General features: G+C 53.3%; 5 gene segments (V, D, J or C); all 5 read left to right on the top strand.

Annotated features, from left to right (window-relative positions):
* Positions 1-3,921: 3,921 nt before the first annotated feature.
* On the top strand, positions 3,922-5,596 carry LOC134151113 (T-cell receptor alpha chain V region PHDS58-like). The segment is given in 4 exon segments: positions 3,922-3,973; positions 4,295-4,587; positions 4,680-4,767; positions 5,508-5,596. Coding segments are annotated over 4 exon segments (522 nt in total).
* A 1,553-nt stretch (positions 5,597-7,149) lies between these two features.
* LOC134151114 (T cell receptor alpha variable 1-1-like) lies at positions 7,150-8,526 on the top strand. The segment is given in 2 exon segments: positions 7,150-7,198; positions 8,090-8,526. Coding segments are annotated over 2 exon segments (486 nt in total).
* Positions 8,527-20,310: 11,784 nt separating this feature from the next.
* On the top strand, positions 20,311-28,418 carry LOC134151115 (T cell receptor alpha variable 26-2-like). The segment is given in 4 exon segments: positions 20,311-20,362; positions 20,836-21,192; positions 27,739-27,834; positions 28,297-28,418. Coding segments are annotated over 4 exon segments (627 nt in total).
* Positions 28,419-43,676: 15,258 nt separating this feature from the next.
* On the top strand, positions 43,677-44,565 carry LOC134151116 (immunoglobulin lambda variable 3-19-like). The segment is given in 3 exon segments: positions 43,677-43,728; positions 44,046-44,338; positions 44,431-44,565. Coding segments are annotated over 3 exon segments (480 nt in total).
* Positions 44,566-60,389: 15,824 nt separating this feature from the next.
* Positions 60,390-61,390, top strand: LOC134151117 (T cell receptor alpha variable 4-like). The segment is given in 2 exon segments: positions 60,390-60,441; positions 60,918-61,390. Coding segments are annotated over 2 exon segments (525 nt in total).
* Positions 61,391-69,982: the final 8,592 nt, after the last annotated feature.

Below are 69,982 nucleotides of genomic sequence, written 5' to 3' on the forward strand. Positions count from 1 at the left end.
GCACCTCAGTAATGAGCTGCTCCCTTTCTGGGATGCATGGATGTGGGTCAGTAGGAGGCTTGGTGAACACAGGGATTAATGATAGTTTGGAATGACACATCCTCAGGGAGATGAGCAACAGAGGGTTCCAAGGGTGCCTGTGCAGGGAAGAGCCAAACGCTCACCCCAGGGCATAGCAGGCTGCTCTGGCCTGTTGGTGCCAAGAAGGCAGCCTGCTGTGCCCTGCTCCTGCCAAAGCCTGTCACCTGCTCCTGCTGCAGCCTGTCAGAGCTGGCCCAGGATAGACCCCCAAAACCTGTCTGAAGCCAGGGTGCCCCTTGGGCTGCCCAGAGCATTGCTTGGTCCTAGAAACTCTTTATTTCTTCTGCAGTAGACATTCTTTCAAGAGCAATTCTTCCTGAATTTATGCATGAGTGTTGGCAGCTGGCACTGTATCTGCCACAGCATACAACTAAGAGTTAAATTTTTATATTACGTGCATGTAAGTGTTAGGGAGTGAGAGAATCTGAGGACTCTTGATTTCAACACAAATCAACACAAAATCAACACAAATGTTCACTGTGTTTCCAAACACACATACAGAAAAAGTGAGAATGATTGTAAGATACACAAATCTACGTACACTTAAAAAATTCCTAACATTTCCTTTTGCTGTACTCCCTTCAGACCCCTTCTGCTGTTCCTGTTCCAGGGCTGCTGGGGATCTCTGTGGCTATTCGACTTATGCTGGGGACAGCCCCTGCCCACTCTCTGCATACCCACAAATGTGGCAGGCAGTTCACACTCCCGCAGTTTCACCAGACACTTGGTTGGTAGCAGCAGCTCTATGGGCAGCAGCATCAGCCTACGGGGGCAGGAGGGAGGCATGACTGAGCTGTGTCGTTCTGGGTCTCACTGTCCCCGTGCAGCAGCAAATGAAACACTACTCTTGCCAGATATAAGGAGCTCCAGGACAGCAGGTTCTCCGTGCCACCACAACTTGTGGTGTTCCGGTTTGTGCTGGGAGCACCAGGGCTCCCCCGAACTCTCCTGCTTGTCCTGACCCTGCTCACCAACGACATGCTCTCTTGCCCCGGTCTGGTAGGGCATGATTCGGCCCTGCCCATGCCAGGGGCGTGCCATGGCCGCCAGGCACCATGTCAAGCCCAGGAGCTCCATATCTGGTGCAGAGCCACTGCCATTGCCACCAATATAAAAAATGATATCTCTGCTGACAACAGTGTTGGGTAATGCTGAGATCCATGTTGTGGAACTGGGAGGTGATGCATGGCCATGTGCTGGGATTGGGAGAACATGCTCACTTGAATGCCCTCCAACCTGGCCATCCTTGGAGCCCCTCTTCCGCCTTTCTTCCAGGGCTTCCCCCAACCCCTCTTCTGTATGTTCTTTGGTGGAATCAGTCTGCACCGCTTGAGTCAAGAGCTCATTGGGGAAGCAGAGCACTGGGCAGGTGTGGGCACCAGCCTCTGCCAGGAGAAGGGCTGGGCCCAGGGAGAGCTGCTTCATGGCTGTGGAAAGGCAGGCACTGCAGAAGATCCACAAAGATCCAGAGTCCTCAAAGAGTGCTGTCAGCTTGTCTGGGGGCCTTGTCCTGCACAGAGCACTCCAGCCCTGCCCTGAGGAGGAAGGCATCAGCATCTTCTCACTGAGGTCCCCTTGGTATTTGTCAGAGTCCAGTACTCTCTGACCAGATTCTTTTAGATATTCCACACATACAGAGAGTGCAATGTTTAATATAAAAATTTACTTTATATACATTTGATATTACACAGGATTTTTGATTTTGGAGAGTGATAGAGGAATATACTGGAATCATACTACAAGTGTAATTGTTATTTCCGGTCTCTATAATATGCTCACCACCATGATGCTGGGTGTCCCCAGTCACCGGGAAAGAATACGTGGCTTGAAACCAGCTCCAGCCCATTGCTCTCCTCAAAAATTCCTTTGTTGTTTGGATTTTGTGCTCTGTATTGGGCTGAGCTACATATACTCTTCCCCCATGCTAGTCTGGCAAACCTCAGGGAGACAGTCACATTCTTTGTTCAACTCAGAAAGGAACAAATGTATGGCTTCTTATCAAAAACAAGTGTCACTCTCCAGCTCCCTTTGTGTTAAGGTAATGCCAGTTCTCTGTGCAACAGTTGTGATTACTAAGCTGCATCTTCCTGAGTTTCAAGGGTAGCTTGCCTGTGTTCATCTCCTCTGAGCCTTCTTTCATGACAGGGGTTATTGGTAAGTTACAGTATTCCCCCCTACCCTGCTGTGAGTTTGTGGGCACTACTGGGGGTGGGGAGTGTGTTTGTGTAACAGCCTACCAGGCTATGTAACTGACCATGGGGGCACATGCATGAGCTCCTGTTGCTGTGTATACCTGTGTTTGCATGTGCATGCATGAGTGTATTTATGTAACTCCATCTGCATGTGTGCTCATGCACATGTTTGCTCATGTCCATACATCTGCGTATGTATTTGTGCACATTTGTGCATCCTTGGTAGGGGCTAGTGTGTGTGCACCGGATTGCCACAGATTCCACGGATGTGACCAGCCAGTTCCAAGGCCCATAGTTACACCCTTCTGTGGCAGCGCCAGACTGAGGGAGAGGGACCATGCTGGAGAGCTCAAGTCTTCCTGAGAAGGATGCAGAGCACAGACCAAATCTTTCTGTGCTGCCTGCAGGCACCCCTTAGGGGCTGGCTTGTGTTCTTGAGGTGTCCGCAGCTCCTGGGGGAGTAAGAGTGGCACTAGTCTGGGACTTAGTTGCATCCTCACGGATGAGGGAGCCCTCAGCCACAGCGGGCCCTTAGCCAGAGCCAGCAGCCACTGGGAGAGGCAACTCCAGCAGCAGCTGGCAGTTAGCACTGGAAAGAATTCTCTTTAAAAAATGCCCTGACCAAATGTTTTGGCATTTTCTTGGTGAAACCTTTCATTTGGAGGTGGTGCAGCCACATGCTCTGAGCTTTACAGTGTGAACCTCTGCCAAGTCTGTTGGGATATCATCAAAGTTTCCATCTGCTCCAATCCTCCCAGCACCAGCCGCAGAGAGCATGATGCGGGCAGGAGGCCTCTTTCAGGTGAGTGGAACATTCCCACTGACTTCTTCTGGGAACCCAGCAGGGAACTTGCTCCCTGGGTAATGGGAATACTTGTGACCAAGGTGTCCATGTCAGGGAGCAGACCCTGCCCACTCTCCTACACCCCCATGGTCGCTGCAAGCAGACTTGCTCCCACAGGGCTCTCATGAGTATTTGTGTTCCGGGCCTGTGGCTGAGGGTAGGCTCCTGCTCGCTGCTGCTCATGGTTGCTGCTCCCAAGGCTGCTGTTCCCAGGGCTGCTGTTTCTGCAATTTCAGGGAAACATTCTCATGCCAGCAGCAGCTCCACAAGCAGCAACAGCCAGAGGCATTTTGGTGGTGGTGGTGGGGCGGGGGGGAGTTAGCGTCTTTTTCGGGCACGCTGTCCCTGTGCAGCAGTGCATGAGCTGTTACTGCAGGTGAGATGCAGGAGCTCTGGGAGCGCCGGCTGCCACTGCCACCGTGGCTTGTGGTGCTCTGCTTTGTGCAGGGAGCACCAGGGCTCGTTCCTGCCATGATGCCCAGTCCCTGCCACTCCCCTCCTGCCTGGCCCCTGTTGCGGGCCCAGGAGCACCATGCATGGTGCAGAGCTGCCGCCTTCATGTGCTGCCGTGCTGCCGAGTGCCCCACTCTTGCCCCTCTCACCTCCCAACCGTGGCCCAGGTTTGGGCGAGTTTGAGAAGAAAGGCTGAGAGCGAGGCCAGCACTGGGGTAGGGCGCAGCCCCAGGGCGGAGCCAGCACCGGTGGCAGCAGCAGAGAGGAGGTGCTGGTGCTGCAGCAGAGAGTCAGTGCAGGCAGGCGGCAGCGATGCATGGGTGGCTGAGCAGTGCCATGTGGTGCAGTGTGATGCGGCAGTGCCAAGGCGCAGGACTGGCGACGCTGGCCATGGTGCTCCTGGGTACGTAGGGCTGGCAGCGGCAAGGGGGGGGCGTTAGGGATGTGGGGCAGAGGCCAGGGGAAGGCATGTGGGTTCCGAGGTCCTTATGGCCATGGTCACCACTAGCCCTCAGGTCTTTACGCAGACCTCCTTTTGCTGGACATCCAGCCAGCCGCCCAAGCCTCTCTCCCTCCTTCATCTGTGCTGTCTCAACCAACCGATTCAGCCATGTCTCCCTCACTACAGCCCTTCCTGGCTGCGATCCTCCCTTCATCTTTCCATTCTCCCCTTCTTCCTGGGCAGGAAAGCCGTTGTCGATGTGAATTTCTCCTCTCTTGGCAGTGGCTGTGGGCAGAGCCCAGGTGCAGCAGGAGCCGTTGGCAGAGGCCACCGAGGGCACCAGCACCAACATCACCTGCTCACATCCTAGCATTGCTGCAGGCTCAACTCAGTGGTACCGGCAGCACCAGCACCAACCACCGCAGCTGATAGCAATGGGTGTCAGAGGCGAAAAAGTGGTGCTGGACCCACCAGGAACCCTGCTCATTGCAGCAGACCGTCTCTCCAACACCCTGCGCCTTGCCCAGCCCCGCTGGTGGGACACTGCACTGTATTACTGCGCTGTGAGAGACACAGTGAGACGAGCCGGTGCTGCCGCTGTGCGCAAATGCTGCAGGGAAGTGTTGGGGGTTGTGTGTGCCCAGGTGCCTCTCTGCTCTCCGCACAGCGGTGGCACCTGTGGCTGCCTGGCCAAGAGTGGGGCAGCGTGTTTTATCGGACGCTCTGGATGCTGGAGGTGGGAGCAGAGGAACCGGGTGGGCCTAACCTGAGCCATGGGCGGTCAGAGGAAAATCCTGCTTGGCAGGGAGTGGTGGAGTCATTGGTGCAGCGGTCATGGTGCCGGAGCCGGTGGGGGTGCCACCAGGAGGCCATGTCCCACTCGTCCCCGGGGCACGGAGTCCTCCCCACAATGTAGCCCTCCTGGCCTGGCCCCACCTGTCTTGTCCAGCCTGGGAGTGGTGGTGCCGCAGACCCATGCACTGTGCTGCTGGCTCCCGTGGGGAAAAGGGCGCCGGGGAGCCAGCCAGGCCAAGCCACCGCCCAGGCAGAGCTGACAAGGGAGCGGCCTGAGTTCTGGGAGCCCTTGTCAGCCCCTGGTGCCCCAGCAGAAGCCTCCCGTTCTACCCACCTTCACAGCTCTGGCATCAGATTCTGGGACCCAGGGACACAGGGCTTCTCAGTCACCACTGGTCTCACCAATGTTGGGGAAGTGCCATCCATCCACCGTCCCGCGGAATGGTTCTCCACCACTTGCTGACCCTCCTGCTGCCCCCTGCCCCCAGCCCAGTTATGCCTTGGTCTTTCCAGGCCACAGGTGGAGCTGGGAGGGAAGTGGTGAGCCATGCTGGGATGTGGCCACAGGGCCTGACTTGGCCCTCCCACTGTCTCAGTTCGGCTTGGCTCTGGGGGTGTGACTAGTCCCTGCATTGCGCTCCCTCTCTCAGGGTCCCTTCCTCTCCTCCTGGCCTCTCTGGCCCTCTCTCTGTCCCCCAAGGCTCCCTTTTCCTCACCCGCATTTCACTGCCTACCTCCTCATCACTGGTGCTGCCTCCAGCTGGTCTGGACCAGGCCTATGTGGAGTGAGCAGGGGGCCTGTGCACAGCATGTGCACTCTGGGAGGAGAGTCCTGAGCACGAGAAGCTGCCAGGGAACTTAGAGTATGTGTAGCAGCTCAGATTTCATGGAGCCCAGAGGCAGAGAGAAGAGGTTCGGCCCTACGCCCTGTGTTAGATAGCCTTTGTAACTGCGTGACTTTGAAGTACTGTCAGGTTGACAGGCTTTGGGCGAGCGGAGTGCAGCACAGTATCCCTCCTGCCATGGCCTCAGCTGAATAGGGAGACCCTGAAACTAGTGTGAACGGAGGGCTGTGAATGAGAGTGGCTTTGCTGAAAACCTGCCTGTGGGTAGCCCTTGTACTTGCCCAGACAGTCAAGTCCCAAGACACAGGGTGGCATAAGCAGCTGGAGGCTGTGTATGCAGATGAGTGAAGAGAGACTCTCTCTAAAACTTAGGGCTCTGATGGGATCTCTTTCCTCTTCCCTGAAAGTGTGTGTGGGGGGGGTGGTTTCTTTCTATCTCTGTGTGAGAAGCTCCCTCAGTAGGTGCTATTCAGAGAAGCCCACTGGGGATACTGAGCTAGGCACCTGGTTCCAGGCACCTCTGTCTGTACCTGGTGCTACTTATATCCAGGGCCAAGGTGGATATGGGTAAGTGCAAGCATCCCTTCACCATTTCCTGCAGAGCTGGGTATGGGCTCTTGTGTCTGGCTGGGCGCTAGATGACAGGAGGTGTCAGAAACACTTCTCTTCTGCTGGAGGATGGTTTGTCTGGTTCTTATTTCTAGGAGGGACAAAGAGATGGAGGTCCCCAGCAACATCCTCCATGTCTTTTTGACTGACCACAGCATGCCTAAACTGTCCGTTAGGCTCATCCGTTAAGCAAGGACATTCAGTCACTGTCCATACAAACACAAGTCCATACTGCGAACTTCTCTCGCTTGCCTATATTTACCTTTCCGGATCCAACCTGGCACTCCCACTGCAGCTCTGTACTTCCCCTCACTTGCCTCCCCAAACTCACTCCTTCCAGAAGGGTAGGGTCCCAGCTACCTCTGGGGATCTCAGGGAGAGGTATGGTTCTCAGGCAAGAGAGGAAGAAAAGGGTAGAGTGGTAGAAATAATGTTGACATCCGTTCTCAGAAGAAATAGCACCATCTGCAGAGAACTGGGCACCCCTGGGGAAGGTGAGGAACTGCCAGTGGGGAAAACCCCTGAAATCCCCAAAGGACCAAGCAGTAGTGTGCAGGAGAGCATGTGTTTCTAGCTGGTGAAATGAGGCCTGCACTGGGACATCAGGCCAGGAACAGCCACTTCTTACCATGGGGAACCCAGAGCCCCCACGTCTTCCCCCATAGTGAAGACATTCAGTGGGCTGTTGCCTGGGGAGCAACATGTGTCACTGCCAGAAGAGGCCGAGCTGCAGATGGTGTGTTTCAGGCATGATAAGAACAAATACTTTCTCTTCCCCCTTTCGTTCTTTGTTCCCCTTGCAGAGTCATTTCCGGCAGCTCAGCTCTCTTGGGGGTGGGAGGTGGTTTTTCGACTCTCTCACACACAAACAGCAGGGTCAGCCTCAGCATGTACCTCCAATACCTCTTCCTCGCTGCCCTCCTGGGGAAATCGCTGGGTAAGAACAATCTTTTACTCCTGACATAGTCCTTTTCTTTCTCCCCTCATTAAACCCTCACCCCATCACCAGATCTCTGCAAGGATCTTCTCTTGAAATACCAGATCACATGGGTGTTTCGCACCTGTGTTCTGAAGAGGCTGTTACTGCTGGAAAGGAAAACATGAGACAGCAAAGAAAGATCTCATCCCTGGACCACCTAAGACACTCTTCTGCAGCTTTCCTTTCGCTCCATCCATCCATCCATCCATCCATCCATCCATCTCTCTGCCTTTCTCTTCTGATGCATCTGGGTCCAGTGTTCCACAGATACGTCACTGCAGAAGCTCTCTGCTGTCTGCAGTGCCAAATGATTGCCTTACAGCCCAGATAGACAGGACTTTTCAAAGCTGGTGCAAGTGCTGGAAAGCTCTCATCCCACAGACATTACTAGGGTGTCCAGCTCTCTCTCCTGGTTTGCAGTTGTAGTGCAGCATGCCCTGGCGACCCATTTTTTCCTGCATGTCAGCACAGCCAGGGCTTCCTTTTTCCTCATTTGCAAAGACCGGAGAGGCATGCAAGATGACAGGTAATCGCAAGAGAGATGCAGCTTTTTGCAGCACCTCCCCCCAGAATTGTTCTGGTGCCAGCACAGGAGGGCCAGGCAAGACAGCCTGTTCCCTGGGCAGTGGGAGAGTGGGGAGGTGGGAGCAGGGCCATGGCAAAGCTCTAGTCCAGGAGCCTCTCAGCAGGAAGTGATGGAATTACCATGTTGCAGGATCTGCACTGAGGCAAGAAGGCCAATCTCCTGCCCCAAACCACTCACTAACTACCTTGCTGCAGGGCCACGGAGAGGGCGCCTTCTTCCCTGGGCCTTTTGTCATACTTTCACTGACTCCCACTTTCTTCCAGATGCCATGGGCCAGACCACCGTGACTCAGAAAGATGGTCTAGTCACAGTGGAGGAGAGAGGCACTTTCCAGACCACCTGCACCTACCAGACCTCCAGCTTTTATGGCTTTTTCTGGTACCAGCAGAGGAGAGGCCAAGCCCCACAGCTGGTCTCGCATCAGGTGGGAGCTGGTCGCAAGGACAGCAGCCGATTCACCACACCGCTGAACACCACAGGGAAATACAGCCTCCTGAAGCTGGAGGAAGTCAAGGTCTCTGACACTGCCTTGTACCTCTGTGGTGTGGAAGACACTCTGGTGCAGGAAGCTTCCTTGGCTGTGCAAAAACCTGAGGCAGGGAGGAGGGTGAGGGTGCCTCTAGACAAGGTGGAGCTCCAGGGACATGACCCTCAGCTCTCCCCTAGCAATACTATTTTCAGACTGGTGTCTGTGGCCTGACAGGGAGGAGAAGCTGGTGAAGGCGCCTCTGCCATGGAAGAGTTTTCCCTGTACACCCAGGATAGGACCACACTTGGCATGGGCTGTGCAGAGAGTCTATGTGCTCCTTTGATCTGATCTCTCAGCACAGCACCAGGGCTCAAAGGAATCACCCTGTGTCTCATCCAAGTCTTGCAGTCCCATTCCAAAACCCCTGTTCATTCTCTGTCCAGCACATTTGCCCAGATCACTGGCAGACTGGGTGCTTCAGAAGGACCTAAGAGGTAGTGGCACAGTGCTTGAGCAGGAACTGGAGCCATGACTTGTGAGGAGTGGTAATCTCTTGGTGTGTGGTGGAGCAATGGACAGGAGCCAAGGTTTCCTAGTGCATTTGCCAATGCCAGCGACAATGTACCTGCATGTTGCCTACAGTGTTGGGAGGCAGGGGGAGTGGTGGGAGGGATTCTTGTTCTGGCTGACAACAACTCTTGCAGATAGTTTCTTTCACCCTTACAGTTCTGGAGGCCAGAGGCAGGAAGGAGGGATGTTTCGAGCCCTGGGGCCTGAGCAATTTCACAGAGGCCATTTTGATTGCAGCCCCTGCAGAGCGGAGGGCAAAGGAGCTGGAAGTGGAGCTGGGAATGGAAGGAGAGAGATCCCAAACTGGTGAACTGTCCAGGTAGTTCACCAGCTTGAAAATATATACAGTGCACTTTATGCATTGAAATTGTATTCAGAACAAAATGCACAAAAGCAAAGCCCCCATGATTCAATTGATCAGGAGAAACAAGATTGCCCTAAGAGAGGAAAGGAAGCACACTCATCACTTATCAGTCCTCCAAGAAGTTGTTAGTTGGAAACTGGCAGGGGGGGAGGTGGGGGGGGAGCACAAAACTTCTCTTTGTGTGCATAAAATGTGACTTTGTGAAGGAAGTGCTGACCTGGCCTGGAGAAACCTGGACCTGTCTTCCACATCTGCAAGAGGCTCTGGCTGAGCAGGACAGCTTGCGCCCAGCATCTCTGGCTGTGTCTGGAAACAGCCTCCTTTGGGCAATCCTTCCAGGTCTGTGAGGAACACATACTGGGAAGAGATGGGTGTTTCTAGCCTGGTGGGAACAGGAGCACGTGTGTGCACACCTCAAGGTTTTGCTACACTGCTTAGGGATCTCCTCCGTGCTTGGGGACCGGCCTCAACCAGGCAGGGACTGCAGAGCTGGGGAGATATTGCTGCTGGCTCAGGAGATCCATAGGGAAGAGTGTGTCAGGGTGAGGAGCAGAAAAGGGCAGTGTTGCTCTAGTCCTGTGCATGGCAGACCTTGGAGAATGCAGTGCTTGTGAAATCCCGTCTGAGCTGTCTGGGACTCAGGAGAGTGTGTTCTGAGACTCTTGTGGTGTTCTGGTGCTTAGAGTATCCACTTTGTTTTCTCTGCCCTAACTCTAGAGGGGCCACAGTGAGGGTACAGACCTTTAGAAACTGTGGTTTCAGTTTTACACCTACAGAAGGCATGTTGATCCTGCCTGAAGCACCCTAGCTGGGCTCCTAAATGCCTTTAGAATGAAAACTAACCTGAAGAATTTTCCTGCCCAAGAGCATGAGGAGCTACCCATATATATTCACCTTTCGGGATCTGCTGCACAACTCAGGGAATGATCCCCACGTCAGGAGTTGAAGGGATTGATTGCACGGACTCCTGACAGGTTCTGATCTCAAGACGTTTATCCATATCAGAAGGCAAAATATATATATCGATACAGTAAGCACGAGTCATGCACGGAACATACACAGCTCAGTGATTGGGTATACAGCGATAAGCACGCACTCCAGCTACTAAAGCGATTGGTTATGTCCCTTGATACAATTTTCTCACAAACAGAAACCGTGGTTATCTGCTTGGCTCATATTCTGCATTCTTGTTCTGTGTTTCTCACAGCACACCTGCTTCTAGTCTCAGCTGAAGGACGGGTCGCCTAGCTCAGTGTCTAACAAACCCCACAATTCCCCCTCTTTTATTTTCAAGCGGCCACACGTCCTTCAGCATGCCCTCTATCATGCGTTGCAAGCATTGCAATAAGCAGTGAATAATCAGTGTTAGAGTGCAAATAACAAGCAATATTAAAATACTGAGTTTAACAAGTTCTTTCACCTATCCTGCGATTTCTAGGCCAGAGAGCCAACAATCAATACCAAACGAGCTGTGTTGTAGCTCACTCGTTAATTGTTGTACATGCTGTACCTGCGTAAAGATGGAATGGGAGTGATCGGACAGGTTCATACATCACATGCCCTCAAACTCATCACACCCATGTCATTGGACTGGCAATAAAAAGTGGGTTTTATCAGTATCACAAAAGTCTAGGTTATCAGCACAGTTGGCTGCATAAGCCTGAGTGCTGCGCTTTTCCCGGCAATGGGCTCGGGTACGGTTTAAGATCATAGTATCAGGAGTGAGACCGGTTTTTGGTTGTGTAATTGCACCAAAATGTGGCATTGCGATAGGGCACAAGCATAGCATTTACAGCTTGTTTGGTGGTCTGGTTCTGGCCTGTGTAATTAAAATCGAGACAGGCATCCGCTCGCACAATTCCCAGAATGTTCATCTCCTGCTGCTCCCAGGGGGCGGGCGGGAGATGGGCCACCCAACCGTCCCAGTTGTCAACTGCCGTCTGAGAGGTTTTGAGGAGGTCACTCGCTGGGGATGAGAGATGGATCACCGTGCCTCAACTTCCGAGGGGTACACTCACAAGACACGTTGTGAACGGGTTGGTCGGTGTTGCCAGTCATAGGCATGAAGATTGTTGTCCTGTCGTGTTGGTGAGGGTGACCCAAACATTTGGGCGTGGGGAGACGGAGAGCCATGCTGAACTGCAGGCGATGACGGCAGCGAGGAGGACGAGGCCAGGAAGGGTCGAACTCCCTGTGCCTGTGGAAACACAAGCATACCCTCGGTCCCATGTGATTAGTTGGTGAGGTCGAGGCACTTTGCAAGGTGTTAGACAATCCGCCAACACCCACCAGGCCCCCAGACGGTGTAACTGTGGGCCATGTAGCTGGCCAATCCAACGAGGAAATGACAGTCACATCTGCTCCTGTATCTATAAGCATGGTACATTTGATGTGTTAAGGGTGATGCTGTGTATTATGCACCATGATAGAAAGTGTTGGTCGCTGCTGTGTGGTATCAGTGGCCCAAAAACGGCTGGGGCTCCTGTGGAGCCAAACCCAGCAGATCCTCTTTTCCTGTTAGTTGTTCTGGGTACTATAGCTTTAAACAATATTAATTGGGCAATCCGATTGTCCTTGGGCACAAACAGTGGAGGTGATGGAGTCCATGCCATTGCGTGAATCTGCCCTTCATAATCAGCATCAATCACACCAGGTGGTATAAACAGCCCTGCCAGGGTCGTACTCGAGCGTCGGAACCGACTCTGTTACACGCCTCTATCATTTTGACTAGGGAGGCATTTGGAGACATAGCTTGCAGGACCTTTTTGCAATCCGTGTTAGCTAGCTTTAATAGCAGCACCTCTTTTGCTTCTCAGTTATCAACTTGTTTATCTAATGCATCTCGGAGACGGTCAATAAAGAGCATATTCGGCTCCGCAACTCCTTGAAGTATTTTCGTAAAAGAATGAGCCGGCTTCCCGGTCTCTGGGATTTTTAACATAGCTTGTAAGGCTAGAGACGCAGACTGCCTTAAAACCTGTGGATCTAAACGGGCTTGAAGCTGCGGGTCCTCTAGAGGCGCTTGTCCCAAGAGCTGTGGCAACCCTGCAGTTTTACGTGGATCGACGACGGGTCTATCTAAGTTTTCTAGAGAAGCAGCATAACATAAATCTTGCCATTTTTGTTCCCATAAAAGCTTCTGTGTCGGGTTTAGAATCATTGCTGCCGGTTGACAGAGATCATACAGTGTTAAGAGCTGTCCCATCAGAACATTTTCTAGCAATGATTGAGAAAAAGGGGTGGATAAGCCCCATGTGGTCACTGTTTTCCATAATTCTTTAATCAAATCCCACTGAAAGGGAACCCACTCATTAGGGCCTTGTTGCTGGACCTGGATTGGGAATGCCAGGCACGGGTCATCCCCGGCAGCCGCTGCATCATGGCGCAATTGCGCCCAACGGGTCTGGGGGGTCAAACCACCCTAAATCCATCCTTGTTGGCTCTGGCAGCAGCGCAGGGGTCTCTGATTGACAAGGTGCCTCAGCCCCCCCCCTTTCTCCTGCGTGAAAGATGGCAGTGGAGGGGGACCACAACGCACCCGCGGCGGCGATTCCATATCTAAATCTATGAGGTTAGCATATAACAGCGGGGCTGGGTGGTCTCCCGAGAGTTTAAGAGCTTTCACAGTTTCATCTGTCTTTTTACTTTTCTCAGCTTGCCACTTTCGCAAAGTTTCTGTTATCAAACGCCAAGTCGTCATTATGTCCTGGGCGGTCAAATCTCCCCAAGAGGCGGCTTCCCAAATCATCTGACCTGTGTTTTCCCATGTTTCAAGATCAAACACCTCCAATATCGTGGACGGGGCCCCTTTTGCTTTTAACCGTTAGGTAAAAGTTTCACTACTTTCTCATCATAACTAACACCTTTCTTAGCTAATATCCGCAGTAACAACTTAACGATAGCTTCCACTTCTGTCGACAGATTAGATCCCATAGTTATGCTCCAGCTGCTCACCTGTAAACGGTGATTGCCTGGGCTTCTTGCTGCAGTCCTGCTGCGAGCAGTTCGTTCAGCTGGAGTCCCTTCTGGACACTGCTGTCAGCGCTTGTTCTACCCTATCACGACCCTATCACGAACCTATCACGTCGGGATCACCGTTTGAAGGGATCGATTGCATGGACTCCTGATAGGTTCTGATCTCAAGACGTTTATCCATATCAGAAGGCAAAATATATATATCGATATAGTAAGCACGAGTCATGCACGCGACATACACAGCGCGGTGATTGGGTATACAGCGATAAGCATGCACTCCAGCGATTGGTTATGTCCCTTGATACAATTTTCTCACAAGCAGACACCATGGTTATCTGCTTGGCTCATATTCTGCATTCTTGTTCTGTGTTTCTCACAGCACACCTGCTTCTAGTCTCAGCTGAAGGATGGGTGGCCTAGCTCAGTGTCTAACAAACCCCACAAGGAGTAAATACAGGTTCACAGTAACCGATCACTCATAGATAACAGACTGTATTCAAATCTGAAGTTCTAGAAATACAAAGAGTATCCTACAAAGAGTATGCTGCATCCCTTAGTGAGCTAAACTGACTCCTTGGCCACCATCAGAGTCTGAGGGGTCCTTTGCTGAAGCAAATCTTTCCTGTGAAAGTGAACAAAGACGCCATCTGGGAAAAGATTGTCCTTGTGTGCATCCATAACAAAGAATTTGGCAATTTGATCTGGAGAGGTCATTCCTTTCCTCCCGCCAGGGTACTGTTTCTCTCAAAGAAAATGTTTCCAAGCACAGCTACCATCTATGCACATTCGAGGTAGAGTTTAGTAATTATTTCTTCTTGTTGTTTTTTTTTTAAAAAAAACTTTTTGACCATTTAAGAGATGCCACACCTCTAAGTCAAAGGAGTATGCCATTTCTGTACTGTCCACTGCTTCCAAGGCACTCTTTCCACACCTCCAGGTTGGGATACCGGGGGTGTGTGTAGAGAGGCCCCAGCAGAGGCATCAGGCCTGCATCCCCTGCCAGAGGAACATCACATCTCTGCCAAACACTCTTTCCGCATGCCCGAAGCAGCCAGTGGATATGTCCCAGGACGCACTAAGTGATCAGGAGCATTTACTTTCCAAGAATGACCTTGTCATCTAACAGCCATAGCCTCACCTGGGAAAAATATTTCCCATTTGCTCTGTCCATTTATCCATGCTGGCTAATTTGTATGCAGCACATCTGGTTTAGTTGTTGATGCTCCCTCAGGTGGTGACACAAGCATAAATACCAGTGGTGATTGTCTTTAGCGGAGTGAAGTGTCCTGATGGAAGAAGTGTGTCTGCCTTTTGGCAGCAAAGATCTTTTGCTGTTCAATGTCTATTTTGTCTGCCCGTGTGGAGGACTGTTGACAGAGGCTGCCTTTTCTGTCCTCTGTGGTGGACTCTGAAAGAGGGTTAAGAAGAACTTGGTGCTCTGTGGAAAGTGTCTGCATGGGAGAGCGAGTTGCTGGGAGGGCCAGGATGCCAGGCTGCATGCTGCAGGGCACAGGCCGTAGCCTGGGAGCAGCAGGGCCCTCTGCAGACACTGGTCTGGAGACCATGTTCCCTGTGCTTGGGAGGGCAGAGGAATGTGGGGAAGGGACAGAGACCTGCTCTCTGCAGTGATGCATGGTGATGCCCTCCCAAACTAGTGCTGGGTGTCCAGCTGCATCTGCTGGGCAGACAGGAAGTTTGCATGGAGTCTGCAATGCAGCCCCGCTGTCGGGGCAAGCTTGGTGCCACTGTGGTGACCTTTGCATGTCTTCCATTACTAGGCTGTGATGTGGGCAGGGGAAGGAGGGCTTTCTAGGGGACGAGGACAATGCCTTTTCCCCTGGCACCAGCATAAGCCATCCATAATAGGCAATGCTGCTGGATGCCTCTTGAAGTCTAACTTGCCCTCTCTGACTGGACACATAAAATGGCAGTACAGACTCAGGCTCAGGGCATGCAGGGGCCACCCAGGCAGCCCGAGCTGTCGGCAGCATCATCTCGTTCTGTGCTACAGCACAGCAAATCCCCAGCACCTAGATGATGCTCCAGGAAATCAGGCCTCTGCTAATGACTCAGGCTCTGTCACTGCTTTTTTGTTTCCTATATTGTTGCCTGTCCATTTCCCACTTTATGCCATGCCCATTCCCCCATGTAGGCTTGTTCTGAATGCTTGGATGAAAGGCCAAGGACTTCCAGGGCAGGAAGACATCAGTGTGGGCAGAAGACTCAGCTCAAGTGCCAGAGGGGTCCAGCGCAGGCAAGTGATGTAGACCTGGGTGACTCCTGTGTGCCTGCTTCTGGCCCTGTTTGATGGAAGGCACCCAGCTGCTGCAGTCCTCAGCTGGGTGCCCAAAGGCTCCCATACAGGAGGATATGCACCTCCTTCTTTCTAACTCCCTCCCTCCTAGCTCACTCCTATACTCAGTTATTGTCACCTCCCCTGGTGAGTGGGCTGCGCTGCTAGGTTTTGAACCTATGCTGCATAAAACCATTAAGAAAATCTTTTTGGCCTGTTTTGCCATGGAACCTCTCTGTGGTGCCTCTGAGGGTCCCCAAACCACTAGCAGCACCAGCATGTTTGGGGCCAAGTTCTTCCCAAGGGTGCTCAAGCACTAGCCATCCTGGCTGCTTGGCAGCATTTCCTCAGCTGAGTCCACAGGTGCTGCTCCTGGTTAGGCACATATTCTTTTCTTGTGTGTGCTTGTGGGCATGCTGGATTTGCATGAGTCCATGTGGGTGCACAAATTTGTGCATGATTCCATGCAGGGATACGTGAGCAGGTGCAGGTCAGTCTCTACTTGTGCGTACATGCTCCCTCGCTATGAGGGAACATGCTGCTCCTGGCAGGGGCACTCTCCACTGCTCTATCCACAAATACCACAGAGCAGCAGGTTCCCAGGGCCACAAGGAGCTCGACCCCAACTGAATGGTTATGGCACAGTCCTGTCTGAGAGCTGCCCAGGGCACAGGCACAGGAATGCAGCCCCTGTCTCCTGAGCCCTCCTTTTCATCCCCCCTCCAAAGCTCACCCTCTGCTACTGCCTGTTTCAGGCTTCACCAAGGACAGTTTTGCACCAGCTGGGAACTACAGTTTCATTGCAGGTAACAATACTCGGAGTACCTTGGCATGGCTGGTGGGCACTCCAGGCCAGGACGCAACCCCTCTCCCCAATTCTAGAGAGTCCAGAAGGATAACCTTAGCTTTACATAAAGGGAGAAAGGCTGAGAAATCCTGCCCAACTCCTGCTTGCCATGCCTGAGTGAATCTGCTGCCAATGCAGTGTCAGTGGATGGAATGCAGGCTCCTTGTGTCCGGATGCCAATTCCAGCGGCACCGCTGCAGTTCATTGACCTGCCTCTAAGTCAGATAGACCTGGTGCTGAACAGGCATGAGAGCAGAAAGACATGGGTCTTCATGTCACTGAGCTGTGAAAGGAAGGACAGAGCCCCTGCAAAGCACAGGGATGCACAAAGAGCTTATGACTCCTTTGCTGTTTGGCACCAGGCCTCTCCTGCCCCTCCTTGAAATCTGAGTTTGAGCGCTCAGCAGCTGCGCAGAGAGGGAAGGGAGGTCTGATTCGGGGCCACACATCCCCAAGCCTGCTGCTGTGCCATGAACAAGCACCAAAAGACGATCCTTGCAACAGGGTCTGAGTGGAATGCGTAAGCTCCCTGAGTGCATCTCCCCTCCTGGGGGCTGGTCTGCCTGGGCTCAGGTCCAACTTACACCCGGTACAGCTGAGGGCTGCCCACCTTTCCTCTAAGCACCTTGGGGAGACAGATCACTGCCAGACAGCTCTGCTGGGAGGCCAGAGCCCACCTTTTGGTGGGAGCAGCATGAAGCTGAGGCCCTAGTGCTTGGCCCCAAGCTGAGCTGCAGCTCCAGTTGTTTCACAGCCATACTCTGTGACTGGCCATGGATCTGGCTCGCTGATGTGGAGTCAGATTCTGACATGTGGATGACTTCCCATCCTGCCCTTGGAATGCCTTATTACTATGCACTTGTATGGCAATCCTGGAGTGTGCCATCATCTGATTTGTACCATTAGCCCTGATCCTGGCCCTGTCTTGCTGATTCACCTCCCTGTCTCAACCTCAGGCTTGCCAGAGACAAGAGCCTGAACCACACAAAGCACGGACAGACAGAGAGCATGGTCAAAGAGGCGGCAGAGGGAGACAGTCAGGATGCTGACTGTCTGATTGGTGTTGCAGGCAGGGCTTTGGCTTCTGTCACCACTGCTCAGGGGTGGGATATACGTGACAAAAAGGGGAACAACTGCCTCTTTAAACAGGCTTGCTAACCTAGTGAGCAGACTTTAAAGTAGGTATGGGGTGGGGAAGGTTCACCTTAAGCTGAAGAGAGGTGCGGGCACAAAGGGCAGAGCGAATTTGTGTGGAAGACAGCATGAGAGGGGAGCCTCTGCCATTTCCCCTTCCTTGTAAAAGCAGCACAAATTGGGGCCCCTCTCAAAGGGCCATACCGGAGGTACGTAGCATGGGGAAAAGTTGGGAGACCTTAGTAGAGCATGCACAGGTGCAGAGCTGTGACCTCTCTAGAGATTTGAAGACCTGGTAGGATAAATCTTGTGGTTGCAGTGCTGTAGTGGAGGGAAAGAGGCACTTTGGGGAAAGATAGGGTGGGCACGGGTACAGGAAGGGTTGCGATCTACGGAAAAGAGTGTCCGGAACGCATGGAGTTTTGCCTTGGAGCAGGCAATGCAACAGTTAGGAGAGCTTGTGGATGAGGATTAGAGGGCAGCCCAGCAGAGGTGATGTTGAAGTGGATGTCTGCTACAGACAAGAAGGGAAGATGGAAGAAGCTTTCTTCAGGCAGCAGGGAAAGCCTCATAATCCTGCAGGGTGGGACTCCTCAGTACTGCCTTGGAGAGATGCTCCATTGTGTCTGCTCCTCACAAACAAGAAAGGACTGCTGCATGATGCAAAGGTCGAGGACAGCCTTGGCTGCAGTGACCCTGAGACCGTGGAGATTGAGATTCTCTGTACTTCAGAAGAGTAGATCTGAAACACCTCAGGGACCCACCTGGCTCAGGCCACTTGGCTATCTCAGGCTGGTTCTGGTGCTGTGCATGCTTACTCCTGTTGGGCACTCTCCAGCCAGGCTGGTGCTTTCTATTTACTTCACTGACAAAGGAGGTGTCTCAGCATTTTCCCACCTCTCCTTCCTTTTCTCATGTGCCCTGGGCTGTGCCGGAGGAAGGGGAATCTCCAGTTTCCAAGGGCCAGACTGCTGCCAATAAAGAGACACCTGTAACAAGCATGACTGCAAACAGAGGTCTGGGGAGCCGGATGGGCTGGATGGGTTTTTTTTTTTTTTTTGTTTTGTTTTGTTTTTGATTTCCCCCTCCCTAAATGCCAGCTGGCAGGGACAGTACAGCAGTCAGTGGGGACCTGGGCAGTCACCACAACTTGCTCTCAGTGGGATGCCTGAGTCAGTTCCCTGTTGGCCCCTTCAGATCATTAGCACACTAAGTGAATGAAGGGAATTATGTGCGCGCACACACACACAGTCACACATATCCTGGAGCCTGGCCCTGGAGAGGCCTTGCTTGTCATGGGAGCCTGTATTGCACCTCTGCCCTGGCACCACCAAGGCAAGGGCTGCCTGAGCTTTTTTTGCCCTGACACTCCCACAGGCAGAGGCAGGGCAGTTACCCCCTGCCTCAGAAAGGATGAGTACCCGCCAATAGCCCTCTCTTCACACAGAGCTCTCCCTGTGGGGGCATTTGCAGCCCCACTGCTGCAAATCATACTGCCCACACCTGGGATAGGATTTCCCTGCATGTACACTTGAGGCTTCCATGACAAGCTTGGCCTCTCCGGGGCCAGGCTCCAGGATATATGTGTCCCTGGGGGACACCCCATTATCTCAGTGCCTGCAGAGCTGCTCTCAAATATCCACACACACCCTGTGTGCACATGCTGCCTTTTCCCACCCCCTGGGGCACAGCTGCCCCCCATGCTGTGTGATCAGGTAAAGGACAGGCTCCTCTGGGAAACACTTCCAGACTTCCTTGATTTGCTTTGGGGTCTTTCCTCTCTCTCACCTGAACTGCTTCTTCTATATTGGTGGCTTCACAAGCTGCTGGACCACATCTCCTGATCCTGCACTTTTTACAAAACTGTAGAATTAAAAATGCTGTTACTTCCTGTAATTTACAGCCTTTTTTCCTTTGGTTGCTTGGTTTTTCTTGGTAATTCTGCCTTCAGGGCTGCTCTGTTTTTGTGCTGTCATGATGCTCCCCACAGAGGACAGCAGACACCAGCGATCACTGCTCCGAGCAGCTAAGGTGCATAATGTCTAATGTACTTAACTTTCATAGGTTCCTGCCATTCACCTTTGCTCTGCCAGACCTCCACTGCTACTTTCTGGGCAGCCGGGGTGTCCGTGACCAGGGGCCCAGGCCAGGGGCAGCCCTTGCCTGCATTGCCACACACCGTGGGTCACTGCAGCAGGTCTGCATAGGGCCTCGTGGCTGAGCTGTGGCGCTGTCACACTCCCGCTCGCAGGCACATTTCCTGGTGCCGCTGTGGCCGGACTTTCGTGGGACACTCACCCAGCAGTAGCAGCTTCTCAGGCAGCAGCAGCCTGCAGCACCTGGGGCAGTTGGTATCCTTTTGGAGTGCACTATTCCCGTACAGCAGCACATGAGCTGTTTATTGCGGCCCTGATGCAGAAGCTTGGGGAGCGTCAGCTGCCCCCGCCACCGTGGCCTGTGGTGTTCCGCTTTGTGCCGGGGGCATCAGGGCTCGTCCCCATGACGACACCCGGCGACTGTCACTCCCGTCCCACCTGACCATGTCGCGGGCCTGGGAGCGCCGTGTGCATTGCGGAGCAGCTGCCTCCTTGTGCCGCCATACCGCTGAGCACCCCACTCCCGCCCCTCTCACCTCCCTGCCGTGGCCTAGGACTGGGTGTGGGCGAGGCCGAGAGCGGTGCCGGTGCCAAGGCAGGGCACAGTCCTGGGGTGGAGCTGCTGCTGACGGCGGCGGCCGAGAGGAGGCACCGGTGCCGCAGCACAGAGTCGGTGCTGGCGGGCGGCAGTGAGGCATGGGGGGTCAAGCGGCGCGGTGCTGTGTGGGGCAGTGCGATGCAGCAGAGCTGGGGTGCAGGGCTGGCAGTACTAGCCACGCTGCTCCTGGGTACGTGGGGCTGGCAGTGGCCTGGAGGCCTGGGGCAGTGCCGGGGTTCGCTTCCCCTGGGACCCTCGGAGCTGCCCTCGCCTCTTGCCCTCAGGCTCCTTTGCATCCTCCTGACCCCCAGCCCTCTTCTTCTCTGCCTCTTTCCCTTCCATATTCCCAGCCGTCCTTTCCTCTTCCAAACCCTCCTCTCTCACTACTTTCCTCCTCGCCCATCAGTGGGCATCCTTCCATTCAGTCCCTACGCCTTCTTTCCTCACCCTCTCCTCTACACTCTTCTCCGTTTGGAGCAGCTCTCCAAACATCACTCATCAGTTTTTCCCTCCAAAGAGCCACTCATTGATAAAGCTGCTCTCCATCCTTTCTTCTCCAAAGAGTTTTTCCACCAACCCTCAACAGTCTTCTCTCCTCTCCCTCTGCCTGACCTCTCGGGGAGCAAAGGAATTTTCTGAGATTTTTTGTCTTCTCCTTGGCAGTGGCTGTGGGCAGAGCCCAGGTGCAGCAGGAATTGTCAGCAGAGGCCACAGAGGGCACCAGCATCAGCATCAGCTGCTCACACCCCAACATACAGTCCTACGAGTACATCCACTGGTACCGGCACCTCCCGGGACGAGGTCCCACGTTCATTGTGAGTGCTCTCAAAGGGTCCAAAGAGGTGCAGGACCCTCCAGGAACCCTGCTTGTGGCTGCAGACCGCCGGTCCAGTGACCTGCAGCTCACATGGCCCCAGCGGCGTGACACGGCGGTGTATTACTGCACCCTGAGAGACCCAGCGGGACAGGCTGGGGCTGCGGCTGTGCACAAACCGCCGTGGATGGGGCAGGGTGTACAAGGTAGGGTGGGGGCAGGTGCATGGCGGCCCCGGGCCCGCCAGGGTGCGCCGCCCCTCCTCCAGCCAGGGCAGCCTAGCGGGGCTTGCCCAGCCGTGCATCGCCCTCTGCTGGGGCCTCAGTGGCGGGAAGGCCCCTGGATTTAGCAAAAGGTGGTAGTACACAGATCTATACACACACACACACACACAAACATACTGGGCATGCTGGATTCCTCTGGGAACTGGCCTCAGATGCTCAGGCCCATCGATAGATTGCACAGCATCACTAGGTCTCATAGTTGCCTCATGCACAAGACACACACACACAGTAGAGGCAAGGAGCTCTCTCTAGCAGGTGGCCCAGACCTGTGGCCTTTCGTGTAGCAGATTCCCAAACCCCATGGTTCCTCCAGTAGCCAACTCTCAGCCCACCCTTGTCTCTCTGATATCTGACTCAGATTTATGCCTTCTCCCTTACCTAGCACCCAGAGCTGTATCCTACTCACCAGTTGGTCCAGCTTGCAAGAAGGCAGGAAAGGCTGTGCTGATCAGGTGCAGGGCATGGCCAGAAAAGCATAAGGACCAGCCACCTGGCACCTTCTCTCCCTTTCTCTGCCTCTTTCCCCATGCTTGCTTCTTGGCAAACTACCTTCATCCCGCCCTTGCCTGCCTTTGGACCTTCCCCAAAGCATACCACAGTATATCTTGCACAGTCCTACAGTGCTCTCCCACTACTACCCACAACGCGTCCCATACTGCAGTAGACAGTGAGGCCCTAAGTTTGTCGGGTGATATGGGGAGAGCATCCTCAGCTGACTCATCCTGTGAAGCCCTCTCAGGCAAGGGTGCTGATTGTTCTTGCTGTGATTGCCCTGGAAAGAGTCAGTTCAGGGTGCGCTGCTGGCTCTGATGAGCTTGCTAATGTTCCTCTGCCTGCCACTGTTCCTCTGCTACTTAATATTTGAGACTTTAATCACATAAACTTACACCTGAGAAGGGACTGAAAATGGATAGCACTTGTGCTCACCCAGACAGTGGGAGCACAACAACCAGGTAAGGCCCTGCAGTTGGAGGCTGTGTGCAAAAGCAAAGGGCTGTGCTGTGATTTTATGCCCGACTCCACCCTGCCAGAGGGGGCAGTGTGTCTGCCTCTGGTTGGGGGATTCTTGAGGAGCTGCTTCTCTGTCTGGGGGAGAGTAGAAGGAAAATCCTTCTGGGGGAAGACAGCCTGGGTCCAGGTGCCTGGGTCTGTGTCTGGTCCTACCTCTGTTCAAACAGTACTGAGGCACAAGGCACAAGGGGATACTAGCAGGTGTGGAGGGGGCCTTCCCCAACCCCGTGTGGGGTGGGTGTAAGCCTTGGTCTCGGGTTCAGCTCTGGATGGCAGGGGAAGATCACCATGGACACTTCTTCCTTTGCTGGGGGATAGCTGGGCTGCTTCTGATCTCCAGGAGGAGCAAAAGGCAGGAAGACACCCAGCAGCCTCCTGGTGCCTGACAGCAGGCTGCATAATCTTCGGCTGCTACATGATATTTTAGGTGCCCAAGGCCCCTTTGGCAATGGGGCACAGAGTTCAAAGGCAGCAGTGCTACAGCTGGGTACCTCTGACTGAGAGGCTACCCAAGCAGCTTTGGACCTAGAGGGTTGTGAAAGAGCTCAGATGTGGCCTGACTGCACACAGGAACCTCCTAGTGCTGAAAAAGCCTCTCCTTGCCTCTTGGGAGCATGGAGCACAGCAAAGGGTGCAGCTTCATTGCTTTCCTTAGGTTGAGCATTTTAACAACTTCAGCTGCTTTGTCCAGAGAGCCAGAGGTGGGCAGAGGTGCAAGGTCCCAGGGAGATCTGTGTGGAGCAGCAGTGTGAGAGTTTTGCCCCACCCTCTGGGCTGCGGTCTGGAGGGTGCTTTGAGCTTGCAGAGGGAGGGGAAGGGAGGACCTGGTCTCATCAGCACCCTCTTTCTTGGAGACACCTGGACACCTCGTGTAGTGGAGATCATCACATGGTCCTGACTTTTCTGGCAGCCCTTCTGGGCCTGCCAGAGTTTGGTGAGACACGACTTTCACTCTGGGGCTGATCAGAGCAAGAGAGTGTCCCATCAGTGCTGGGGGAAAATGCAAATTCTGACCTCATGGGGAACTGGCAGTCTTTCTGCAGGGAGATCAGGGGCTGCTGGTGCAGCATAGCAAGTACCCCATGGGATGTCAGGAGTAATGGGCATAAAAGGGGGAATAAGGCTCTGCACATCTCTTTCTCCGATAACGAGTGCCGTTATGCATGCTGTCTTTTAGAGAGATTTAGAGAGAGAGATTTAGAGAGAGAGAGCAATTTAGAGAGAGAAAGCTGCCAGGGGAGGGGCCAGTGCTAAACATGGGACACTCTCTGTTTGTGAGGGATTGGGATTTGAAGAAAATGTTGTCAGTCTATGCTGGAATGACAAAACCCTTGAAGGGCATTCAGAGAAGGCTGGTAGAGAGAGGGAAAGCTTTATAAAGCAAGGGCATGGGCAAGTGCTGTAGTGTGACTTATGGAGGGCATGTGGTACTGAGAAGTATGGACAGAAGAAGGAGAGTTGAGAAGTTCATGTCTGCTATGGCAGAAGTTAATACAGCTGCTTCAGATCTCCAGGAGGGGCAAAAAGCCAGTGACAGATCCAGAAACACCTGATGGCCTCACAGCCTGATGAAGATACTGATGAAAAGCAGGATGAGCTCACAGACTGGCCTGTCTGTGAGGAGTAACAAGAACTTGCAGAAAGCAGAGTGTACAGACAAACGCTGTAGTTTATTATAGTCCGCAAAAAGCAAAAAATGGAGATGGGGGTATAGTGAGAGAGCTGATGAAGTGACAGATAGATGGATACACAGACAAGCAGTGCTGAAATGGTTTTGTGGTTTGTCAGGCCGTGCACAAAAGGCCTTGGTGCTCCAGTTCCCACCAGAAGTCTCTAAGTCAGTGTTGGTGTCTCTGCTAAAGCAAAATCACCTGGTCTCTCTATTTTTCTAGGAACTAGTTTGTCGCTCTGTGTGCAGTGCTCTTGCTGTGCTAAATTTGTCTGGTGGAGCAAAGAGGTGGCCCTGGAGAGCGTCTGTGGCAGAAGGTGACAAAAACAGCCAGGGTGCCTGACAAGAGACACTGGCTGCATTTTTCCTCCCTGAGAGAGTAAATGTGCAGGTGTTTACAGGGAGGCCTCCTGAGATGGCACACAGAGCTCAGTCTTTGTGGCAAGGAGCTGGTGGGGAATGCATGAGAAGGAGAAACAGGGCAGAGGGAGTGAGAAGGAGGGAAGGAGAACGGGGCAGCTGGAGAAGAGAGATGGCCTGTGCTGTGGGGTCAGGAAGGTGGATGAGTAGCCTTGCTCCCAGTTGTATGGGAAAGAAAGCAGTAGTTTGGCTGCCAGGTGGAGGATGATTTCCTGTCTGTCCTCTAGCTTTTGAAGACCCAGAGATGTGTGATGGAAGATTCTGGCTTTTGTGAGAAAAGTGGGACATGTGGGAGAGCAAATAATAACCATGTTTGAATATGAGGGCACTTCTAACTCATTCTAGAATGCCAGTAGAAATGACGTGCCTGCTTTTTCCTAAGCATGTTACATTGATTCTGATTGCCCAAGGGACTAATCTTTCCCTGTTCTTTTACAATCATACCTTCCCCAGGTGTGCTGAAAAGTGGATGCCATGGAAGATGCTGTTGGTGGACCCTTCACAGACTGAGCAGGCACTGAGAAGTGCAGGCCAAGGGCATAAATTAGTGTGCTGAGTTAATATGCTCACATCTGTTGTACTTTCCTGGCTCCATTTGGAGATGGAGAGCTGGATGCACAGTGTGGCTGGTGAGAGCTCAGAGGATGATTCTTCCATGGGGCTGTCTGCAGTATTTCTAGCACTACCGCCTGCCAGGAATGGCTCATCATCTCCAGTGGCTGCCTCTGGGACAGCAAGCCAGACTGGTGGTTTCTTCTGCTGCTTACCAGGGCATTTTCTCCCAAAGGCTTTGGCTCAAGAGACAGCTTTTCCCCTAGGGAAAGGTGCCTTTCAGCTTCTTGAGTCACTGATATGCAGGAGTGAGTTTGGCAGAGGCCACTGAGCAGGGTCTTGGGGCTGGAGCACGTGTCACCCGGGGAGAGGCTTGGCAGCCTGGGCTTCTTCAGCCTTGAAAAGAAAGAGCTTAAGGAAGACCTTCTTGCTGTCCACAGTAACCTGGCTGGAGGCTAAAAAGCCAGATGGAGGCAGAGTCTTTTCAGAGGTGCTCAGGAATAGAGTGAAAGGCAATGGACACAGGTAGGAACATGGGAAATTAGGATTAGAAATTCAGATTTTTTTTTTAGCATTACTATGATTGTTAGCTTTATCACTGTCATTGTCATTAGTATTATTTACCTGAGGGTGGATCAAGTTTGCCAGGGAGGTTGTAAAACAACAATCCTTGGAGATATTCAAGGCAACTGGGCAGAACCCTGAGCAACTTGATCTCACGACATCTGCTTGTGATGAGATGACCTCCAGAGGTCTCCTCCAGCCTAACTCATTCAGCAATTCTGTGAGTCTATTGAAAGAGTGAGGAAAGGATTTCTGACAGCTAAAGAGGTAGATCAGGGCATATGCAGATCTAACTTGTGATGAAGAAGCCAAGCCTAGGAGTGACTGAAAAGGTGTAGTTTGTTTTCCGGTGAGATGACTTCTACAGAAATGTTTCCTGAAGTGGTCTATGATTGTTCTGAGGCTGGGATGGTGTGACAGGAGAAGGGATTCACTATTTTTTGGTGGACGTTCCTGCAGACAGAAGGAGAGATTTCACATTGCCTGGAAGGATGGTCAGGAGCAGTTGGAAACTGCAAGGCTCAGGTGTGGTGTTCCTTCAGATGTCTGAGAGCTGCAGCCTTGGGGTGTCCAGAGAGGGGTTTGGCAGCAGACACTGTACAGGAGCCAGTTGCAGCCAATGCAGGCAAGGTCTTGGAGATGGAGCGAGGAGACACAGGAGTCAAAGAAGGAAAGTCTTTTCAACGAGAAAAGGCTGTGTCAGTGTCAGCAGCCCCCACATCTCTAGGAATCCTGGCTCCAATGGGGGCTGTGGACTCCCACAAACGCTCAGGTGACAAGCACATCTTACTGCATGGCTGAGGGAGTAGTGCAACAGGAGACCTGTGGGATCTACACTGAGCCAAGAACTCCGAGCTCCTGCCTCAGTCCACTCACTGCCTTGCTGTCCCCCAGCCTGGGGCTTCTTGCACCCTGAAGCCTTTCCCTTGTGCAGTCGCTGACCCTTGCTTTCTTCCAGGTGCCATGGGCCAGTGAGGTACAGCCTGTGAGGTGCAGCAGTTTCATGAGTTGGAGAAGCCTAGAAGAAAGCCTGCTGGCGTGACTGCCCCAGGTCTTAGAAGGTTAAAAATTATTATTATTATATTATTACTATTATTATTCATAGTAGTAGCAGTAGTAGTAATAGTGCAGCTGGTGTTGATGTTGCTAACATTACCATGGTGGAGTTTTCTGGAGCAAAGCCGAAATGAGACTTTAAAAGAACAGAGCTTGTTCTGTCTCCTGTTGCTGGTACACAGGGTCACTCCAGAGTTGATCAGAAAAGGAGGGGGGAGGTGTGTTGCCATTGCATCACCCCACCCCTTCCCATCCCCTTCCTGTTGCAGGGTTCAGGGCTGCCCTAGCCACAGACTTCACAAACTAGCACCCCAAGGAGTGCCTCCTGTACACCCGGAGGAGGCAGCAGCTTACTCACTCCTAGCACTACTCCCTCAGCCATGCAGTAAGATGTGCTTGTCACCTGAGCGTTTGTGGGAGTCCACAGCCCCCATTGGAGCCAGGTTCCCCTCTGAGGTGGCAGGATATCCTGCCAGAGCAGGACACAGCCAGGCTCCCTGGGGTGGTGCAGAGCAGGGTTGCTGAGGAACCAGAAGATGTGAATCCTCGGTGGGGAGGAGCGTCCTGAAGTCACAAGGAGCCAGGCAGAGGGTGTGCAGAAAAGCAAGTATTTCTAACTGATAGAGGACTGGAGTGGGAGAGCAAACCAAGAACAGACCCTTCCTGCCATGGGGAGCCCAGAGTTCACAGGTCTCCTCTGCTGTCAGGACATTCAGTGGCCTGTTGGCTGAGGGGGGTGGGCTTGACAGTGTGTTCTCTGGGTCTCTATGCAGCAGGAGAACTAGGAGCAGGGACACAGCAGAGTTCTCCTCCAGGGGCATCCTGGCAGCAGGGGATGGGTGTTATAGACCTGTGGGATCTACGCTGAGCCAAGAACTCCGAGCTCCTGCCTCAGTCCACTCACCGCCTTGCTGTCCCCCAGCCTGGGGCTTCTGTTGCAGAGCAAGGGAGAGGGAGCCTTCTTCCATGGGGGTTTGCATCCTGTCCTGGTTTGCACCCTGAAGCCTTTCCCTTGTGCAGTCGCTGACCCTTGCTTTCTTCCAGGTGCCATGGGCCCTCACCCCATAAGAGGCACTAGTCCCAGTGGAGGAGACAGGCACCTTCCAGATCACCTAGACTTACCAGACATCCACCTTTGATGCCTTGCTCTGATCCCAGCACAGTAGAGGCCAGGCCCTCAGCCGGTCTCATATCAGGTGGCAGCTGGCCTGAAGGAGAGGGGCTGATTCACCACACTGCCGAACACCGCAGGAAAATATGCGTCTTCCAGCTGGAGGAAGTCAAGGTCTCTGGTAAGTCCTTGTAGCTGTGTTACACACAAGAAACCCTGGTGCAAGCACATTCCTTGGCTGTGCAGGAACCTGGGGAAGGGAAGACGTGTCTCCGTGCGAGGCTGAGCTCCAGCTCTCCCTTGGTAGCACCGTTTTCCCTCCACATCTGGGGATCTCCAGTCAAAGACTCTCTTTCTGAAAGGGGCTGGTGCCAGTGGCTTCACGGGAAGGAGGGAGGCAGTGAAAAAGCCTCTGCTGTACCATGTTGTCTCCACAGTCCAGGACAGGACCACACTCCGCACATACCTTTTGCATGATGCTGGTTGGGTATTCAGCTCTCTGTGAAGCACCAAGGGCTGGAAATAGTCAGGGACTCATGTGAGTCTCCAAGTCTCATAGCCCCATATATATATGTTTATATATATGTTTATATATGTGTGTGTATATGCACATTTATACATAGACTTTTTCTTTTCTTCACAGAACAGGAACAACCTGTTCTCCTCAGGAAAGGATTCCATGTCACCCCTAGGGCTGGTGGTGTCCTCAGAGGCATGATTGGGCTTGAGTGCTACACCAGCCTCAGCCCAAACAAGCTCAGCTGAGGGATGCTGGCATGTATTGCTGTGCCTTGAGGGACATGGGAAAGGAGCCTGTCTGGGTACAGCACAGAAACTCTCTGAGCTGCTTCCCTGCTAACCCTGCTTTCACCTTTGCTGGAAATGACTGAGTTTGGAGGACTCTGACTTTCCTGTGAGCCTGAAACAAGTGGTGGAGTCGGCAGGGGGAAGCAAATGCGGCTCGAGTCCCTGAGTATTGTCTTATAATCACAGCTGGCCTCCCTGTTCTTCCCCATCTTCAGCCTGCATCTGGAGTCAAGAGCAGTCCTTTGGGTCCCCATGCAGCAGCAGGACTCTGCACCACCCTGTCTCTCCCACAAGAACCAAGTAGCTCCAAGTATGACCACTCCAATCTCCTGGGAATCAGACTGAGGTGTGAGCTTGGCTCTTGGCCTGATGTCACCCACCCTGTCCCAGTGTGTGGGTCATGGGTTTTGTGTTGGCTGCGGAGAGATGGCTGAACTGGCTTACTGGCTGGGACACCACTGCCCTACTCCCCTGCCCTTGCTAGCTGGCTCAGCTGGGCAAACTCTGCTGGGAACCAGAACTCCTGGAGCCAGCCTGCAGCCCCTCTGGGCCACTCTTTGCAAGTTCCTGAAAGCCTGCTGTTGAGAAGGGAAATCAGGCCCTCGCCCAGCCCTGCCTAGCAGGCAGCAGATGGGTTGTGTGCCTGGAACAAGACAAACTCCCTGCAGGCTGCAAAAGCTGCATGTGAGACTCCAGAATCGAGGCTGTGGTATGTTGCTGTCTCCAGTGTCATGTACCATACTCATACACAGAGGTTTGTTATCCCCACAGCTGAAGAAGCCCTGCTACAGAAGAAGCCTTGTGTACAGTATCCTTATAAGGTCGAGCATGAAGGTGCAGTCTTGTCACTCCTGATGCTGTAAAGGTGCACTGAATGCTGCACAATCTACTGAAGTGCACGGTACTCTGGGAAATATTTCTAGACGTCATTGGTCCACATTTGTTCCTTGTAGCTTTCAAAATGTCATGCTCTGTCATTACAGAAAGTCACGTGTGTGCACACACAGACTCAGTCACATGCACAGTCATTGCACTCGGAAGATCCCTGTTCATAACAGGAGGCACATTGGTATTCACCGAAACAACATGGATAACACTCGTTTTGAGAGTGAGACCATTTAAAATTAGATTCATTTCAGTGTCTTATTTTCCCTTGTCCTTCAACTGCAGCCATGAGAGCTGACCTAGAGAGAACCTGTCCCACTTTTTCCTTCTTGTATGTACATGTATGACAATAACACAAAGGAAGAGAGCGATAAAGCAAAGTTAAGCAACAGTTACATGTATTTGTGGGTCAATAACTCATCCTTACCATTATGGGCATTTATCTGAGGATGTGATGAAATGCTTTAGGAGGTGGGTGGCTGGGGGAGAGAGAGACAGAGAGGGAGAGAGGCAAAAGACATAGATCAAGAGGAACTGCAAAAAATATGGACAATAAGAATCACAGGACATATTCACCAGCTGTGGTTTGGTTGACAGAGCTCCACACACTAGCTCCATCACACTGTTCTCCACCATTTTCATTCACCATTTCTCCTTCCTTCCTTCTTTTCTTTTTTTTTTTCATTATTTTTTAAAGAAAGCTCTCTTAACTCTCTTCTTATTCTGTGAAAGCATAGCTTATTTCTCCCCTCTCTGTAAAGCCTACTGTGATAAGCCTCTGCTTACACTCTTGAGCCCATCCCCCAGGCCACAGGCTGTTCAGGTCGCAGAAGAGACTTTGGAGTGATCTTGAAAGGAACGCTTGTTCAATTTACTAGTTGTAGCGGCTTGAGAGAAGCGAGAGAGACTCCAGAAGTTGCCTTGGACTGCTGCAGACAGCCAGGTCCAGGGGCTGTTTCCCTGCAGGTGCACTCAGGTGCCTGTTGGGAGGGCCCAAGCCAGCGAAGGTGCCACAGGCACCGGGGCCGAATTCCCTTCCTGCCACCTGCATCAGGGCACTTCCTCCTCAGCTGCCCCTTCTGCAGCAGGCCAGGCCAGGCCAGGCCTGCTGCTCTGTGTCTGCCAGCAATGGCAACCCCTGCCAGCAGCAGCCCTGCCTGTGCTCCCAGGCCTGACTAGGCCCAGTTGCCTGAGAGCAAGCAGTGCTCAGCCCTGCTCCCTAGCACTCTTCGCCGGGCTCTGCCCATGACCTCTCGCCCTGCTCGGCATGGCGTTGGGCTGTGCAGTACCGAGCCGCCAAGCATGGTCAGAAACAGGCTGCCACCCAGGCAGGGAGCAGCTCCGGGTTGGCAGCACTACGACCCCAGCACTAGTGGCGTGAGGGGTCAGGAAGCACATCTCAGCCCCGGACAGGGCGGTAGTAATCTCCACACATGAACTGTATTCATTTCACTTTATTGCCACTCAGCACAAACTTCTGATCACTCTTTAGGCTCTAAGAAAGAGAAGAACACAGAGGTTCAAACATCCCTTTACACACAGAGCTCTCCTTCTTCTCCACTTTGATCTTCAGTTAAAGACCTGTTCTCCTCCCTTCCTAAACTCACCTTCCCTTGTTTTTGCTCTGGATTGTACTTATTCCCCACCCACCTTGTCACCCCTACCACCCTCATCCCTTCGGCTTCAGTGAAGTAAGGGGTAATGTAGGGTCTGCTTCAGTGAGGTAAGGGATAATGTAGGGTTTAGGTCTCATGTGTAAGGTGTTAGGTTATGCGATAAAAAGCTCACCTACACACATACAAAAGAGCACAGAGAATAATGGCAGGTGTGGCAAGCGTAATACCTTGCTCCAGTTACTCCAAGGCCCATCCCAAGAAAGCCTTCAGCTCATTAAGGACTTATCTCTGCAAGCACTAAGGAGCACAAGGGCAGGTGGGGGAACCCAGTCATATACTCAGAGGAAAAAACACCCTATCCAAGCTACTCTCAGGAATGTCCCACTGCCAAGGCTTGAAACCCATCAAGATGCATCATCCGAAGCAGCTCAGCAGAGCAGATTTCAGATAAAGTGTGTGTGCAGGGGGTAGTGGTGGTGGGCGGGGAGGAGGAGGGGAAGTGTGGTTACTGCCAAGGTGTTTGGGACACTAGGAGTTGCAGGGCAAGAGCATTTGGGGATTGCATAAGTTATTAATATTGCATAAGGGCTGTTTTGGGGCCTTAAAAGAAAAGCAGGAAAGGTGGGGATCAAGTGCCACTGATTGCTGTGTGCCTGTCCCAGGCTGCCCTGTGCTGTGAGATGGCCAGAAGATCCCAGGCAGGGCAGGATACCCGCTTTGTTTTTGCACCCTCAGCCCTTCTCGCCATGCTCATGTGCTAAGCCTTGTGCAGTGGCCACAGGCTTGTCCCTCTGTTGCATCTCTGCAGGAGCTGGGGATGTCTTCCTCAGCTCCAGGGGACTGTGCCTGAAAGGAGCTCACTGCAGTGTGTCTGCCCGTCCTCTTACTCTGGGAAAGAGTCACCTTGCTCCCTTACCTTAACTGCCCTCCCCACCCACTCTGTCAAGGAATGCCTTTGTCCCTGTGCAGCTTGAGATACTGTCCACAGAGGGAAAAATCACATGGACATCCAGGCTGGGATGCTGCAGTACTTTCACAGAATCACAGAATCACAGAATGGATTAGGTTGGAAGGGACCTCCTGAGATCATCTAGTCCAACCTCCCTGCTCAAGCAGGGTCACTTAGAGCATGTTAGACAAGATCGCATCCAGGTGGGTTTTGAATAACTCCAGAGAACGAGACTCCGCAGCCTCTCTGGTCAACCTGTCCCTGTGCTCTGCCACTTTCATGGGAAAGAAATTCCTCCTCATATTCAGGCGGAACTTCCTGTGCTTCAGCTTGTACATGTTGCCTCTAGTCCTGTTGCATGGCATTACTGAAAAGATTTAAGTCTCCCCCTCTTTGACACCCTCCCTTCAGATACATGCAGACATTGATAAGATTCCCCCCCCTCAGTCCTCTCTTCTCCACGATTAACAGGCCCAGCTCTTGCAGCCGTTCCTCATAGGGCAGGTGCTCCAGTCCTCTGATCATCTTTGTAGCCCCACGATGGACTCTCTCTGTTAGAGAAATACTGTGAGAAATGCCTTGCAAATAGTTAACAAGACTCAAGGACAAGGGGGAGAGAAAAACAATACTGCGAAGGATAACCAGCTCCGGCTAAATAACCTTGATGAAACCACAGCGCTTTGAAGATTGTGAGGGGTAGGTAAGACAAAAACAGCAGAATAACCCAGAAGTGACCTTAGGTTCATTAAGGCTTATTAACATACTAAATTTCACACCCCTAAATGGATAATGAGATGGAAATGACATGATAATGATGTTATCTCCTCTTCTTCACTTCCTATGCTAATTAACAAGAATGTGAAAGTGCAAGCGCAGAGCGATTACCTGAGGTAATGAAACTGTAACCAATAGAAAGATTTGTATAAAATACTCCCTAAAAAGTGCGTATAAATCAAGAATGAGAGGGGGAGAAGGTGTGCTAGCTTTGTGGATTTACCACCAGGCACCCATCTTGTGCAGAAATGAAATAAACAAATATATCGACCCTGTGTGTCTATTGGTTGCTCGTACACCGGGTAACAGAACCCAGATTTTGGGACAACATCTCCAGTAGCTCCATTTCTCTTTCGTACTGGAGAGCCCAGAACTGGATGTAGCACTCAAGATGAAGTCTCACCAGGGCTGAGGAGAGTAGCAGGATCACCCCCCTCAACCTGCTCTTCCTAACGCACCCAGGATACCATTGGCTTTCTTGGCCACAAGGGCACGTTGTTGGTTCATAATCAGCTTCTCATCCACACGCACTCCCAGGTCCTTCTCTGCAGAGCTGCTTTCTAGCCGGTCAGCCCTCAGCCATGGAGTTATTCCTCCCTAAGTGCAGGACTCTGCGCTAGTCCTTGTTGAACCCCACCAGGTTTCTCTCTGCCCAACTCTCCAGCCTGTCCAGGTCTCTCTGAATGGCAGCACAGCCCACTCTTGTGTATCAGCCACTCCTCCCAGGTTGGTATCATTGGGAAACTTGTTGAGGAGGCACTCTGTCCCCTCCTTAGTTCCCCCCTTAGGTGGCTTGGGACAGGGCATTTGTGTGTCATGGCTCATGATCTACAGAAAAAGAGGAGAGAGTGGAAGACACAAGTTAGGGAGAGGCAAGTTAGACATTGCGTATGTTTTCAGGGAGCCCAGACTAGCCCCTTTCCTGCCCTCCTTTTGCAAGGGGAGCCCTGTATTCTTAACCTCTATGAAATCAATGGCCTGCATGAGCTTCTGAATTCCTTCTGTGGTGCCATCAACAGGGGCTTTATTGGGGGGGGGCACACCTTGTGCCACAGTAATGGCTGGAAATGCTGGAGAGGTCACAGCAGTCATAGGTGATGGGGACTCCCTCAAAGCTGAGGATGCTGCCAACAGCAGCAGAGGTGGAGGATCCCATGATGGTGTTCTGCAGGAAGGAGCTGAGGATAAAGCCGGGCAGGGCAAGAACGACGACAGGGAGCTCAGGGGCAATGGAGCAGTTGTGTCACTGCGTGATACAGCGCTCCTTGCAGCTGTTGGCCAGAGGGATGGGGATGGCATGGCAGACACTGCTGGTGGCATGACATATGTGGGGGCTGGAGATGTGCTTGTGGGAGAGGGCAGGGAGGAAGCGGAGCAGGAAGGTGTGTGAGCAACATCCTGTCACCTGCCCTGAATGTGTCAAGGCATCCACTTGGCTAGGATTGGCATCCTGTGAAGAAGCCATTCAGGCTTCTGGTCTGTCTTTGTGTCCTGCTAGGGCCCTGCAGGGAGCACGCATGCCTAGGAAGGCTCCTGTCTTGCCCATAACCCAGGACTCACTGCAGCCAAGCCCCAGCAGCACTCTAAGCTAAGTCTTCTTCCCCCTTCTCCCTCCCATGACAAGCAGCCCCAAGACCCAGCCTAGCAGGAGGGAGACAACCCAAAAGAGAAGGAGGAGGAGAAGGGGGCCTCAAATTCACCCGGCTCACACAGAGGAGGAGGTGAGGGAAGTGGATGAGAGAGCGAGGGAGTCACATTGGCTTTTATAGTGGGCCTGCAATGCCCCAGGCACAGCGGCACCCTTTGCAGAAGGGACAATTTTCTAAGATGCTCACAATGAATGGAAAACATCCCAGCTAATGACATGACCTGTGCTGCTGCTTCCCTCTAGGCTGCCTTTCCATTTCTGGGTTTACGCCCTGCTCATTCCCTCGCGGAGGGAGGCCTCTTCTGAGTGAAAGGATGGGCGATCCTATGATTTCCAGAGCAGAAATGTATCAGCATGGGAAGAGATGTGGAACAATTGCCAGAGGGGCCCCCTGCAGGCAGGTGACGTCAGACTTCAGCAATCCTGTGGGGCTGTTTGTGGCTCCATTCTCAGGAGGGGTACACCTTCTCCTCACCCTGCAAGCCCTGGATGGATGCCTATGGTCTCTTACGTGTGAGGCTGTGCCATGTCCTTCTCTCACCCTCCCTCCCAGCTCCCTCCAATGATCCCTAGTCCACTCCTCCACAAGCAGGTGAGCTGTGCTGCTGGATTTCCTGTCTCTTCCTCCTAATGCGTCTTGCAGGAGAAATCTGCTGACCTGTTGTTCTTCCTCCTCTCTCTGAGCAGGCAGTCCCTCTGAGTCCTCAAAGAGTGCTCTCAGCTTGTCTGGGGCCTTGTTCTGTGCAGAGTGCTCCATCCCTGCCCTGAAGGGGAGGTCCTCAACATCTCCTCACTGAGGTTCCCACAGGTCATGCCCAAAAGGACTCTGTGCTCCAGTTCCCACCAGAAATGACCATGCAGGCAGAACACAGTGCAACACTGCACTGCAATTTGTCCACCAGCTACACTTGTCTTTACGTCTTCTGATACCAGCAGTTCCTGACCCAGTCCCCTCAGATGCTGCTGCGTGTGGACAAATCCAAACCTCGTGTCGATTCAGGGGGGTTCTCTTCTGTGCTGTCTGCTGAGGACTCCCTAGTGTTTTTGCATGTGCGGGATTCTGAGCCGCAGGACGGTGCTGTCTATCTGTGTGCACTCTGGCCAAAGTAGCACAGAGCGAGAATATCCCTTCCTAGCCCTGCATCTGGCAATCAGCTAAGCCCTCAGGATGTGAGCAAGATCCATCAGCTGGACACTGGACAAGATTCCTCTTTCCACCCTCTCCCAGCTGCTGCCTCTGAGCACTCCCACTCCTTTCCATGTCTCTCCTCCAGGTCAGGAGAAACACCAGGGCTCAGCTTGGGGAATGTCCTGTGTCCCTGAGCTGGTGCGGATTTCTCTGCCCACCAGGAAACAGCTGGTCAACACATTTCTGGGAACTAGTTTGTTTCACTGTACATAGTGCTTTTTGTGCTAAATCTGATGGGAGGAGCAAAGAACTGGCCCTGGAAAGCAGGTGTGACTGCTTTCCAATCAGCTGTGGTGGCTGCAGGAAGCATTAGCTGGTATTTCCACCCTGAGGGAGTACATGTGCTAGTGTTTTCTCCTACTGCAGGGCACTGTGCCTTGTCCCTGACATGGGAGAGGCAGCTAGGGAGCCACCGTCACTTTCAAGCTCTGCTTCTCCAGGTATTGAATCAAGTAGCCAAGGAGAGAGGAGAGGAATGAGGGTGTAGGGACTGTGAGCATTAGACCTCCCTCTTCCTTTTCAGACTTGGGATTTCACCAGAGGTACCTTGACTCCCAGCACCACTTGCTCTAACCACTAGGCCAGGTGTCTCCTGCAGACGCTGGACACAGGGAAGTCCTACCCCTTTAACTGGAGCCCAGTAAACCCCTTTCCCAACCAAGGACTCAGCAGTCATGACTCTGTGGTCGCAGAGGCTCCTGGGATCTGCCCAGGCATGGGGTCAAAAAAGGGGAGTGGATTCCCAGAGGTGCACCTTCCTCACTCTCTATCATCTGGACATGGAGATGTGGTTAGTATAATTTTGACAGAATGGTTGAGGTTAGAGCGTGCCTCTAGAGATCATTGAGTGCAAGTCCTCTGCTCAAGCAGGATCACCTAGGAGGCTGTCCAGGCTGCCGAGGACCATGTCAAAATGGCTTTTGAATATCTCCAAGGGTGCCGACTCCACAGCCTTTCTGGGCAGCCTGCTCCAGTGCTCAATCACACTCACAGTGAAAAAAGCTTTTCCTTCAATTCAGATGCAACTTCCAGTGTTTCAGTGTTGTGCCCATTGCCTCTCATCCTGTCACTGGGCACCACTGGCAAGAGATCCTCTTTACGCCCTCCCTTCAGATATCTAAACACATTGATAAGATCCACCCTGAGCCTCCTCTTTTCCAGGCTAAACAACCCACAGCTTCCCCAGATCAGGCCCTAAATCTGTAGGAAGCAATGCCTTGTTCAGCTTGGGCACATGTTTGTCATGTCAGAACAGAATGGAACACCTGGATGAGTGTGGGAGCAAGGAAGTGACTGGGCAAATCCTTAGTCTTTGTTGGTGTCAGAGGGTGGCAACACTCCCACTGCTGCAAAATGTACTACTCAATTCACCACCATGGAGGTCTGACCCTGGCTTGGCTGCGGAGCAGGTGGTAGATGAGGGTGAAACCCGGGAGGGGAGGGCCCTGTAGCTCTTTCCTACACAGCTTGGGAGGCTATGGAAGGACAAAGTGCAGCCAGCTTGCTCTTGGAGGAGGCGGGTTGTAAGGTGAGAACTCCTTGGCGGGTCAAGGCTGTGCTGGTCCCAGGAGCTTCCAGCCAGAAAACCACAGCAGGGGCATTTCAGGCATGGTGAGAGAAAAATGTGCTTCCTTCTTTGCTCCTTTAGTGGCATCATTTCTGGCAGCTCTGCTCCCTTGTGGCTGGGAGATCGTTTTTTCGCTCTCTCTCACACAAAGTGGAGGTTGGGCTCAGCACGCACTTTGGGTATCTCTTCCTTGCTGCCTTCCTGTGGCAACCACTGGGCAAGCACTGGCTTCCACTAGAAGCATAGTTCCTCTTTTCTAAGGGAAACACTAGACCCCTCTCCACCTACCTCTGCAAATGTCTCTGCAGGGAGGTGGTCTTGTATGATGGGAAAATGCTGGGAAATGTTGGCTCATGTGTACTTTTGCATGAATATTCTCATGATGCTCTTACTTTTGGAAAAGAAAAGGCAAGACAGAGAGAGGAGAAACCTGCCCTGATCCCTATGACCCACCATCTTCTAATTTCCTTCCCACAGCCACCCATCTCTGTCTGCTTCTCTTTTCTGACCCATCTGGGACTGATGTTTCACAAATGTCTTGCCACAGAAGTTCTTAGTTGTTCTGCAGTCCCAAATTTCAGCCAAAAAGCGGATCTTATAGAGGCTGCTACAGGGCCTGGCATGACATTATTAGCTTGTCCCAGTCTCTCTCATGGCCAGCACAGCCCAGACCCTCCTACACATCATCACCGCTGGGGCTTCTTTTCTCTCCCGTGAGTTTTGGCTTCCATGCACTCTGGGACACAGGAACCATTGGAGAGAACAGGGTGTTGGAAGGAGGATGCATCTTTCTCACAGCAGCTCCCTGGACTCCTCACCACACTGAAGGAGTCCTGGTGCCGGCCCATAAGGGCCAGGTTTGACAGGACATTCCCTGAGATTCTGGGCAGCAGGAGAGCGGGGAGGAAGGACACAATAGAGCTGTCTTCCAGGGGCATCCTGGCAAGGGGGAGTGGGATTATCACAGTGTGTGTTGCACGCAGAGCCAAGAACTCTGTACTCCTGCTCCAAACTACTCACCACCTTGCTGTCCTCAGCTGTGGGGCTCCCGCTGCAGAGCAAGGCAGAGGGAGCCTTCTTCCCTGGGGGTTTGCATCCTGTCATGGTTTTCATCCCGAAGCTTTTCCCCACATGCTAACTCTCACTTTCTTCCAGGTGCCATGAGCTAGACCACTGCCACCGAGAAAGAGGGACCCTGGGGTGTTTTTATCCTGTTGGGGTCAGGAACACATCCGTGTGCTCAACAGGTCTCACTGAACTGCTTGGGGAGCTTCTCTGTGCTCAGGGACAGGCCTGTCAGGCAAGGTGTGCAAAGCTGAGGAGCTTTTGCTGCCAGCTCAGGAGATCTGTGGGCAGGCGCTGTGTGGCAAGGTGAGGAGCAGAAAAGGGCTGTGACGCTCCTCACCCATGTATGGTAGGAGGTTTCTTATGAAGGGGCCATGTTTGAGTGTCTGCTGAGCTGATCCTGAAGGCTGCCAGGGAAGCTGAGGTCTCCCATGCTCTGCCTGTGGAGGTGCAAGAGCCTTCTTGTTCCTCTGCTGAAGCTGCTTGTTACTTCTGTGCCCTGCCTTTCCTTTCTCCCAGGCACTTCCCAGCCACTCTCTCTGGCCCATCTGCTGATGTTCCTTAGACTTCATCTCCTTTCCCTTGGTGAGACCTCAGCCTCCCCTCTCTCTTGCTGCATCCCTTGGTTTACCCACCTCCCCACCTCACCTGTGAAGCAGGGCAGGTGATCTGGATCAAGCAAAGCCAAAATATCATGTCTACCCCATGTACAGCCTCAGTGCAGTAGCATGGACAGCCAAAATTCAGCCTGGGCCCCACGTCCTACTTTGGAGAAGGCTTAACAGCTAGTCTGTGTCGGAGGGTGTCCTCAGGAATGTGAGCAACCGGTAAAGGAAACCTTACAGCTCCCCTGTGGTGTTGTGATTTCCTTAGGGGTTACATGGGGGTCTGGGACCAGCTTCAGCTCCTGTGCAGGCAGCAGTGCTGCAGTGACATGCTTCCATGACCACAGAGGGTCATGTGTCGGGGACAAGCCAGACTCGCCACAGGCTGCAAGCACTGAGGCAGACAGGTAGGCAATGAGCCTGACAAGGCAGACTTCTCATCCCTGTGTTGGACTTTGAGAAAGAAAAGGACGAATACATTCAAACAGCTCTCTACACAGAAAGCTCTCCTACTAATTCCCCAGGGTCAACTTCAGTTTTGGATGTGAGTTACGTTTATTCTGATGCAATTGCTCTGGTGACAGTAATGTAGGAGGCTGGGCTTGCATGTGTGGTGGTTGCTTTCTGCTACTCTTTGCTCGATTTCCCTGCTGCCCATTGCATCTTCACATTTTCCTGCTGCTCTGGTGTTCTAGTGCACCTGCTCCAGCATGGGTTGCCCACAGGCTGTAGAATTCAAATCAATATAAAAAATATATATATATATCTCACGTGTCACGCTGTCTGTGCTGCCTCCTGGAATCACCTGCTGACAGCAATGTTAGGTAATGCTGAGATCCATGCTGCGTACCGAGGAGGAGATGCGTGGCCGTGTGCTGGGACTGGGAGGACATGCTCACCTGAATGCCCTCCAGCCTGGCCATCCTTGGAGCCCCTCTCCTGCCTTTCGTCCAGGGTTTCCCTCAAGCCTTCTTCTGTATGTTCTCCAGTGCAACCAGTCTGCACTGCTTGAGTCAAGAGCTCAGTGGGGAAGCAGAGCACCAGGCAGATGTGGGCACCTGCCCCTGCCAGGGAAGAGCTAGGCCCAGGGAAAGCTGCTTCATGGCTGTGGAAAGGCAGACACTAAAGAAGAGCCACAAGGGTTTGGGCATCTACTGCTGTCCTGTGGCATCCCTGGCTGATAAGGATTGGGGAGGTGTTAGGGAACGAGGACCCTAGTGTGTGGCTCAGCCAGATTGATTTCAATGTCAATCTTGTCTAGCACATCTGTGCAACAACTGGACAGTGCAAGGCTCTGTGTGAGGTGTGGGGGAGGATAGGGGACCTGCACGTGTTACGCATGCCCTTGGGTGCAGGCCACACTCTCTCATTCTGGTGATGGATGGGAGAGCGAGTAGAAGGAGCACCTGGGCTGTCACCAAGGCTGTTTCTCCCACCATACCCACCTCTGTCATCCTTCAGGACCATCACCTCCATGAGCCTCCTCCCCCACTCCAGCCCCATCCAGGCAAGAGAGAATCCCCTTCCCCAAGAGCTTGTGGGACTGCTCTCTTCCCAGGGCCTGCAGCAGTCCTGGGCTGCTCCTTCAGTGACTGCACTGGTCAGGCTCCCTACCTGCAGGACATGCTCCACAGCCAATGGAGTGTTTCTGGGTAGAGATTCAGTGAGGCAAGGACTGATGGCTACTGGCTCAGCAGTAGCTGGAGATGTCTTCCTCAGCTCCAAGGCACAGTGCCTGAAAGGGTCCCACTGCAGAGTGTCTGCCCCTGCCATTACTCTGGGAAGGGTGAAGGGTCACCTTGTTACCCTAATTTAACTCCTTGCCTGCCGTGGTCTGCACCTGCAACGCCTTTGTCCCTGTGCAGCTTGAGCTATGGTCCACAGAGGAAAATTCCACACAGATGCCTGGACTTGAATGCAGCAGAACTTTAGGGAGTCTAAAGAGGAAACTGTGGTTGCTCCAAGCTTAGTCCCCAGTGCAGGGAGCACCAGAGGCAGCCAAGAATGTGTGTCCCTTGAGCAGGGCAGAGTTTTCGCAGGATGTGTGTCTCCCACAGAAGGAGAGAGGCCAGCATGTCCCCTCTTGGCTGGCTTGGGACAGGGAGTAGGAGGGAAGAGTGCCATGGCCAGTGGAGGAGAAGACAACCAAGAGTGGGGGGGAGAGTGGAAGACAGGCAAGTTTGATACTGGCTGTGTTTTCAGGGAGCCCAGGCTAGCCCCTTTCCTGGCCTTTAGCAAGGGAAGCCCCATTGTCTCAGGCTCTATGAAATCAATGGCCTGCGTCAGCTTCTGAATTCCTTCTGTGGTGCCATAGGCACCAGAGGCTTTAGTAGGTGGGGACACCTTGTGCCACAGCAGTCGCTGGAAATGCTGGAGAGGTGACAGTGCCCAGAGGTGATGGAGAGTCCATGAGCTGCTCCTCACCCTGCAATCCCGGGATGGATGCCTGTGATCTCCTGTGTGTGAGGCTGTGCCACGTCCTTCTCTCATCCTCCCTCCCAGCTCCCTCCAATGATCCCCTAGTCCACTCCTCCACAAGCAGGTGAGCTACACTGCTGGGTTTTATGTCTCTTCCTCCTAATGCGTCTTGCAGGAGAAATCTGCTGACCTGTTGTTCTTCCTCCTCTCTCTGGGCAGGCAGTCCCTCTGAGTCCTCAAAGAGTGCTCTCAGCTTGTCTGGGGCCTTGTCCTGCACAGAGCACTCCAGCCCTGCCCTGAAGGGGAAGGCATCAGTATCTTCTCACTGAGGTCCCTTTGGTATTTGTCAGAGTCCAGTACTCTCTGACCAGATTCTTTTAGATATTCCACACATACAGAGAGTGCAATGTTTAATATAAAAATTTACTTTATATACATTTGATATTACACAGGATTTTTGATTTTGAAGAGTGATAGAGGAATATACTGGAATCATACTACAAGTGTAATTGTTATTTCCGGTCTCTATAATATGCTCACCACCATGATGCTGGGTGTCCCCAGTCACCGGGAAAGAATACGTGGCTTGAAACCAGCTCCAGCCCATTGCTCTCCTCAAAAATTCCTTTGTTGTTCGGATTTTGTGCTCTGTATTGGGCTGAGCTACATATACTCTTCCCCCATGCTAGTCTGGCAAACCTCAGGGAGACAGTCACATTCTTTGTTCAACTCAGAAAGGAACAAACGTATGGCTTCTTATCAAAAACAAGTGTCACTCTCCAGCTCTCTTTGTGTTAAGGTAGTTAAGTTAGTTAAGTTGAGTTTGTGGGCACTACTGGGGGTGGGGAGTGTGTTTGTGTAACAGCCTACCCTGCTGTGTAACTGACCATGGGGGCACATGCATGAGCTCCTGTTGCTGTGTATACCTGTGTTTGCATGTGCATGCATGAGTGTATTTATGTAACTCCATCTGCATGTGTGCTCATGCACATGTTTGCTCATGTCCATACATCTGCGTATGTATTTGTGCACATTTGTGCATCCTTGGTAGGGGCTAGTGTGTGTGCACCAGATTGCCACAGATTCCACGGATGTGACCAGCCAGTTCCAAGGCCCATAGTTACACCCTTCTGTGGCAGCGCCAGACTGAGGGAGAGGGACCATGCTGGAGAGCTCAAGTCTTCCTGAGAAGGATGCAGAGCACAGACCAAATCTTTCTGTGCTGCCTGCAGGCACCCCTTAGGGGCTGGCTTGTGTTCTTGAGGTGTCCGCAGCTCCTGGGGGAGTAAGAGTGGCACTGGTCTGGGACTTAGTTGCATCCTCAGGGATGGGAGAGTCCTCAGCCACAGCAGGCCCTTAGCCAGAGCCAGTAGCCACTGGGAGAGGCAACTCCAGCAGCAGCAGGCATCTACCCACAGGGAAAACACCCACTCAGTTAGCACTGGAAAGAATTCTCTTTAAAAAATGCCCTAACCAAATATTTTGGCATTTTCTTGGTGAAACCTTTCATTTGGAGGTGGTGCAGCCACATGCTCTGAGCTTTACAGTGTGAACCTCTGCCAAGTCTGTTGGGATATCATCAAAGTTTCCATCTGCTCCAATCCTCCCAGCACCAGCCGCAGAGAGCATGATGCGGGCAGGAGGCCTCTTTCAGGTGAGTGGAACATTCCCACTGACTTCTTCTGGGAACCCAGCAGGGAACTTGCTCCCCAGGTAATGGGAATACTTGTGACCAAGGTGTCCATGTCAGGGAGCAGACCCTGCCCACTCTCCTACACCCCCATGGTCGCTGCCAGCAGGCTTGCTCCCACAGGGCTCTCATGAGTATTTGTGTTCCAGGCCTGTGGCTGAGGGTAGGCTCCTGCTCGCTGCTGCTCATGGTTGCTGCTCCCAAGGCTGCTGTTCCCGGGGCTGCTGTTTCTGCAATTTCAGGGAAACATTCTCATGCCAGCAGCAGCTCCACAAGCAGCAACAGCCAGAGGCATTTTGGTGGTGGTGGTGGGGCGGGGGGGAGTTAGCGTCTTTTTCGGGCACGCTGTCCCTGTGCAGCAGTGCATGAGCTGTTACTGCAGGTGAGATGCAGGAGCTCCAGGAGCGCCGGCTGCCACTGCCACCGCGGCTTGTGGTGCTCTGCTTTGTGCATTGAGCACCAGGGCTTGTTTCTGCCATGATGCCCAGTCCCTGCCACTCCCCTCCTGCCTGGCCCCTGTCGCGGGCCCAGGAGCGCCATGCATGGTGCAGAGCCGCTGCCTTCATGTGCTGCCGTGCTGCCGACTGCCCCACTCTTGTCCTTCTCACCTCCCCGCTGTGGCCCAGGTTTGGGCAAGGGTAAGAAGAAAAGCTGAGAGCGAGGCCAGCACTGGGGTAGGGCGCAGCCCCAGGGCGGAGCCAGCACCGGTGGCAGCGTTGGAGTGGAGGCGCTGGTGCTGCAGCAGAGAGTCGGTGCAGGCAGGCGGACGCGATGCACGGGTGGCTGAGCAGTGCCATGTGGTGCAGTGTGATGCGGCAGTGCCAAGGCGCAGGGCTGGCGACGCTGGCCATGGTGCTCCTGGGTACGTGGGGCAGTGGCAAGGCGGGGGAGTTAGGGATGTGGGGCAGAGGCCAGGGGAAGGCATGTGGGTTCCGAGGTCCTTATGGCCACGGTCACCACTAGCCCTCAGGTTTTTACGCAGACCTCCTTTTGCTGGACATCCAGCCAGCTGCCCAAGCCTCTCTCCCTCCTTCATCTGTGCTGTCTCCACCAACCGATTCAGCCATGTCTCCCTCACTACAGCCCTTCCTGGCTGCGATCCTCCCTTCATCCTTCCATTCTCCCCTTCTTCCTGGGCAGGAAAGCCATTGTCGATGTGAATTTCTCCTCTCTTGGCAGTGGCTGTGGGCAGAGCCCAGGTGCAGCAGGAGCCATTGGCAGAGGCCACCGAGGGCACCAGCATCAACATCACCTGCTCACATCCTAGCATTGCTGCAGACTCAACTCAGTGGTACCGGCAACGTCTACACCAGCCGCCGCAGCTGATAGCAACGGGTGTCAGAGGCGAAAAAGTGGTGCTGGACCCACCAGGAACCCTGCTCATTGCGGCAGACCGTCTCTCCAACACCCTGCGCCTTGCCCAGCCCCGCTGGTGGGACACTGCACTGTATTACTGCGCTGTGAGAGACACAGTGAGACGAGCCGGTGCTGCTGCTGTGCGCAAACGCTGCAGGGAAGTGTTGGGGGTTGTGTGTGCCCAGGTGCCTCTCTGCTCTCCGCACAGCGGTGGCACCTGTGGCTGCCTGGCCAAGAGTGGGGCAGCGTGTTTTATCGGACGCTCTGGATGCTGGAGGTGGGAGCAGAGGAACCGGGTGGGCCTAACCTGAGCCATGGGCGGTCAGAGGAAAATCCTGCTTGACAGGGAGTGGTGAAGACATTGGTGCAGCGGTCACGGTAATGGAGCCAATGGTGGGCCACGAGGAGGCCATGTCCCACTCGCCCCCGGGGCACGGAGTCCTCCCCACAATGCAGCCCTCCTGGCCTGGCCCCACCTGTCTTGTCCAGCCTGGGAGTGGTGGTGCCGCAGACCCGCGCACTGTGCTGCTGGCTCCCATGGAGAAAAGGGTGCCGGAGAGCCAGCCAGGCCAAGCCACCGCCCAGGCAGAGCTGACGAGGGAGTGACCTGAGTGCTGGGAGCCACTTTCAGCCCCTGGTGCCCCAGCAGAAGCCCCCTGCAGTGCTACCACCTTCACAGCTCTGACGCCAGATTCTGGGACCCAGGGACATGGGTCTTAGTCACCGCTGGTCTCACCAGTGTTGGGGATGTACCATCCATCCACCGTCCCGCGGAGTGGTTTCCAGACCACTTGCTGACCCTCCTGCTGCCCCCTGCCCCCAGCCCAGTTATGCCTTGGTCTTTCCAGGCCACAGGTCGCTACTTGCCTGTGGGTAGCCCTTGTACTTGCCCAGACAGTCAAGTCCCAAGACACAGGGTGGCATAAGCAGTTGGAGGCTGTGTATGCAGATGAGTGAAGAGAGACTCTCTCTAAAACTTAAGGTTCTGATGGGATCTCTTTCCTCTTCCCTGAAAGTGTGTGGGGGTGTCTTTCTATCTCTGTGTGAGAAGCTCCCACAGTAGGTGCTATTCAGAGAAGCCCACTGGGGATACTGAGCTAGGCACCTGGTTCCAGGCACCTCTGTCTGTACCTGGTGCTACTTATATCCAGGGCCAAGGTGGATATGGGTAAGTGCAAGCATCCCTTCACCATTTCCTGCCGAGCTGGGTATAGGCTCATGTGTCTGGCTGGGTGCTAGATGACAGGAGATGTCAGAAACACTTCTCTTGTGCTGGGGGATGGTTTGTCTGGTTCTTATTTCTAGGAGGGACAAAGAGATGGAGGTCCCCAGCAACATCCTCCATGTCCTTTTGACTGACCACAGCATGCCTAAACTGTCCGTTAGGCTCATCCGTTAAGCAAGGACATTCAGTCACTGTCCATACAAACACAAGTCCATACTGCGAACTTCTCTCGCTTGCCTATATTTACCTTTCCGGATCCAACCTGGCACTCCCACTGCAGCTCTGTACTTCCCCTCACTTGCCTCCCCAAACTCACTCCTTCCAGAAGGGTAGGGTCCCAGCTACCTCTGGGGATCTCAGGGAAAGGTATGGTTCTCAGGCAAGAGAGGAAGAAAAGGGTAGAGTGGTAGAAATAATGTTGACATCCGTTCTCAGAAGAAATAGCACCATCTGCAGAGAACTGGGCACCCCTGGGGAAGGTGAGGAACTGCCAGTGGGGAAAACCCCTGAAATCCCCAAAGGACCAAGCAGTAGTGTGCAGGAGAGCATGTGTTTCTAGCTGGTGAAATGAGGCCTGCACTGGGACATCAGGCCAGGAACAGCCACTTCTTACCATGGGGAACCCAGAGCCCCCACGTCTTCCCCCATAGTGAAGACATTCAGTGGGCTGTTGCCTGGGGAGCAACATGTGTCACTGCCAGAAGAGGCTGAGCTGCAGATGGTGTGTTTCAGGAGTGACAAGAACAAACACTTTCTCTTCCCCCTTTCGTTCTTTGTTCCCCTTGCAGAGTCATTTCCGGCAGCTCAGCTCTCTTGGGGGTGGGAGGTGGTTTTTCGACACTCTCACACATAAACAGCAGGGTCAGCCTCAGCATGTACCTCCGATACCTCTTCCTCGCTGCCCTCCTGGGGAAATCGTTGTGGTTGCTCCAAGCTTAGGTCCCTAGTGCAGGGTGCACCAGAGGCAGCCAAGAATGTGTGTCCCTTGAGCATGGTAGAGTTTTTGCAAGGTGTATGTCTTCCACAGAAGGAGAGAGGCCAGCAGGTCCTCCCCTTGCCTGGCTTGGGGCAGGGAGTAGGAGGGGAGAGTGTCATGGCCAGTGGAGGAGAAGACAACCACGAGTTGTTGAGAGTGGGGAGAGAGTGGAAGACAGGCAAGTTTGATATTGGCTGTGTTTTCAGGGAGCCCAGGTTTCCTGGTTTCCTAGCCTTTCTTTTTATTTTTATTTATTTATTTATTTATTTATTTATTTGCAAGGGGAGTGCCATATTCTCAGCCTCTGTGAAATCAATAGCCTGAATCAGCTTCTCAAGTCCTTCTGTGTGCCATTACTAGAGGCTTTAGCAGGTGGGGACACCTTGTGCCACAACAGTCGCTGGAAATGCTGGAGGGGTCACAGTGCTCAGAGATGATGGATATTCCCTCAGCTGCTTCGCATCCTGCAGTCCTGAGATGGATGCCTACCATCTCCCATGTGTAAGGCTATGCCATGTCCTTCTCTCACCCTCCCTCCCAGCTCCCTCCAATGATCCCTAGTCCACTCCTCCACAAACAGGTGAGCAGCACTGCTGGGTTTTATGTCTCTTCCTCCTAATGCATCTTGCAGGAGAAATCTGCTGACCTGTTGTTCTTCCTCCTCTCTCTGAGCAGGCAGTCCCTCTGAGTCCTCAAAGAGTGCTCTCAGCTTGTCTGGGGCCTTGTCCTGCACAGAGCACTCCAGCCCTGCTCTGAAGGGGAGGTCCTCACTGAGGTTCCCTTGGTATTTGTCAGAGTCCAGTACTATCTGACCAGATTCTTTTAGATATTCCACACATACAGAGAGTGCAATGTTTAATATAAAAATTTAATTTAAATTTATGTGATGTTACATGGGATTTTTGATTTAGCAGACCTACTTGGAGGAATCACATGGGTTAAGGGCCTAGAAGGAAGGGGTCCAGGAGAGCTGGCTAGTATTCAAATATTGCCTCCTCCATGCTCAAGAGCGGTGCATCCAAAGGAGAAAGAAGTCTAGCAAAGAGGGCAGGAGACCGGCATGGATGAACAAGGAGCTCCTAGTCAAACTCAGGCAGAAGAAGAAGATACACAGAATGTTGAAGAGGGCACAGGCTACTTGGGAGAATTATAGGAATGCTGTCAGAGCATATAGAGATGCGGCGAGGAAGGCTAATGCCCATTTGGTATTAAGTCTGGCAAGGAATGTTAAGGACAGCAGGAAGGGTTTCTTCAAATACATCAGCAGCAAGAGGAGAACTGGGGAAAATGTGGGCCCACTACTGAATGAAGCATGGATTCAACAAGGGGAAATCCTGCTTAACCAACCTGATAGCCGTCGATGATGGGATGACTGGCTGGGTAGATGAGGGGAGAACAGTGGACGTTGCGTACCTTGACTTCAGCAAAGCTTTCAGCACTGTCTCCCATAACATCCTCCAAGGTAAGCTCAGGAACTGTGGGTTAGATGAGTGGAGTGTGAGGTGGACTGAGAACTGGCTGAGAGGCAGAGGTCAGAAGGTTGTCATCAGTGGCCGGGAGTCTAGTTGGAGGCCTCATCTCGAGTACTGCGTCCAGTTCTGGGCTCCCCAGTACAAGAGAGACATGGAACTACTGGAGAGAGTTCAGTGTAGGGCTACGAAGATGATCAAAGGGCTAGAGCACCTGCCCTATAAGGAATGGCTGTGAGAGCAGGGCCTGTTTAGCCTGGAGAAGAGAAGACTGAACCACAAGAAATTCCGCCGGAACGTGATGAAGAATTTCTTCACTGTGAGAGTGACAGAGCACTGGAAGAGGTTGCCCAGAGAAGTTGTGGAGTCTATTTCTCTGGAGATAGTCAAAACCTGCCTGGGTGCAACCCTGTCTAACATGCTCTATGTAACTCTGCTTGAGCAGGGTTTTTGGACTAGATGATCTCTAGAGGTTCCTTCCAGCCTAACCCATTCTGTGATTCTGTTAGTCTGTTCTTGTTCCCGACTCATCTGGGCTCTGGGAATACCTGTAACCAAGGTGCCCTTGTCAGGGGGCAGGCCCTACCCACTCTCCTGCATACCTATCGCTGCTACAAAGAGGTTTGCTCCTGCGGGGCTCTCGTGCACGTCTTCATTTAGGTCCTGTGGTTGAGGGGAGGCTCCTGCTCACTGCTGCTGTGGCTGCTGTTCTGGGGCTGCTCTTTCTGGTATTTCAGGGAAACATTCTCCTGAGGGCAGAAGCTCCATGAGCAGCAACGGCCAGCAGCATTTAAGCAGGGGGGGGGGGAAGGAAGCGTCAGTGTCCTTTTTGGGTGCGCTGTCCCTGTGCAGCAGAGCATGAGCCATTACTGTAGCTAGGATACAGGAACTCCAGGAGCACTGGCTGCCCACACCAGCACAGCTCGTGGTGCTCCATTTTCTGCTGCAGGCATCAGGGCTCATCCTCACTGCAATGCCTGGGCCTTGCCACTCCCCTGTTGCAGGCCTGGGAGCACTGTGCATGGCAGAGCCACCACCTCTGTGTGCCACCGCACCTCTGAGTGCCCTGTTCCCACCCTTCTCACCTGCCTGCCATGGCCCAGGACTGGGCTGGGGCAAGAAGCAAGGCCAAGAGTAAGGCCGGCGCTGGGACAGAGTGCAGCTCCAGGGCGGTGCTGGTACTGGTGGCAGTAGCTGAGGGGAGGTGCTGGTGCTGCAGCAGAGTCACTGCTGGCAGGCGTCCAAGTGGTGCCCTGCGGTGTGATGCAATGTGGCAGTGGGATTAGTAGCCCAAGGCAGCACTCAGAGGAAGCCACGCTGGGTCCAGAGGCCTTAGGGTCACCCTCCTGCTTGCCTTCAGGCTCCTACGCAGAACTCCTTTTGCTGGATCTCTAGCCCACCACCCAAGCCTCTCTCCCTCCTTCATCTGTGCTGTCTCCACCAACCGATTCAGCCATGCCACCCTCACTACAGCCCTTCCTGGCTGCGATCCTCCCTTCATCCTTCCATTCTCCCCTTCTTCCTGGGCAAGAAAGCTGTTGTTGATGTGAATTTCTCCTCTCTTGGCAGTGGCTGTGGGCAGAGCCCAGGTGCAGTAGGAGCTGTTGGCAGAGGCCACTGAGGGCACCAGTATCAATGTCAATGCTCACACCCCAACGTGCAGATGATCGCAATAGTATGCTGGTATTGGCAGCATCTACACCAGCCACCACAGTTGATAGCAACGGGTGTCAGAAGAGGGGAAAAAGCAGCGCTGGACCCACCGGGAACCCTGCTCATCACAACAGACTGCTGCTCCAGCCCTGCTGGTGGGACGCCGCGCTGTATTACTGCGCCATGAGAGACACAGTGAGACAAACCAGTGCTACCGCTGTGCACGAATGCCGTGGCTAAGTGTCAGGGGCTGTGCGTGCCCAGGTGCCTCTCTGCTCTTGGCACAGTGGTGGTGCCTGTGGCTGCCCGACTGGGAGTGGGGCAGCGTGTTGTGCCGGGCGCGCTGGGTGCTGGAGGCGGGAGCAGAGGAGACAGACGGGGCCCGGCTAGAACCACGGGTGGTCAGAGGAAAACGGTGCTCGACAGGGAGGGGCGGAGCCGTTGGTGCAGTCGTCACGGTGCCGGAGCTGGTGTTGGGGCCAGCAGGTGGCTGTGCCCCGCTTGCCCCAGGGACACAGAGCCCTCTCCATGCTGTGGCCCTCCTGGCCTGGCCCCGCCCATCTTGCGCAGCCCTGGAGCGGTGGAGTCACAGAACTGCATGCACACTGCACCACTGCACTGCCATCTCCTGTGGGGAAGAGGGTGCTAGGGAGCCCGCTGAGCCGAGCCACTGTCCAGTCAGAGCTGGTGCAAGAGTGGCCTGAGTGCTGGGAGCTCCTGCCATCCCCTGGCATCCGGGCAGAAGCCCCCCGCAGCGTGACCCAGCCTTGCAGCCCCGGCGCTGGGTTCCAGAACCTAGGGATGAGGGCCTTCTCCGTCACAGCTTGTCTCACCAATGTGGCCAACATGCCAGGCCATCCACTGTCCCACGGAATGGGCCACTGCTTGCCAACCCTCCTGCTGCTGAGCCTGGATAGGCCTTGTTCTTTCTGAGCAACATATGTCACTGCCAGAAGAGGCCGAGCTGCAGATGGCGTGTTTCAGGAGTGACAAGAACAAACACTTTCTCTTCCCTCTTTCCTTCTTTGCTCCCCTTGCAGAGTCATTTCCGGCAGCTCAGCTCTGTTGGGGCTGGGAGGTGGTTTTCTGACTCTCTCACACACAAACAGCAGGGTCAGCCTCAGCATGTACCTCCAATACCTCTTCCTCGCTGCCCTCCTGGGGAAATCGTTGGGTGAGAACAGTCTTTTACTCCTGGCAGAATCCTTTCTTTCCCACCTGATTAAACCCTGACCCCATCACCAGATCTCTGCAAGGATGTTCTCTTGAAAAGTGGACAGGTGTTGGGAAATACCAGATCACGTGGGTGTTTTGCACCTGTGTTCTGAAGAGGCTGTCACTGCTGGAAAGGAAAAAGATGAGATAGAAAGGAACACCTCATACCGTGATGAGCTAAGATCCCCTTTCTCCAGCTTTTCTTTCCCTACCAATCCATCTCTCTCTGTCTCTCTCCTCTGATGCACCTGGGCCTAGTGTTCCAGAGACGTGTCACTGCAGAAGCTCTCTGCTGTCTGTCGTGCCAAATGACTGCCTTGCAGCCCAGATATACGGGACTTTTCAAAGCTGATGCAGGTGCTGGGAAGCTCTTATGCCACGGACGTTATTAGGGTGTCCCAATCTCTGTTCTGGCTGGCAGGTGTAGTGCAGCATGCCCTGGCGACCCATTTTTTCCTGCATGTCAGCACAGCCAGGGCTTCCTTTTTCCTCATTTCCGAAGACCGGAGAGGCAGGCAAGATGTCAAGTAATGGAGAGAGGGATGCATCTTTCTGCAGCACCTCCTGGGAGCCCTCACCTCCCTAGAGGTGTTCTGGTGCCAGCACAGGAGGGCCAGGCAAGACAGCCTGTCCCCTGGGCAGCAGGAGAGTGGGAAGCTGGGCCACAGAAAAGCTCTAATCCAGGAGCATCTCAACAGGAGGTGATGGGATTGTCACTTCACTGGGGCAAGAAGGCCAATCTCCTGCCCAAAACCACTCACTAACTGCCTTGCTGCAGGGCCAGGGAGAGGACGCCTTCTTCCCTGTGGGTTTGCATCCTGAAGCCTTTCCCTGCACACTCACTGACTCCTGCTTTCTTCCAGATGCCATGGGCCAGACCACCGTGACTCAGAAAGATGGTCTAGTCACAGTGGAGGAGAGGGGCACTTTCCAGACCACCTCCACCTACCAGACCTCCAGCTTTAGAGCATTGCTTTGCTACCAGCAGAGGAGAGGCCAAGCCCCACAGCTGGTCTCCTATCAGGTGGGAGCTGGTCGCAAGGACAGCAGCCGATTCACCACACCACTGAACACCGCAGGGAAATACAGCCTCCTGCGGCTGGAGGAAGTCAAGGTCTCTGACACTGCCTTGTACCTCTGTGGTGTGGAAGACACTCTGGTGCAGGAAGCTTCCTTGGCTGTGCAAAAACCTGAGGCAGGGAGGAGGGTGAGGGTGCCTCTAGGCAAGGTGGAGCTCGGGGAACAGTGCTATTTCCCTTGTGCACTCAGGGATCTGCAGGCTAAGATCCTCTTCCTGAAAGGGACTGGTGTCCATGGCCTGACAGGGAGGAGAAGCTGGTGAAGGCGCCTCTGCCATGGAAGGGTTTTCCCTGTACACCCAGGGTAGGACCGCACGTGGCATGGGCTGTGCAGAGAGTCTATGTGCTCTTTTGATCTGATCTCTCGGCACAGCACCAGAGCTCAAAGGAATCACCCTGTGTCTCATCCAAGTCTTGCAGTCTCATTCCAAAACTCTCGTTCATTCTCTGCCCAGCACATTTGCCCAGATCACTGACAGGATGGACCTTCCCAGACTGGGTGCTTCAGAAGGACCTGCGGGGTGGTAGCACAGTGCTTGAGCAGGAACTGGAGCCATGACTTGTGAGGAGTGGGAATCTCTTGGTGTGTGGGGAGGAGCAATGGACAGAGTCCAAGGTTTCCTGGTGCATTTGCCAATGCCAGTGACAACCCACCTGTGTGTTGACCACAGTGTTGTGAGGCAGGGGGAGTGGTGGGAGGGATTCTTGTCTGACAACAACTCTTGCAGATAGTTTTCTTTCATCCTTACAGTTCTGGAGGCCAGAGGCAGGAAGGAGGGATGTTTCAATCCCCTGGGACATTAGCAGTTTCACAAAGGGCATTTTGATTGCAGCCCCTGCAGAGCGGAGGGCAAAGGAGCTGGAAGTGGAGCTGGGAATGGAAGGAGAGAGATCCCAAATTGGTGAACTGTATTTTATGCATTGAAATTGTATTCGAAGCAAAGCAAGGAAAGCAAAGCTGCCATGATTCTTGTCATCAAGTGGAGCAAGATTTTGCCAGGAGAGGAAAACCATCAACCCCTCACTTACCAACCCTGTGAGAAGCTGTTAGTGGGAAACACGGAGGGAGGGACCCTCCTCTTTGTGTACATAAAATGTGACTTTGTGAAGGAAGTGCTGATCTGGCCTAGAGAAACCTGGACTGATCCTGCACGTGGACGAGTGGCTCTGGCTGAGCAGGACAGCTTGCGCCCAGGACGTCTGTCTGTGCCTGCAGACAACTTCCTTTGGGCAGTCCTTGCAGGTCTGTGGGGAACAAATACCAGGCAGAGACTGCTTCGGGAAGCTCCTCTGTGCTCAGGGACAGGCCTCAGCCAGGCAGGCTGTGCACAGCTGGGGAGAAGGCTGTGCTGCTCCAGTCCTGTGCACGGCAGACCTTGAAGAATGCAGTGCTTGTGAGATCCCATCAAAACTGGCTGGGGCTCAGCAGAGTGTGTTCTGAGGGGCCACAGTGAAGGTACAGACCTTCCCAAAGCATGGGTTCAGTTTTACACTCTCCGAAGGGATGTTGATCCTGCCTGAAGGACCCAGCTGGCTGCTAAATGCCTTTAGAATGAAAACTAACCTGAAGAATTTTCCTACTTAAGAGCATGAGGAGCTACCCATAGATACTCACCTTTCTGGATCTGCTGCACAGCTCAAGGAGTGATCCCCATGTCAGGAGTAAATACAGGCTCACAGTAACCAGTCGCTCACAGGTAACAAACTGTATTCATATGGGATGTTTTAGTCATACGAAAAGTATCAGTATATGCTGGATCCTCTAGTGAGCTATACTGACAACAACCAGTGTGAGGCGTCTTTTACTGAAGCAAAGCTTTCCTGTGAACATGAACAAAGACACCATCTGGGAAGACATTGTCCTTGTGTCCATCCATAAAGATGTTTTTGGCAATATGATCAGGGGAGGTAATTTCTTCCCCCCCGCCAGGGTACTGTTTCTCTCAAAGAAAATGAGCATGTTGTTTCTTCTAAGCACTGCTACTTATCTATTCACATTCTACCTAGAGATTAGGGGTTTGGGTTTTGTTTTACTTATTAGTCTGTTTAAGAGATGCCACACCTCTAAGTCAAAGGAGTATGCCATTTCTGTACTGTCCACTGCATCCAAGGCACTGTTTCCAAACCTCCAGGTCTGGATACCAGGGGTGTGTGTAGAGAGGTCCCAGCATAGGCATCAGGCCTGCATCCCCTGCCAGAGGAATATCACATCACTGTCAAACACTCTTTCTGCATGCCCAAAGCAGCCAGTGGGTATGCCCGAGGCCCCACTAAGTGATCAGGAACATTTACTTTCCAAGAATGGCCTTGTCACCTAACAGCCATACCCTCATCCTTGGAGGTATTTCCCATTTGCTCTGTCTGTTTATCCATGCTGGCTATTTTGTATGTAGCATGTCTTGTTCAGTTGTTGATGCTCCCTCAGTTGGCTACACAAGCATAAATACCAGTGGTGATTGTCTTTAGTGGAGTGAAAAGAAGTGCCCTGATGAAAGAGGTGTGTCTGCCTTTTGGCAGCAAAGATCTTTTGCTGTTCAGTGTCTATTTTGTCTGCCCATGTGGAGGACTGTTGTCAGAGGCTGCCTTTTCTGTCCTCTGTGTGGTGGACTCTGAAAGGAGGTTATCAAGAACTTGATGCTCCAGGGAAGGTGTTTGCATGGGAGAGGGAGTTGCTGGGAGGGCCAGGATGCCAGGCTGCATGCTGCAGGGCACAGCCGTAGCCTAGGAGCAGCAGGGCCCTCTGCACACGCTGGTGTGGAGACCATATTCCCTGTGCTTGGGAGGGCAGAGCCATGCTGGGAAAGGGCAGAGACCTGCTCTCTGCAGCGATGCATGGTGATGCCCTCCCAAGCCAGTGCTGGGTGCCCAGCTGCATCTGCTGGGCAGACAGGAAGTTTGCGTGGAGTCTGCAATGCAGCCCCGCTTTTGAGGCAAGCTTGGTGCCACTGTGGCGAGGTTTGCATGTCTTCTGTTACTAGGCTGTGATGTGGGCAGGGGAGGGAGGGCTTTCTAGGGGACGGGGACAGTGTCTTTTCCCCTGGCGCCAGCGCAAGCCATCCGTACTAGGCAATGCTGCTGGATGCCTCTTGAGATCTAACCTGCCCTCTCTGACAGGACACACAAAAGGGGCAGTGCAGGCTCAGGGCATGCTGGGGGTCACCAAGGCAGCCCCAGCTGTTGGCATCATCATCTTATTCTGTGCTGCCCCACAGCAAATCTCCATCACCTGGATGATACTCCAGGAGCCCAGGCCTCCCCTAGCTGCAGCTCTCCTGCCTGCTGGGCTTGGAAGCATCACTCGAGGCCACAGTGGGGTGCATCAGACCTGAGCCTCTGCTCACTGCCTCTCTCTGTGGACAGCGGGATGTCGGGCTGTGCAGAGCAGAGAGCCAGAGTCAAGCTGGGCAAGGCCACACCAGGGGGAGCCGGGCCCCTTGGCACCTCAGTTCCCTCACTGCTGAGGGCTCACTGAAAGATGTTGATTTAAAGGTGGAATTGGTAGCTCCTAGGAGGTGGGACTGGGATCTCTGGCATAGGGTTGTGCAAATAGAGCCTAGGCAGCTGTGGACCTGAGATTTATAGACTGTTCAGAGAGGCACACAAACGTCTTTGCCTCAACTTGCCAGAGTCCTTGCAAAGAGCAGCCAGGCCCCGGGAGGCTCCTGCCTAGCCCAAAAGCCACAAGTCAGCTCTCAGCCAAGCTTCAGCCCCTCTCTCTGAGCAACACCTCCTCTTGCCTTCCCTCTCCCATGACAAGAAACTCTGACCCTCCACAGGGGACAGCCTTGATATCAGCTGAGATATCCACTGAGGTGAGAACTCATCTTGCAGGAGCAGGAGGAGGGTTAGGAGGAGGAGGAGAAAGGGCTTTGTATAGTTATATAGTTCTACTTACCTGATTCCCGAGGAGGAGGATGACAGAGAAGGGAGTGAGAGAGTGAGGAGCTGGGCTGGTTTTGTACCGATCCTGCACTTCCTCAGGCCCAGAGGCACACATTGCAGAGGCGGCAATTTTCTGGCAAGATTCTCTTCAGTGCAAAACATCCCTGCTAATGACACGGGCTGTCTTTTTTGTCTTCCATGTTGCTGCCTTTCCATTTCCCACTTTACACCATGCCCATTCTCCCCTGTAGGCTTGTTCTGAATACTTGGATGAAAGGCCCAAGGACTTCCGGGGCAAGAACACATTGGTTTCGGCAGAAGACTCAGCTCAAGTGCCAAAGGGGTCCAGCGGAGGCAAGTGATGTAGGCCTGGGTGATTCCTGTGTGCCTGCTTCTGGTCCTGTTTGATGGAAGGTGCCCAGCTGCTGAGGTCCTCAGTTGGATGCCTAAAGGCTCCCATACAAGAGGACGTACACCTCCTTTCTAACGCCCTCCCTCCCAGATCACTCTGTTGGTCACTTATTGTCACCTCCCCTGGTGAGTGGGCTCTGCTGCTAGATTTTGACCCTATGAGGCATAACACCATTCTCCAGAAAATTTTATAGGCCTGTTTTGTTATGGAACCTCTCTGTGGAGTCTCTGAGGATCCCCAAACAGCACCACGAGCATGTTTGGGGCCAAGTTCTTCCCAGGGTGCTCATGGCCTAGCCATGTTTACCAGCATATCCCGAGCTGAGACCACAGGTGCTGCTCCTGCTTAGGCACATGTTCTTTTCTAGTGTGTGCTTGTGGGCATGCTGGATTTGTGTGAGTGTAGGTGGGTGCACAAATTAGTGCATGATTCCATATAGGGGTGTGTTAGCAAGTGTAAGTCTGTCTCTACTTGCATGTACTTGCTCCCTCCCTGTGAGGGAGAAATCCTGCCCACCTCATGCTTGCCATGCCTGAGTGGATCTGCTGCCAATGCAGTGTCAGTGGATGGAATGCAGGCTCCTTGTGTCCAGGTGCCAATTCCAGCGGCACCGCTGCAGCTCATTGACCTGCCTCTAAGTCAGATAGACCTGGCGCTGAACAGGTATGGAAACAGAGGGACATGGGTCCTCATGTCACTGAGCTGTGAAAGGAAGGACAGAGCCCCTGCAAAGCATAGGGATGCACAAAGAGCTTATGACTCCTTTGCTGTTTGGGCACCAGGCCACTCCTGCCCCTCCTTGAAATCTGAGTCTGAGCGCTCAGCAGCTGTGCTGAGAGGGAAGGGAGGTCTGCTCCACATCCCCAAACCTGCTGCTGTGCCATGAACAAGCACCACAAAAAGATGCTCCTTGCAACAGGGTCTGAGTGGAATGCGTAAGCTCTGAGTGCATCTCCCCTCCTGGGGGCTGGTCTGCATGGGCTCAGGTCCAACTTACACCCGGTATAGCTGAGGGCTGCCCACCTTTCCTCTAAGCACCTTGGGGAGACAGATCAATGCCAGACAGCTCGGCTGGGAGGCCTCAGTCAGGTCTGAGCCCGCCTTTTGGTGGGAGCAGCATGAAGCTGAGGCCCTAGTGCTTGGCCCCCATCTGAGCTGCAAATCCAACTGCTTCACAGCCATACCCTGTGACTGGCCATGGATCTGGCCCGCTGATGTGGAGTCAGATTCTGACCTGTGGATGGCTTCTCACCCTGCTCTTGGAATGCCTCATCACTATGGACTTGTATGGCAATCCGGAGTGTGCCGTCATCTGATTTGTACCATTAGCCCTGATCCTGGCCCTGTCTTGCTGATTCACCTCCCTGTCTCAACCTCAGGCTTGCCAGAGACAAGAGCCTGAACCACACAAAGCACGGACAGACAGAGAGCATGGTCAAAGAGGCGGTAGAGGGAGGCAGTCAAGATGGGTGTGGCTGACAGATGGTGACTCCTGGAAACAGGACATAGGCTCCTGTTTAACGTGCAGGCCTGCAACTTCAGAAGAGGTGTAGTGTCCTTGGTACCTGTGAGGACAAACAAGACCCACTGGGGGATTCATTAGAAGGTGCTGAATCCAAATCTTGTACCTGTGTGAAGTAGGAAAGGCTTGTGATAGTCTGAAGAGATTCCCTCCTGTCCAGAGGCACCATACTGCTGATCTGACCTGTTGCCTTCGGTGGCCAGCTGAATGCCAACAGCTTTCTTCTCACTTCACTGATGAAGGAGGTGTCTCAGCATTTTCCCACCTCTCCTTCCTTTTCTCCTGTGCCCTGGGCTGTGCCGGAGGAAGGGGAATCTCCAGTTCCCAAGGGCCAGACTGCTGCCAATAAAGAGACACCTGTAACAAACATGACTGCAAACAGAGGTCTGGGGAGCCGGATGGGCTGGATGGGTTTTTTTTTTTTTTTTTTGTTTTGTTTTGTTTTTGATTTCCCCCTCCCTAAATGCCAGCTGGCAGAGACAGTACAGCAGTCAGTGGGGACCTGGGCAGTCACCACAACTTGCTCTCAGTGGGATGCCTGAGCCAATTCCTTTCAGATCATTAGCACACTAAGTGAATGAAGGGAATTATGCACACGCGTGCACACACACAGTCACACATATCCTGGAGCCTGGCCCTGGAGAGGCCTTGCTTGTCATGGGAGCCTATATTGCACCTCTGCCCTGGCAGCACCAAGGCAAGGGTTGCCTGAGCTTCTTTTGCCCTGACACTCCCACAGGCAGAGGCAGGGCAGTTACCCCCTGCCTCAGAAAGGATGAGTACCCGCCAATAGCCCTCTCTTCACACAGAGCTCTCCCCGTGGGGGCATTTGCAGCCCCACTGCTGCTGGCTGCATCATACTGCCCACACCTGGGATAGGATTTCCCTGCATGCGCACTTGAGGCTCCCATGACAAGCAAGGCCTCTCCAGGGCCAGGCTCCAGGATATATATGTCCCTGGGGGTGAATGCTGCTCGCTGTTCCCACCAGGAGGATAGATAGGCAGCAGCAATGACAGTTCTGCCACGGTTGAGAGACCTGCGGGCACCAGGAGAGCTCAGGGTACAGGGGGAAGGCATCCTGGCAGCCTGGCCACCACTGGCCACACAGAGCAGCACCAGGCTCAGGGCTCTGAGCAGGGGCAGAAACCCAGAAGGGGAGAGCAGTGCACAACGTATGTGGCCCTCGATCTTGAGGAAGCGACACTTTCCCTAGAGGCTCTGATCGATTTCATCCCATTACCTCAGTGCCTGCAGAGCTGCTCTCAAATATCCACACAAACACCCTGTGTGCACATGCTGCCTTTTCCCACCCCCTGGGGCACAGCTGCCCCCCATGCTGTGTGATCAGGTAAAGGACAGGCTTCTCTGGGAAACACTTCCAGACTTCCTTGATTTGCTTTGGGGGTCTTTCCTCTCTCTCACCTGAACTGCTTCTTCTATATTGGTGGCTTCACAAGCTGCTGGACCACATCTCCTGATCCTGCACTTTTTACAAAACTGTAGAGTTAAAAATGCTGTTACTTCCTATAATTTACAGCCTTTTTTCCTTTGGTTTCTTGGTCTTTCTTGGTAATTCTGCCTTCAGGGCTGCTCTGTTTTTGTGCTGTCATGATGCTCCCCACAGAGAACAGCGGACACCAGCGATCACTGCTCTCCCAGCAGCTCTCTTTTCTTCTGTTGCCTGCTCTACTTCTCCCTCTTTGGTTCTTCTGCAGTAAACACCCCTTCTCCTGCTACCAGCTCTTCAGCATTAGCTGCTTTCTGCATTTATCCTGGCCTGCTGCAGTTTGCTTTGCATCAGCTACAGCCTGCCTCTACGAGCTGTGGCTCTGCACTGTATGGAAATGCAAACATGAAGGAGAATCCAGAGACTCTTTATCTCCTGGGAAAGAACTCACATTTACTGCATTTCCAAAACCAAGAGCATAGGATGTAAACATGTGCATATGTTTAACTTTCCAAGGTTGCTGCCATTCACCTTTGCTCTGCCAGACCTCCACTGCTACTTTCCGGGCAGCCAGGGTGTCCGTGGCAAGGGGCCCAGGCCAGGGGCAGCCCCTGCCTGCATTGCCACACACTGCGGGTCACTGCAGCAGGTCTGCGTGGAGGCCTCGTGGCTGAGCTGTGCCGCTGTCTCACTCCCACTCACAGACACCTTTCCTGGTGCCTCTGTGGCTGGACTTTTACGGGACACCCACCCCGCAGTAGCAGCTCCTCGGGCAGCAGCAGCCTGCAGCATCTGGGGCAGTTGGTGTCCTTTTGGAGTGCACTATTCACGTACAGCAGCACATGAGCCGTTACTGCAGCCGGGATGCAGGAGCTCGGGGATCATCGGCTGCCCCCGCCACCGTGGCCTGTGGCACTCCGCTTTGCATCGGGGGCATCAGGGCTCGTCCCCATGACGACACTCGGCCCCGGTCGCTCCCGTCCTGCCTGGCCCCTGTCGCGGGCCTGGGAGTGTTGTGTGCAGTGTGGAGCAGCTGCCTTGGTGTGCTGCCATACCGCTGAGCACCCCACACCCGCCCCTCTTGCCTCCTAGCTGTGGCCTGGGACCAGGCGTGGGTGAGGCCGAGAGCGGTGCCGGTGCCAAGGCAGGGCGCAGCCCCGGGGCGGAGCTGCTGCAGACGGCGGTGGCCGAGAGGAGGCACCAGTGCCAGAGCACAGAGTCGGTGCCGGCGGGCGGCAGCGAGGCGTGGGGAGCCAAGCGGTGCAACACCGTGCGGGGTGGTGTGATGCGGCAGAGACAGAGCGCAGGGCTGGCGGCACTGGCCATGGTGCTCCTCGGTACGTGGGGCTGGCAGTGTCTCTGGGGCCCGGGGCAGTGCTGGGGATCACTTCCCCTGGGACCCTCAGAGCGGCCCTCACCTCTCGCCCTCAGGCTCCTTTGCACCCTCCTCACCCCCAGTCCCCTTCTCCTCTGCCTCTTTCCCTTCCATATTCCCAGCCATCCTTTCCTCTTCCAAACCCTCTTCTCTCACTACTTTCCTCCTCACCCATCAGTGGGCATCCTTCCATTCAATCCCTGTGTCTTCCTTCTTTGCTCTCTCCCTTACACTCTTCTCCATTTGGAGCAGCCCTCCAAACATCACTTGTCAGTTTTTCCCTCCAAGGAGCCACTCACTCATTGATAAAGCTGCTCTCCATCCTTTCTTCTCCAAAGAGTTTTCCACCAAACCTCAACAGTCTTCTCTCCTCTCCCTCTGCCTGACCTCTCGGGGAGCAAAGGAATTTTCTGAGATTTTTTGCCTTCTCCTTGGCAGTGGCTGTGGGCAGAGCCCAGGTGCAGCAGGAGTTGTCAGCAGAGGCCACAGAGGGCACCAGCATCAGCATCAGCTGCTCACACCCCAACATACAGACTAACGAGTACATCCACTGGTACCGGCACCTCCCGGGACGAGGTCCCATGTTCATTGTGAGTGCTCTCAAAGGGTCCAAAGAGGTGCAGGACCCTCCAGGAACCCTGCTCGTGGCTGCAGACCGCCGGTCCAGTGCCCTGCAGCTCACATGGCCCCAGCGGCGTGACACGGCGGTGTATTACTGCACCCTGAGAGACCCGGCGGGACAGGCTGGGGCTGCGGCTGTGCACAAACCCCCGTGGGTGAGGCAGGGTGGGAGTGGAGGTGGGTGCATGGCACCCTCGGGCCGCCAGGAGGCGCCACCCCACCTCCAGCTTGCCCAGTCGTGGATCGCCCTCTGCTGGGGCCTCAGTTGGCTGGAAGGCCCCTGGATTTAGCAAGAGGTGGTAGTACACAGATCTACACACACACACACACACACACACACACACAAACATACTGGGCATGCTGGATTCCTCTGGGAACTGGCCTCAGACGCTCAGGCCCATCGATAGATTGCACAGCATCACTAGGTCTCATAGTTGCCTCATGCACAAGACACACACACACAGTAGAGGCAAGGAGCTCTCTCTAGCAGGTGGCCCAGACCTGTGGCCTTTCGTGTAGCAGATTCCCAAACCCCATGGTTCCTCCAGTAGCCAATTCTCAGCCCACCCTTGTCTCTCTGATATCTGACTCAGATTTATGCCTTCTCCCTTACCTAGCACCCAGAGCTGTATCCTACTCGCCAGTTGGTCCAGCTTGCTAGAAGGCAGGAAAGGCTGTGCTGATCAGGTGCAGGGCGTGGCCAGAAAAGCATAAGGACCAGCCACCTGGCGCCTTCTCTTCCCTTCTCTGCCTCTTTCCACATGCTTGCTTCTTGACAAACTACCTTCATCTCTCCCTTGCCTGCCTTTGGACCTTTCCCCAAAGCATCCCACAGTATGTCTTGCCCAGTCCTGCAGTGCTCTCCCACTACAACCCACAACGCGTCCCATACTGCAGTAGACAGTGAGGCCCTAAGTTTGTCAGGTGATATGGGGAGAGCATCCTCAGCTGACTCATCCTGTGAAGCCCTCTCAGGCAAGGGTGCTGATTGTTCTTGCTGTGATTGCCCTGGAAAGAGTCAGGTCAGGGTGTGCTGCTGGCTCTGATGGGCTTGCTAATGTTCCTCTGCCTGCCACTGTTCCTCTGCTACTTAATATTTGAGACTTTAATCACATAAACTTACACCTGAGAAGGGACTGAAAATGGGTAGCATTTGTGCTCACCCAGGCAGTGGGAGCACAGCAACCAGATAAGGCCCTGCAGTTGGAGGCTGTGTGCATGAATACCTGAAGGGATGGAGAGGGCTTTTCAGCAAAGCAAATGGCGGTGCTGTGATTTTACGCTCTACTCCACCCCGCCAGAGGGGGCAGTGTGTCTGCCTCTGGTTGGGGGATTCTTGAGGAGCTGCTTCTCTGTCTGGAGGAGAACAGAAGGAAAATCCTTCTGGGGGAAGACAGCCTGGGTCCAGGTGCCTGGGTCTGTGTCTGGTCCTACCTCTGTTCAAACAGTACTGAGGCACAAGGCACAAGGGCATACAAGCAGGTGCAGAGGGGCCTCTGGGGTGGGTGGAAGCCTTGGTTTCGGGTTCAGCTCTGGATGGCAAGGGAAGATCACCATGGACACTTCTTCCTTTGCTGGGGGATAGCTGGGCTGCTTCTGATCTCCAGGAGGAGCAAAAGGCAGGAAGACACCCAGCAGCCTCCTGGTGCCTGACAGCAGGCTGCATAATCTTCGGCTGCTACATGATATTTTAGGTGCCCAAGGCCCCTTTGGCAATATGGCACAGAGTTCAAAGGCAGCAGTGCTACAGCTGGGTACCTCTGACTGAGAGGCTACCCAAGCAGCTTTGGACCTAGAGGGTTGTGAAAGAGCTCAGATGTGGCCTGACTGCACACAGGAACCTCCTAGTGCTGAAAAAGCCTCTCCTTGCCTCTTGGGAGCATGGAGCACAGCAAAGGGTGCAGCTTCATTGCTTTCCTTAGGTTGAGCATTTTAACAACTTCAGCTGCTTTGTCCAGAGAGCCAGAGGTGGGCAGAGGTGCAAGGTCCCAGGGAGATCTGTGTGGAGCAGCAGTGTGAGAGTTTTGCCCCACCCTCTGGGCTGAGGTCTGGAGGGTGCTTTGAGCTTGCAGAGGGAGGGGAAGGGAGGACCTGGTCTCATCAGCACCCTCTTTCTTGGAGACACCTGGACACCTCGTGTAGTGGAGATCATCACATGGTCCTGACTTTTCTGGCAGCCCTTGTGGGCCTGCCAGAGTTTGGTGAGACACAATTTTCCCTCTGCAGAGGATTGGAGCAAGAGAGTGTCCCATCAGTGCTGGGGGAAAATGCAAATTCTGACCTCATGGGGAACTGGCAGTCTTTCTGCAGGGAGATCAGGGGCTGCTGGTGCAGCATAGCAAGTACCCCATGGGATGTCAGGAGTAATGGGCATAAAAGGGGGAATAAGGCTCTGCACATCTCTTTCTCCGATAACGAGTGCCGTTATGTGTGCTGTATTTTCCATACCAATTCAGAGAGAGAAAGCTGCCAGGGGAGGGGCCAGTGCTAGACATGGGACACTCTCTGTTTGTGAGGGATTGGGATTTGAAGAAAATGTTGTCAGTCTATGCTGGAATGACAAAACCTTTGAAGGGCATTCAGAGAAGGCTAAGTGCCTGCTGGGAGAGAGGGAAAGCTTTATAAAGCAAGGGCATGGGCAAGCGCTGTAGTGTGACTTATGGAGGGCATGTGGTACTGAGAAGTATGGACAGAAGAAGGAGAGTTGAGAAGTTCATGTCTGCTATGGCAGAAGTTAATACAGCTGCTTCAGATCTCCAGGAGGGGCAAAAAGCCAGTGACAGATCCAGAAACACCTGATGGCCTCACAGCCTGATGAAGATACTGATGAAAAGCAGGATGAGCTCACAGACTGGCCTGTCTGTGAGGAGTAACAAGAACTTGCAGAAAGCAGAGCGTGCAGACAAACACCATATCTGCAAAAAGCAAAAAAATGGAGATGGGGGTATAGTGAGAGAGCTGATGAAGTGACAGATAGATGGATACACAGATAAGCAGTGCTGAAATGCCTTTGTGGCTTGTGAGGCCATGCACAAAAGGACTTGGTGCTGCAGTTCCCACCAGAAGTGACCATCCAGGTGGCACAGCACATAACACTGCACTGTAATTTCTCCTCCAGCTATTGCAATCCCCACGTCTTCTGGTGCCAGCAGCTCCCAAACCAGCCACCTAAGCTGTTGTTGCAAGTGGGAGAATGGAAACCTCAGGCACAGTCAGGGAGGTTCTCCTCTGGGCTGTCTGTGGAGAGCTCCCTGGTGCTTCTCTGTGTGCGGAATGCCAAGCCCAGGATAGTGCTGTCTATCTTTGTGCACTGAGCCCACATGGGTGCCCTCAGGGTGCAGCATTGCACAGAACAGCACGTAGAGTGCTCTGAGCAGTGTTTCTCTCCTTGCCTCTTTGCATGTACCTTTGAGGCTCAGCCTGCCCAGCAATGGCACCTGTGGTCTGTGGAGAGGCTGGATTGTTGCCTCCTCTGCCCACGCAGCCGAAAGAAGTGTCATTATGAACATGTCAGTGAGGCTTGAATGGATGTGTGTAGATACAAGGTCCTGAGAAATGACCAAAGTGGTGTGTCAATACTGACATCGTTTAAAGGGGAGACTAAGCCTGGGGGAGAGCTACTGCAGAGCTATTACCACATCAGTCACACTAGAGTCAGGACCACTCCTGAGCTGCAGAAACTAACTGGGTCACAGGGACGAGTATGCAGGAGAAGTATGCTACTTGCTTGTCCAGCTCTTATTCTTTCCTCAGCTGCCGCTGATGTCCGCTGTTGGAGAAGAGGACCCTTGGCGGACGACGTGACTGTCCTTACGGTTTTATACCACCTAGCCTAAGTAGCCTGAAGAGGGAAATCTCTTTCCTACCCCTGCATCTGGAGATGGGGGAAACTCTCAGAATTTGAGCAAGTTGCCACAGCCAGACTATGGAGAAGAGTCTCTGGTCCATTCCCCTCAAGTTGTCCCACTCTTTTTCCTGTGTCTCCAGCAGATTTGGGGAAGCACCAGTGCTTGGCCGGGGACAGTCCCTATGTCTCTGAGGTAGTGTGGGTTTCTCTGCCAAAGCAAAATCAGCTGGTCTCTCAATTTCTAGGAACTAGTTTGTCGCTCTGTGTACAGTGCTCTTGCTAAGTGTGTTTGGTGGGGCAAAGAGGTTGCCCTGGAGAGCGTCTGTGGCAGAAGGTGACAAAAACAGCCAGGGTGCCTGACAGGAGACACTGGCTGCATTTTTCCTCCCTGAGAGAGTAAATGTGCAGGTGTTTGCAGGGAGGCCTGCTGAGGTGGCACACAGAGCTCAGTCTTTGTGACAAGGAGAGGGTGGGAATGCATGAGAAGGAGAAACAGGGCAGAGGGAAAGGGAGGGAAGGAGAATGGGGCACCTGGAGATGATGTGCCTGCTTTTTCCTAAGCATGTTACATTGATTCTGATTGCCCAAGGGACTAATCTTTCCCTGTTCTTTCACAATCATACCTTCCCCAGGTGTGCTGAAAAGTGAATGCCATGACTTAGCATTGCGGAAGATGCTGTTGGTGGACCCTTCACAGACTGAGCAGACACTGAGAAGTACAGGCCGAGGACATGAAATAGTGTGCTGAGTTAATATGCTCACATCTGTTGTGTTTTCCTGGCCACATTTGGAGATGGAGAGTTGGATGCACAGTGTGGCTGGTGAGAGCTCAGAGGATGATTTTTCCATGGGGCTGTCTGCAGTATTTCTAGCACTACCGCCTGCCAGGAATGGCTCATCATCTCCAGTGGCTGCCTCCGGGACAGCAAGCCAGACTGGTGGTTTCTTGGGCCCAGGCATCAGACAGGAAGAGAGATGCTGCTTACCAGGGCATTTTCTCCCAAAGGCTTTGGCTCAAGAGACAACTTTTCCCCTAGGGAAAGGTGCCTTTCAGCTTCTTGAGTCACTGATATGCAGGAGTGAGTTTGGCAGAGGCCACCGAGCAGGGTCTTGGGGCTGGAGCACGTGTCACATGGGGAGAGGCTTGGCAGCCTGGGCTTCTTCAGCCTTGAAAAGAAAGAGCTCAAGGAAGACTTTCTTGCTGTCCACAGTAACCTGGCTGGAGGCTAAAAAGCCAGATGGAGGCAGAGTCTTTTCAGAGGTGCTCAGGAATAGAGTGAAAGGCAATGGACACAGGTAGGAACATGGGAAATTAGGATTAGAAATTCAGATTTTTTTTTTAGCATTACTATGATTGTTAGCTTTATCACTGTCATTGTCATTAGTATTATTTACCTGAGGGTGGATCAAGTTTGCCAGGGAGGTTGTAAAACAACAATCCTTGGAGATATTCAAGGCAACTGGGCAGAACCCTGAGCAACCTGATCTCATGACATCTGCTTGTGATGAGATGGCCTCCAGAGGTCTCCTCCAGCCTAACTCATTCAGCAATTCTGTGAGTCTATTGAAAGAGTGAGGAAAGGATTTCTGACAGCTAAAGAGGTAGATCAGGGCATATGCAGATCTAACTTGTGATGAAGAAGCCAAGCCTAGGAGTGACTGAAAAGGTGTGGTTTGTTTTCCCGTGAAATGACTTCTACAGAAATGTTTCCTGAAGTGCTCTATGATTGTTCTGAGGCTGGGATGGTGTGACAGGAAAAGGGATTCACTGTTTTGAAAGGGACCTTCTTGCAGACAGGAGAGATTTCACATTTCCTGAAAGGATGTGCAGGAACAGTTTGGGACTGCAAGGCTCAGGCATGGTGTTCCTTCAGATGTCTGAGAGCTGCAGCCTTGGGGTGTCCAGAGAGGGGGTTTGGCGGCAGACACTGTACAGGAGCCAGTTGCAGCCAATGCAGGCAAGGTCTTGGAGATGGAGAGAGGAGACATAGGAGTCAAGGAAGGAGAGTCTTTTCCATGAGAAAAGGCTGTGTCAGTGTCGGCAGCCCCCACATCTCTAGGAATCCCCTTCTACAGCCTGTGAGGTGCAGTAGTTTCGTGAGTTGGAGAAGCCTAGAAGAAAGCCTGCTGGCGTGACTGCCCCAGGTCTTAGAAGGTTAGAAATTATTATTATTATATTATTACTATTATTATTCATAGTAGTAGCAGTAGTAGTAATAATGCAGTAGATGTTGCTAACATTACCATGGTGGAGTTTTCTGGAGCAAAGCCTAAATGAGACTTTAAAAGAACAGAGCTTGTTCTGTCTCCTGTTGCTGGTACACAGGGTCACTCCAGAGTTGATCAGAAAAGGAGGGGGGAGGTGTGTTGCCATTGCATCACCCCACCCCTTCCCATCCCCTTCCTGTTGCAGGGTTCAGGGCTGCCCTAGCCACAGACTTCACAAACTAGCACCCCAAGGAGTGCCTCCTGTACACCCGGAGGAGGCAGCAGCTTACTCACTCCCAGCACTCCCCCCTCAGCCATGCAGTAAGATGTGCTTGTCACCTGAGCGTTTGTGGGAGTCCACAGCCCCCAGGTTCCCCTCTGAGGTGGCAGGATATCCTGCCAGAGCAGGACACAGCCAGGCTCCCTGGGGTGGTGCAGAGCAGGGTTGCTGAGGAACCAGAAGATGTGAATCCTCGGTGGGGAGGAGCGTCCTGAAGTCACAAGGAGCCAGGCAGAGGGTGTGCAGAAAAGCAAGTATTTCTAACTGATAAAGAGAGGACTGGAGTGGGGAACCCAGAGCTCACAGGTCTCCTCTGCTGTCAGGACATTCAGTGGCCTGTTGGCTGAGGGGGGTGGGCTTGACAGTGTGTTCTCTGGGTCTCTATGCAGCAGGAGAACTAGGAGCAGGGACACAGCAGAGTTCTCCTCCAGGGGCATCCTGGCAGCAGGGGATGGGTGTTACAGACCTGTGGGATCTACACTGAGCCAAGAACTCCGAGTTCCTGCCTCAGTCCACTCACCGCCTTACTGTTCCCCAGCCTGGGGCTCCTGTTGCAGAGCAAGGGAGAGGGAGCCTTCTTCCATGGGGGTTTGCATCCTGTCATGGTTTGTACCCTGAAGCCTTTCCCTTGTACAGTCGCTGACCCTTGCTTTCTTCCAGGTGCCATGGGCCACACACCCCTCACCCCATAAGAGGCACTAGTCCCAGTGGAGGAGACAGGCACCTTCCAGATCACCTAGACTTACCAGACATCCACCTTTGATGCCTTGCTCTGATCCCAGCACAGGAGAGGCCAGGCCCTCAGCCGGTCTCATATCAGGTGGCAGCTGGCCTGAAGGAGAGGGGCTGATTCACCACACTGCTGAACACCCCAGGAAAATATGCGTCTTCCAGCTGGAGGAAGTCAAGGTCTCTGGTAAGTCCTTGTAGCTGTGTTACACACAAGAAACCCTGGTGCAAGCACATTCCTTGGCTGTGCAGGAACCTGGGGAAGGGAAGACGTGTCTCCGTGCGAGGCTGAGCTCCAGCTCTCCCTTGGTAGCACCGTTTTCCCTCCACATCTGGGGATCTCCAGTCAAAGACTCTCTTTCTGAAAGGGGCTGGTGCCAGTGGCTTCATGGGAAGGAGGGAGGCAGTGAAAAAGCCTCTGCTGTACCATGTTGTCTCCACAGTCCAGGACAGGACCACACTCCGCACATACCTTTTGCATGATGCTGGTTGGGTATTCAGCTCTCTGTGAAGCACCAAGGGCTGGAAATAGTCAGGGACTCATGTGAGTCTCCAAGTCTCATAGCCCCATATATATATGTTTATATATATGTTTATATATGTGTGTGTATATGCACATTTATACATAGACTTTTTCTTTTCTTCACAGAACAGGAACAACCTGTTCTCCTCAGGAAAGGATTCCATGTCACCCCTAGGGCTGGTGGTGTCCTCAGAGGCATGATTGGGCTTGAGTGCTACACCAGCCTCAGCCCAAACAAGCTCAGCTGAGGGATGCTGGCATGTATTGCTGTGCCTTGAGGGACATGGGAAAGGAGCCTGTCTGGGTACAGCACAGAAACTCTCTGAGCTGCTTCCCTGCTAACCCTGCTTTCACCTTTGCTGGAAATGACTGAGTTTGGAGGACTCTGACTTTCCTGTGAGCCTGAAACAAGTGGTGGAGTCGGCAGGGGGAAGCAAATGCGGCTCGAGTCCCTGAGTATTGTCTTATAATCACAGCTGGCCTCCCTGTTCTTCCCCATCTTCAGCCTGCATCTGGAGTCAAGAGCAGTCCTTTGGGTCCCCATGCAGCAGCAGGACTCTGCACCACCCTGTCTCTCCCACAAGAACCAAGTAGCTCCAAGTATGACCACTCCAATCTCCTGGGAATCAGACTGAGGTGTGAGCTTGGCTCTTGGCCTGATGTCACCCACCCTGTCCCAGTGTGTGGGTCATGGGTTTTGTGTTGGCTGCGGAGAGATGGCTGAACTGGCTTACTGGCTGGGACACCACTGCCCTACTCCCCTGCCCTTGCTAGCTGGCTCAGCTGGGCAAACTCTGCTGGGAACCAGAACTCCTGGAGCCAGCCTGCAGCCCCTCTGGGCCACTCTTTGCAAGTTCCTGAAAGCCTGCTGTTGAGAAGGGAAATCAGGCCCTCGCCCAGCCCTGCCTAGCAGGCAGCAGATGGGTTGTGTGCCTGGAACAAGACAAACTCCCTGCAGGCTGCAAAAGCTGCATGTGAGACTCCAGAATCGAGGCTGTGGTATGTTGCTGTCTCCAGTGTCATGTACCATACTCATACACAGAGGTTTGTTATCCCCACAGCTGAAGAAGCCCTGCTACAGAAGAAGCCTTGTGTACAGTATCCTTATAAGGTCGAGCATGAAGGTGCAGTCTTGTCACTCCTGATGCTGTAAAGGTGCACTGAATGCTGCACAATCTACTGAAGTGCACGGTACTCTGGGAAATATTTCTAGACGTCATTGGTCCACATTTGTTCCTTGTAGCTTTCAAAATGTCATGCTCTGTCATTACAGAAAGTCACGTGTGTGCACACAC

Source organism: Rhea pennata, chromosome 26, assembly GCF_028389875.1.
Source record: "Rhea pennata isolate bPtePen1 chromosome 26, bPtePen1.pri, whole genome shotgun sequence".
In the NCBI taxonomy this organism is placed as follows: Eukaryota; Metazoa; Chordata; class Aves; order Rheiformes; family Rheidae; genus Rhea; species Rhea pennata.